The sequence below is a fragment of the Toxorhynchites rutilus genome, chromosome 1 (assembly GCF_029784135.1).
Source record: "Toxorhynchites rutilus septentrionalis strain SRP chromosome 1, ASM2978413v1, whole genome shotgun sequence".
Taxonomy (NCBI): Eukaryota; Metazoa; Arthropoda; class Insecta; order Diptera; family Culicidae; genus Toxorhynchites; species Toxorhynchites rutilus.
Window position 1 is genome coordinate 136157580 of NC_073744.1, and position 60516 is coordinate 136218095.

Below are 60516 nucleotides of genomic sequence, written 5' to 3' on the forward strand. Positions count from 1 at the left end.
TGGGGAAACCGTCAATCGGACCAATCAAAACGAGGCAGTTAGGGCGTGTAGATAACGCTTGACATTTTACAGTTACTCCATTGTTTATCTAATGAAAAACAACATTTTACTAATTGCGATAGAAGCGTGGAAATATTCCCTATCAATTGATGCAAACATTCTTCCGATCCAGTAAGAAATGTTCGAGTTATAAGCATTCGAAATCTTTCATTTTTTCCTGCATGTTCTGTGTTTAGGTTTTCATTTTACCCCCCATATATTCCGGTTAGACGTAGTCCCACGTCAATATAAATAATTTTATAACGCAGCTTTCATCAAATTGATTTCTTCGATATGGTGAAATATCCACTACACCATGTCATGTATTTTGTATTCTTCATTATCAAATCCATAGTCAATGGCGCCCACCGGTATCGAATTATCATCAATACCACGATTTTCGCTAAATGCTTCTTTCTGTTCGGCCTTCAGAGACGAAATGGAATCGGGAAAGAACAGCATAATGCATGAACGTGTGAGTGTGACCTTCCCCATCTTTCATTCTAATAACGATTAATGAGTTTCCAAGTGGGCGCGCTACATACGGATACGGATGATTTCAATAGCCTGTTTTCTATTGAAACAATTTTTCGAGTCAATAAATAGCAATCATATAACACTTGGACATTTTATCATTTGTATGAAATGATTAACATACCATTCCGTTGATCCGATGCAGAATGATTAACGCTTAAAGCAGGAATGGATTCCTCATTGGAATTACTCAGCAAAAATAATGCCCTTTCCCAACTATTAGAAGCGACAAACGGTTGCGGAATTCGTACACAAATAATTTTATAACGCTGCTTTCATAAAACTAATTTCTTCGATATGGTGAAATATCCACTACACCATATCAAACATTTCGTATTTTTACTCCAAATCCAGTCATTGGCAAACATCTGTATCGAGTTATCGTCGATATCTCAGTTTTTGCTAAACGCTCCGTTCGGTTCAACTGCAGAAGAGAAATGGTTTCAATAACCTGTTAAAAGCAAGAGGTATTAACGTTCAAAACCTTGCAGGTCAGTGTCACCCGTTCTCGTTTTCGAAACTTTGAACTTGCACCCGGTACAGAAATGAAAGACGTAGTCTTACGTCAAAAAAAATCTTCTGCTTTTCTGATAATCTTTCGATCTTTTGACGTAGGACTACGTCTTTCATTTCTATACCGGGGTGTAAAATCAAAGTTTCTAAAACGAAAGCGTTACGCCGAAGACCGAGATTTTTAGTGTTAATAGCTCCTAAACAACTGAACGAAATGGTTTGATAAACACTTCATTCGAAAGATAAAATGTCTACGCGTTCTATACTTGTTACTTTCTGATCCAAAAACTTGTTTCAATAGTCTTAAATTTGCTTTCAAAATAGGCTTTTGAAATCACCAATCGGTATATAAGCGAGCGCCGCTCGGAAATCCACTCAGTTCTAATTGAACATCGATTGGAGCATGTTGTCGCTGTTGTGGTGAAGCTCTTCATTTATCATGAAAGCGCGGATGAACGGTGTCACCAAGAGCCTGTTTGTGCACCTTAGGCCAGAAGGGAATCCATCAGGAGGAGAGTGATGCTACAAACGGTTCCCCGGGAAGATCTCGAAGCAGCCGCTACACACACACACACACATACACGCACGGTATTCTTTCCGTTTGGATCGAGAAAGATCCGGAAAATAATCTGCCAGTTCCTCTAGGAATTTAAAAATACATTCATGTGAAAGAGTTTATTTGAATGTTTTCTATCCATGTAACACTGTGACCAAATATGTTTCAATCAAGTGCTATTAACAGATGGTTATCGAGTTAGCATTAACCACTGGTGGGCTTCAGTATCGAGGAAAATGTGGAAATATCTAATCGTTACTGAAAATAATCTGCCAGTTCCTCTGGGAATTTAAAATTACATTCATATGAAAGAGTTTATTTTAATGTTTTCTATCCATGTAACACTGTGACCAAATACATTGGGTTTTGTGATTTTTCAATTAATCGCAATCAACAGGATAGCTTCTGAAGATTATTCTTCCCCATCAGTAGGATATTTCCGTATCCAATATTGGATGCATAAAACCTTGTGCCTCCAACGTAACGCTCTCGTTTTCGAAGTTCTCCAAATATTCATTCATTCAGAATGAATTCAGATTCAACTTCATACAAATGATCTCTAAATCAACGATAGTCCTACGTCACCCTTGCGGTTATACCATAGATATAACCCACTTCCTGTTTTTTTTATCACATTCCATAATTTTTGTACAGTGACATTGCCAAACGTATGTGCCATCTTTTTCTACCATTTCCATATCAGATAGTGCTTTGATTGTATTGCCACACTTCTTCCGTTTACACTTGACAATTGCCCAATTGACGAAAAACTGGACTATTTGATGTATTCATACATTTTTTCAATTTTCCACACGTAACCTTTTTCAGTTTCAACTTCTTATGTTTATTTATTTTTATTTAAATCAAAACGTTTGTCTTTGAGCACATAGCTCTTAGAGACTGTCCGAATATATATACAGTATTAATACAGGAGTACAATAAACATTCCTATTTGAATTTTGAATTTAATTGACAAACTAGTGACAAAAAAAAGAGACATCACAAACTTATGCAGAGGACTGTTCAATTAGAAACAAAGCTTTCAGTTTGGATTTGAAATTATTTTCTGGAAGCGCTTTTAGTTCTCGCTGAAGATTGTTGTACAGAGCAGTTACCGTTTTTCTGTGTTTCATTTTAGTTTGAAATATAGTCAATCGCAAAATTGAGTATACAAATGCTACTTGACGATACTCTTCATTTATTTGGTACAAAATATGCTGAAGACATTCCTTCTTCTGATGCATGATAATAACACACACATTTAACTAATTATGCACGCAAGATAATTTCGCAAAAAGTTTTTTGCTAATTATTTAATTCAAAAAATTGGAAACAATCTCTATTCTAAGCATCGCAAAATTGAGTGTACACCTTAAATTTCCCCTGCATGGGCAGTGTTGGTTTTTGACTACGTCTAACCGGAGTATACGGGGGGTAAAATGAAAACCTGAACACAGAACAAGCAGGAAAAAATGAAAGATTCCGAATGCTTATAACTCGAACATTTCTTACTGGATTGGAAAGATGTTCGCATCAATTGATAGGGAATATTTCTACGCATCTATCGCAATTAATAAAATGTTATTTTTCATTAGATAAACAATTGAATAACTGTAAAATGTTAAGCGTTATCTAAACGCCCTAACTGCCTCGTTTTGATTGGCCCGATTTACGGTTTTCCAACACAGCCATCATAACCAAGCAGTGTTGGGAAAATTGGCATTGCAAATTCATGCAAGTCGGGGGTATTTTTGTACCGACTGAAATGTGTTTACCTAATACAGACTTCTGAACCAAGGTGTCTGGGAAAATCGGCATTGCAAATAAATTCAAACTGCGAGTACTTTCGAACTCGATTGCCTTTGTGCAGACTAGAATATGTTTCCTTAACATGGTCTTCTAAACATAGGATCCTGGGAAAATCTTGCAGACATAAGAGGTGAATGAACATTCAAATGTAAAGGCTCTATAATATGAAAAGTATAAGGTCAAGTTGTTGATTCATGCAAGCCGGGGGTACTTTTGCACCCGCATGTTATTTTGCACTCCGAAAAGTGTTTTCCTAACACGGATTACAAAAACGGGTACGAACACGACGCTTTGGTTCGGTTAGTCAAGATTGCATTAAAGCAGGGGTTTTCAAATGGTGCTCCGCGGGAAATTTGTGCTCCACAAAGTTATAGCAAATGCTCCCACTTGAAAACCCACCTTGAAAAAAAACATTCTGTAATCTAATTTCACTGGACATATAGTGATTTATCTTGTTTACTCCGGGTCAGATGTCGTGTAACTGTGACGAGAAATTGAAAGAGTTGTTCCCAGTTGGGTAATCTCAATGCAAATAAGATTTGTTTCATTGATCAAAAAATGCAGGTGCTCTGTCCAATATTTTTACTGTAAAAAGTGCTCTGCCATAAAAAAAACCTGAAAACCCCTGCATTAAAGGATGTGCCTTCATATCTTCTGCTCACTGAATTTCTGTCACTTAGTGCCTGAAGTTCATCAAATCAACTAAATTCGCTGTTCGAGAAGTACGTACACTTGAGAGATACGAACTTCAGATGGAAATGTAAAATAAAATAATCGTTTGATAATATAAATAATTCTTCCGTTCACATATTTTGTCCTAGGTATCATACCAAACGTAAATTGAATTTACTTGTAACAAAGAACATAATCTATAACAATGCATGAATTGGCCTTACATGGCATTTATTCAATATTTTTACTCATAAAGCAAATATATTGAATTCGATTGAATCCGGAAAGTGTTTCATTCAATCAAAAATTTAATCAATACAAACAAATTATTGCTAAGCTAAGCTAGTTCCACGTCAACTTTGCGGTTATATCATAGATATAACCCACCCATTTTTTTTGAGTTTGAAACAGTTTTAATCAAAATAGCAAATAAGAGGAAAGAAATAGATATTGTTACACGTACAATGATAATAAGTAAGACTTGTCGAGGAAAGAGACATTGCGGGAAATATCAGCTGCTGCCGGAAGAACCCACTCTACAGTAAAGAAAACCACAAACAAGTGGAAATACGAAGGAATCATGGAAAATCTCTCGGGTAGAGGACGCAAACGGGCCCTGTCTTCTGATGATGTACGAGTAATTGTGCGAACATTGCGAAAGAACCCTGCAACAAACATTCCTAAATTGACTAATGAAGTAGTCGGCATCATTGAAAGAACTGTCAGCGCAAACACTGTCCGGAGAGCAGCATACAGGAACAATCTGAGAAGTCGTGTTGGGCGTGAACATTATTTCTTCTCAAAGTTGAATATGGAAAAAACTACCACAGTTTGATAATGCATGTGTAAAAAGACCTAAGGAGTTCTGGAACAAGGTCTTTTATACGGATGAGCTGGAAACCAATCTCTTTGAATCGGATGAAAGATAGATGGTGTAGAGAATACCAGTATCGGTGCTCCAGGTTGAGCATTTGGTTCCCGCAGTAAAACACGGCGGCGGTTGTCAGATGATGTATGGTACATTGGCGGCTTCTGGATCTGGAACCATGGAATTTATCAATTCGGCGATGGACAAGATGGCTTAATTAATCTTCCTGAAACGTAACCTGCAGTCTCCCGTTCAGAAATTGGGTCTACCTCGTGATTGCTACTTTCAACAGAATAATGACCCGAAGCAAACTAACCTCATCGTGCGGAAATACCTGCTCTATAAGGTCCCAATCAACTCAAAACAGCTCCGCAATCAACGCACTTCAACACTATTAAGTATCTATGGTGGGAAATCAAGAACCATCTGAAGAATGAAAATCCAGCGGACAAAGCGGAACTCAAAATGACGATTACGGAGATCTGGAAGGCAGTTCCGTCTACAGTGTCCAGGAGTCTCGCCACGGCGTTTGCATCAATTTTACGATGAATATGAGTCGCATTTAGTTATTTACTTTTTAACCCCGAAGAACCCAAAAATAACAAAGCAGCACGACGTGTATCTTCTTCTTCTTCAAATGCACTAACGTTCCTAGAGGAACTTCGCCGTCTCAACGTAGTATTACTTGTGTCATTTTTATTAGTACTTAGTTGAGATTTCTATGCCAAATAACACAACACGCCTTGAATGCATTCTGAGTGGCAAGCTCTAGAATACGCGTGATCACAGTGCAAGTCGGAGGAAATTTCTTTGACGAAAAAGTCCCCCGACCAGAACGGGAATCGAACCCGAACACCCGGCATGTTAGTTATGACGCTAACCACTCGGCCAAGGGATCACCAAGCACGAGGTGTATACAGTGACTCAAATCCGTAATCGTACTCCACCATGCAGAACTCTTTTCCCTATTTTTGAAAGTCGAAAATAAGCTTTCGGAACATTCTATTTAGATAAAATTATAGTGTCGTATGAGAGTTAAAAGGTCTGCTATCTGTTTTCAGAATAATGATTTTAATTTCTCTAAAAATGGCGAATGTATGTGCTAATGTATGAAAATTGACTCAAACTCGTAATCTTACGCTGGTTGAAATCTCTACTCGATTTCGAAGGCGTTTGCCAATTTCCTAATTCCATCATTATTATGGAATCCCTTGATCATTGCAACTATCTTTAGCTGTCTTCAGCTTTATCTACGAGTTTTTTGGTGTACTCGGAAGGTATATTTATCAATTTTTTCATCAACCCATTACTGCTTAGGTGTAGGTTATGTTAATTTTGCGACTTTTTCGGGAAACTCGGACTTTGCAAGCTTCAATACACAACAAAACAACAAAAAATGACACTGACACAAAAAACACTCTTAAATTGTCATGTGGTATCATTTAAAATGCGCTTAACACTTTAGTTTCATCAAAAACAGTTTTTCAAAAACGGGTATTTTTACGTATCAAATTTCAAACGCTGGGCACTAATGGGTTAGGTGGTTTTTAAAATCGTAATTTTTAGAAATTTAATGGTTTCTAAATTTCCTACACAGATGACTTTCACTAGGATTGATGTCGAAGATTGTGGAAGAATATCAATAACTTTTGAGTAATGGTAATGTAACCATGTGCAAACTTCATATTTCTCGAGCTCTGGGTCATTGTCTTGGCGAAACTTGAATCCTCGATTCCATCTCATTTTGTTCACACTTTGCTACATACTACACCTTTAGGATGTTCACGTAAACGTTCTGATCCATTATACCATCGATAAAAACCAAATTGAGCAAACAAAAAGTTTGTAATGTGCCTAGGAAACGCGGCTTGAATACCCGAGCCCAGAGGGACAAACCGTTTCTCAGCAAAAAAAAAAATCAGTAACTCCAAATTGATTATTCCAAACAGTATGAAACACATCAATGTCTAGCTGATAAGATGATATTTCCATAGGTGGGTCCTAGTTTGATATATTTGGCTCCGATGGTTGTCGTTTCGTATGAAGGAAGCCAACGATGAATTAAACGTAAAAAAAATCTGAAAGCAACGTTTAAACATGGTGGTGGTGGAGGGATGATATGAGGGTGCATGTATGATGAATTTGGTTTTCGTCGATGGTGTATTGGATCAGAATGTTTACTTGAACATACTGAAGGAAAGTATGAAGCAAACCCAGAGCTCGAGAAATATAAAGTTTGCACATGGTTACATTACAATTACTCAAAAGTTATTGATATTTCTCCACAATCTTCTGACATCAATCCCAGTAAAAAAAACTAACGAAGTTATCTGTGTAGGAAATTTCAAAACCATCAAATTTTTAAAAATAACGATTTAAAAAACCAATTAACGAAAACATTGATAAATACAATTAACTAGATATATATTTCCAAAATATTTTCATGGGATTTAAATGACCTTCGAACATCAAGTTTATCTTGCCAAGAAAAGTCCCAATCCTATTCTCAACAGTTATCCAGAATGAGAAAAACGTGTTTTCAAGGTAGAAATTCTTATAAGCGCACATCAGACTTTATTCTCAAAGAACGATTTATACATGAAAATTACGGCATTCAATATTTGGTTGGTTTACCATTTTTCAGAATAGTCTCATAGACACGGTTTGGCATTGACTCAATCAGATTATCCAACATTTCATGTGGAATTTTATTCCACTCGTCCCTTACACATCTCTCCAACTCACGAACTGTTGCAAATTGCCGTCCACCACTGTAGACTCGCCTTGCCAGGATTCCCCAGAGATTCTCGACCTGAATGTTTTTTTCGGAAAACCATGACAATGATTTCTTGCTTACGTGAATGGCAGCATTATCCTGCTGGAAGATGAAGTTGTCGTCCATAATGTCTTCTGTAAATGGCACCAAAACACTGTCCAGTAGCTCTACATAGTTGTCGGAGTTCATCCTTGTCGAAATAGTGGCGATAGGAGTCTTCCCTTTTCTTGAAAACGCAGCCCACACCATGAGACTTCCACCACCAAAATTCCTGCTCAACTTCACTTCGGGATTTTTTCGTAGATCATGCCAATAATACGCACAGCAGTCGGGACCATCAAGATTGAACTTTTTCTCGTCGGAAAAGATCACTTCATCCCACTCCGCCTCCCGATCCATGTGCTGTTTAGCGAAATCCAATCTTGCTTTAATGTGCCTTGGGGTGAGGTTTGGTTTCTTTGCCTTCTTCGTGTAAACCAGATGTCCAGATCCTCGCAAAATTTGGGAAATACGTCGTTTGGATATGGGAAGGTCCAGTTCTTGCTTTATTTCCGAAGCATTAAATTTTCCAGTCTCCCCAAGCTGAATGATGCGGTTCCGGTCGCGGTTTGAAATTTTGCAGGTACCTTTATTCTTCCTTCTGATGCCATATTTTGGGCCCTTCTTGAAAAAATTCCGGACCACTGTTTCTCCTCTATCGATCCTCTTTGCTATCTCTCGGTTGCTTAAACCAATATCCTTCAATTCGGTTATTAATCTCCGCTCAGTTTCGTCCAAGAACTTCCTTTCGGCATTGTGTTTCAAATTCAATTGCGCTACTTCACTGCTTAGCTGATTGTGGTTAACTCGTTCTCACGTTACAACCATACCAGGATGTGTTGAAAAATGGCCAAGATGTTTACATATTGGTGGGAAAATATTTAAAATGCCAGTTGCGCTTATGATAATTTCGCACCATAATTTTAAAAATCTGAATCTCTGAAAACATCCTGCACTAAGTTCCATAGATGTTACGTTTCTTAGAATTTGAAAGAATACGTTGATTAATACACATTTCGGTAGATCTGGCATCTCTGTTTGACTCGCAGCAGCAAATTGATTCCAACTACAGTGACTCAAACTCGAATTCGTACCCCACCATGCAAATCTCTTTTCCCTGCTATCGAAAGCCGAGAATTAGCTTTTGGGACATTCTATCTAGATAATATCATAGTGTGTAAAAGATGCCCAATACGCTCGGTTGATGCGAAGGAATCAACCTTGCGAATCTGGATTGGCACTTTACAGGGTTGAAGTACGAAAAAGTGTCTCTGTTCCTGGAACAAACTGAATTGACTGCCTTCGCCCTAATTCCCTACGGAACGAGTCACGAACGGAAGCTAATCAGAGTTATTCCTTTCAATAAATTGAACTGACTGCCTTCGCATTAATTCCGTACGGAACGGGCAACGAACGGGAGCTGATCAATCTATCAAATATCAACTAAGCAGGAGGATCAACGAGTACGAGGTCTTCACGGACGACGAGCGCAAATTATACAAAAGTGTCATATGAAAGTGAAAAGACTTGCTATTGGTTTTCAGAATAACGGTTTCTATTTCTCTAAGAATGACGAATGTATGTGTGATTGTATGAAAATTGACTCCAACTCATATTCGTACGGTGGTTGAAATTTCAACTAGATTTCGAAGGCGTTGATCAATTCAAGAATTCTGTCTTTAGTATGATTACACTGAGAGGAAAATTTAGTATATATGACGATTTTTTTATTATTGTTGTACACTGAGAGGAATAGTTAGTAAATACGACGAATTTTTTGGTAAATATTACCAATTCGCTATTCATTTTCGACCCTACTAATTATTAGTACATTCTACCAAAACAAATTGGTAGACATAAATTTCAAACAAAACCACGAATTGTAAATCCAATGTTGGCTCAATTTTGTGGCAATATCAATGAAGATGTTGGCCCTCATTTGTAAAGGGATAATTACAGTAATAACGATATTTATCGAATAATAAATTTTCAAATCGAAAGCTGTGTTCAAATAATTTTATTCTTATTAATATTCTAATATTAATATTCACACAAACCTTTGCAGTTTTTCGTTTTCGTTGAAGTTTGTTGTGAGCGGCAGTTGGGCCATCAGCGCTTTTCATATACCCACTTATTCACCTACGTAGTCGGACGAGACATCGAAACATCATTCCTCGATAATGCATGTCGTACGCTCTCCGCTCTCCTTGATGTGGCTTACGTTGTAACAACCTCAACACGTGGAATAGTGGTATTTCTACAAAATAAAATAAATATTTATGTACAATGAATCAACAGAAACAAAATGTTTTCCTCCGAATCGCTCCACTTCCACTAAAGAAATGGCGAATGCACACACACAGTTGCTAAGCATGAAAATACTCAAGGTTACTAATGCTATGAAGTAAAATTTACGAAACGTTGGTAGGGATGTACATTAAATTTGACATCAGTTTTACAAGACTTTGGTAATATGTACAAAAAATGTGTACATTTTACCAATGTTTCGATTACTAAAGATTTGGTAGCTGCATTTACTAATGTGTACTTTTGTACAATCCAACTGTCTTTAGCTGTAGCGGTTTTCTACGAATTTTTTTTTAGTGTATGATGCAATCGTAATGTAACCATGTGCGAACTTCATGTGCCTTGTGCTTTACTTTATGGTGTCACGACTAGCAATGTATAAATGGTCCTTATAAAAGTACGTGGAATAAGAAGGTAGTCTACTCCCTGCTTTGTTCAAGTGTGGTAGGCAAAGGAAAAAAGCAAGAAATAGTAATAAACCATCGATCGAATCCATATAAATTTAAACATTTTTTAATTTTTCAAATTATAATACAAGAACTGTCTCCAAAAATGTTTCAAAATGATGAAATAGCAGTTTACTTAATTATTTTAAAATTTAAAACTGTAAAATTATCGCACCTGTACTATAAAAATAATGCAACCCGATAAAAAAATGTGTTGAGAGGTTATATCGAAGCAGTGTCGTTCCCGTTCCCGATCCATGGAGCGAATGCATGGGATAACTGAAAACGTCTCCGATTAGTTTATCTCATTCGAAATTATTCTGTTCCGGCATCGCGGGACGTGGTACTTCAACATTTCGCTGAAGTAAACAAAACCTGTTCAGTATGAAATCGATAAAAAACCACATAAAAACTTACTTGCACTGAAATAGCGGTATATTATCGTGTTTACCGTCGGCACGACTTGCGATTTCGTCTCTTTTCAGGATTTTTTGAACTTTTAAAATCGAGAAATATTGAAAAAACTTCAGTACTTCGAACTAATTGAGGATTTGTTATTACTAACTTCGTTGTGTGTGTAACACATGCGCTCTCCGTGTGTATACACAGGAGATATCCCTTACCTTCTATTCTACGTACTTTGGGTCCTTATGACATTATCTGAATAGAATGTTCCGAAAGCTTGTTTTCGACATTCAAAAGAAGAGAAAAGATGGTGGTGGTACGTGGGATACGATTTCGAGTTTGAATCACTGTAACTCACCACAAACTAGGTATAATCCGTGATGACAGATGTTCAAAGTTGTCATCCGGTGGCGACATTCGAGTTTGGGACCAACTTTATACTCTATCAAATTACAAGGCAAAACGGCAGTTTTCAAATGTTAAAATTTGAATGAAAACTTTTTCACTATGTTATTTTATTAATTAAAACATGGCGTTCAGTTATTTATTGATACATTTATCGATATTTTTGCTAATACTGCTCATTGTAATACACTTTATGGGAAAACTTGTTACTTTGACATGGAATGTTGGATAAGGAAGAGAAAATTTTCATTCATACTTTTTTTATTTCAAAAGTGTGTTAATTCCTGTTGAAAACACATTATCATTTACGTTTAACAATGACCAGCTACGGAGCTCAGTGCTGTCAATGCGAATAAAGTGCACGTACACCGTCCCGTCATCGTGAAGTCAACGTAAAAGAATGAAATGTCAAATATTCTCCCATGAAAATCTTATGGTAGCATTCACATACACCATCACCGGTAACACTGACGTTGGCAAAATAAGTCCAAGAGAATAGTTGACGGGACGGTGACGGGACGTTGTATGTGTAGCGCACTTAACTGTATCATATAATTCACCACGACGTGCGAAAGCAAGCTTTCGGAAAGTTCGAGCAAAGTTGCATGGCAAGGAGAGCTTTCGAACAGAATGAAAACGGTTTGTAACGTACTTCGTGAAGCGTTCGTTTCAGAGTTTTGAGCGACTTTCATCTCGAATCGTTCCTGAATGGAATAATGATTCGAATGAGTCTTTCGATGATTGATGATAGCTTCAAGCATTTTTATGGTTTGATGCAAGGCGTCTAGAAGTATATCCTAAGGTGAGGCCGTTTCGTCACAAAGTTGGTTAACGGAGCGGTATATGAAATTAGTACGGGGAGGGGAATTATTTGATTGAAGCGTGATAGAGACAGACTGATCAGAGGCGAACTTTGGCACAAACGTATTGTGTTTCGTTTACAGACAAAATACAGTAGACTTCCAAGATGGCTAAAGAGTGGTTTTAGCAAGTTGGCCCACCTTAGGATATACTTCTAGGCGCCCTAGTTTGATGAATGTTTTTTTTTAATCACTCGATATGAAATCTCGCAGAATATGCTGAAGCGATTAACAAATTTCTAAGTTATATAAAACAAAATATTGGAGAAAACTTCATTCTTCTCCATTCTTACACCCGTACCAGCAACGACACAAATGGTTTGTTGTTCCGCCTCAAGTCGGTGTATCAATAGGATAAAAACTTCTTTACCATGGTCCCAGTAAACCCATTGTTTCTCCCCGTTAGCACCGAAGCGTGGAAGGAAGCGTAAAAATACCATCACTCACCGCGCTGAGGTTGGGTTAGGGGGACCCGGGAAAAAAAGCACTCGCTCCAATGTGCCAACGAATGTTTTTGTATCCTTCCGCAAGTTAACTTACGGCTGAATCGTTCTTTTCAGCGATCGTCCGCAAGTTCTGGAATGATAATATTTGTCGACCGCTTCCGGTCCACTGCGTGGTTGTTCACACTTTTGCGCCAACAATTCGACGAATGCTGGCACGGAAGAGAGGTATATAGCTCCCTGTTGTCGCTGGTAAATGTTTGTTTGGTTCCACCGCTCGGGCTTTTGGCTCTTGGGTAAACGGAGCACAAATCGAAGGCGCCATCCATTCGAACTCTAGCCTCGGCATACCGGGGGGAGTCTTCAATAGTTTTCGCACCACATGCGCGCATATACACCAGCGTTTGGAGCTGGATTGTGTGTGTGTGTGTGTGTGTGTGTGTTCCCTGCAGAGTGGGTCCTTCCCGCTGGCTAGGAATGGAACATCGACATTTTTGTTCTCCAGCTGTGACCAGTTTTAAGTATCTTATGTGCTTTTGTATTGAACGAACAAATATCGGAGCGTGTTTCGGGTGTCGAACGTTGGTGATTGTCACAGTATGGAGTGAAACATAGCAGAAACGGGAAGTTGAGCATGATCATACAATTGAGAATTATGGCTGCACAAACATGATTTTTCAATATAGATCCACATCATTTAACAGTCTGAAAACTTTTATTGAATTTGAGCCAGTCTATTGATGTTTATTGTGTAATCACTTGTATTCACTTGTTATGTTCTCTCAGGAAATATAGGGGAATGTCGGGAAAGACGGACAGGGCGGGTAAGATGGACACTCATGTGTTATTGATAAATTACATTTGAATTATAAATTTTAATGATGCACAAACTTGCAATACAGTGTATCAACACTTTTGACACTTACTGTGTGCACCTAGCTGGTCTTGTGTCAAAATTGCGAATCTATATAAGTTAAGAATGACATTATCAAATCGCCTTCAACGGAAAAATTTTACAACGGCTAATTTCAATATCGCTGGAACAGCAAAAAGTAGCAGTCGCGCTAAGGGAAATTGAATCACCAGCATAGGAGCAGCCATACAATTCCACCATTCATTAAATTAACCATGAGAAACATCGACATAAACAAAGCGTAAATCAATCAACACCGTTAGGGGCTGTCCACATACCACGTGGACAGAAAAGGAACGATTTTAGACTCCCCCCTCCCCCTCCGTGGACAAGCGTGGACATTTTCATACCCCTCCCTCTGTTGTCCAGGTGGACATTTTCCTTATTTTATTAGACTAATTGAGGAAATGAGTGAAAGGCGCATAAATTGAATTTTAATTCTGTTTAAGTTTATATTTTTTCAAATTTTACTAGCTGTACCCTGCCACGCTTATATAATGGCTAACTGGTTTCCCAACACGGAAACGCGCAATATACAGTTGAACAATCCGCAAAATCCACACAATTCCAAAAAAATATCTTATTATTCTTATATATTCAATACTAGAAAGTTAATTTAAGTTTACAGCTTTATTTAAAAATCTGGAAATTTCAAAACTTTTTTTTCGATCCGCCAATTGCTGTCCCAATCCTCTCAATTTAAAAAAAAGTTTCATTTTTCCAAAAAAAATGATAGCTTTGAATTCTGCTGCCCGATTGAAAGCAGTTTTTGAGAAATCAATCCACTTTCTATGAACATTTAAAGAAATGTTCAAACTTTCTCATAAACTGAGAGTTCGTGTTGAGCATCGTATTGAACAGGATGCGTGCGTTGTGTGACCTCCGATTAATAGTGTTCTATTGAGTATTTATAGTTGGAATGGTTGATATGTGTGTTTTGTGTTCTAGTAATGATTTTGCGAGCAGTAGGATTTTATTGAATTCACTGCAAATATTAAATTTAAATTTGCACGAAAATTTGTGAAGTGATGCAATGGAGGAAGTCATTTTCTCACTACGCATGTGTTAGTGAAAACTATTCGTTTCGTTCGATCGTTTTCGTTATATAGTCGCGTTTCGTGATTTTGCAATTGATGCGTATATAAATATTGTCCCAAATGATTCGGCTCCGTCTGATATTGATGTGGCCCTATTTGAATGTTTCTGGCCGTTATATTTTTACCGTTTGCAAGTGCGAAGTATATGTACCGAAGTGTAAATATCATCAATCACCATTCAAAATATCACCGGCAGGGCGCCGGACTGAGCAGGAAGCAGCAGAGCTAAGTTTTCTGTTTTGAATTCATTCTCTCACTCTTTCTCTTAGGGTGGGTTTAGACTAGGGATATATTCATGTGAAGAAATATGATGAGATTTATAGAAATCGCATCGACATTACACTAGCGTGAACTTCTATAATGAATATATTCATATCTTCGGTGAATTTATTCACCTGAAGTAGAACAGCATCCAGCTTTAGTGATTTCTCACCAGTGAGAAATTCACAAGCGTTTACATATGCTGAATTTATTCATGTTATATATACCTCGAATAAGTGTATCATATTTATTCTCACCCGTTTACACCTATTTTCACGTGAATAAATCCATCTATAGCTATAGATCTCCCTAATGTAAACCCGCCATTACACTCTCTCTTACACACACATATTACACATTTTCCTACACTGCAGATATTTTATTGTTAGTATATGAAGCCATCAAACTTAAATGTTCATTATCCTCCAAAATACCTCCTACCAAACGAGGAAGAACTGTTATTTTCACCATTTTTGATCATTCTTGATTAATCAGTATTTCATTCCTAACGGATAAAAAATCATTTCTTTCAGTCATTTCCATTGATTATATTGATCGCACGCTAAAGGAAGGAAGGTAGGACTGTACTATTTTATTTTGTTTTTGTTTTGTTTGATCATAACTGATTATATTCAATGTTTTGAATTATTAGCCTAAGTTTTTGAATTGAATTTTGATCCATATGATAACCGTTAATTTATCAGGACTTTGTAGTGGTTACTAGGCAGAACCGTTTATTCCCGTTTGTGTTGTTCCAGAGTTTTCGGATTGCAGATGTGTTCTCCAGAATCTATTTGTGCATAGATAAATTTTATAAATATTCTAGAAGTATTCTCCCGCTAATTTTCTTTTCAAGCAATGAACAAAATCAAAATTGTTATTATTTCTTGTTAATATTTAACGAAACACTTTTTTGGACAGCCGTGGTAACAGTTGAAAGGCCAGAGTGCATTTGCGATGCTCTATTACTAGCTATAGCATAATATTACTAACCAATTATTATTTATATTTATATGTTCAATTTCATATTATATCTTATACTTATTATTTCAATACTTTTCATACAGTTACATTACAGTTACAGTTACTGATAGGACAACAGTGGGTAGACAGAGCATTTGTTACATTGTACGATTTTATTCAATACAGTTTGTACTAACAAATTCCCACAGCAACCACAATTTTCTTGAAGTAATAGTAATAGTAATAGTAATAGTAATAGTAATAGTAATAGTAATAGTAATAGTAATAGTAATAGTAATAGTAATAGTAATAGTAATAGTAATAGTAATAGTAATAGTAATAGTAATAGTAATAGTAATAGTAATAGTAATAGTAATAGTAATAGTAATAGTAATAGTAATAGTAATAGTAATAGTAATAGTAATAGTAATAGTAATAGTAATAGTAATAGTAATAGTAATAGTAATAGTAATAGTAATAGTAATAGTAATAGTAATAGTAATAGTAATAGTAATGGTAATAGTAATAGTAATAGTAATAGTAATAGTAATAGTAATAGTAATAGTAATAGTAATAGTAATAGTAATAGTAATAGTAATAGTAATAGTAATAGTAATAGTAATAGTAATAGTAATAGTAATAGTAATATTTATAGTAATAGTGACAGTAATAGTAATAATCATAGTAGATTTATATAAGTATTAAGTACCGCTAAATAATTAGTAATAACAAGCTACGCCAGTAACGCCGGCTGAGTGTATCTAAATATTTATTTATTTATTTTGTGTTCAGTCTTCGATGGACTCGTACAGACTAATCATAACTTAAGCTAATAATTTAAGTCTACATATAAAACATTGTCGGGTGATATGAAAATCGAATTGATCACAAACAACACTAAAGGCCTTAAGACAGGAACAAAAAGAGCTGTTGAATCCATAATTAGTCCTGTGTCTAGGAATGGCGATCAAAGCAGAGTGTCGCAGCTGTCGCGGGGGTACGGTAAATGATATTTCTTGTAGAAGATCAGGACAGTCAATGTTATTCGTCAGGACGTCAAATATGAATAGCCGCTGTAGTCTCAACCTTCTTACCGACAGGAGCTCAAGATTGATCAGACGGCAACGATCTTGGTAATCAGGAAGGTTTAAGGGATCATTCCATGGCAGGTTCCGAAGTGCGAATCGTAAAAACAGCTTTTGGATACGCTCGATTCGTATTATCTGGTACGCGTGGTAAGGTGCCCAAACCGGAACAGCGTATTCTAAGATGCTACGTACTAATGCGCAAAAAAGCGATTTGAGTGCATACACATCAGTTAGCTGAGCAGCATTACGGCGAATAAAACCAAGCACGGAGAAGGCTTTTGCAGTAGTAATGGAAACGTGCTCGTGAGATCGAAGTTTACAATCCATTATCACTCCCAAGTCGCGAATAGACTGTACGCGTTCCACAGAAGCACTGTCGATCCGATATTGGTGTGAGGATGAAGATCGACTGCGGCTAAAAGTGATCACTTTGCATTTGTTTATGTTCACACTCATACCATTCTCGTTGCACCAGTTCAGGACGATGTTGATGTCGGTTTGCAATAAAATAGAGTCAATTGGAGATGCGATGACACGAAAAATCTTGAGGTCATCGGCAAAAAGCAGCTTTTCGGAGGATATACAAAGACAGACATCGTTGAAGAAGTGGACAAATATCAAAGGGCCCAGCACACTCCCTTGCGGTACGCCAGACGGTATGTTGAATGTGCTGGATCGTGATGAGTTGAGCTGTACAAATGCCTATCGATCCGTTAGATACGACAATAGCCAGTCCGCAATCCAAGTCGGAAAACCTATGTGTTGCAATTTATGCACTGCGTAAGCGTGTGGTACCGTGTCGAAGGCTTTCGAAAAGTCGATATAAACAGAGTCTACTTGATTTCGCCGTTCGATCTCACGAAACAGAGACTTGGAGTAGCACATTAAGTTGGACACAGTTGAACGATGTGGTATGAATCCGTGTTGATGATCTGAGATAAACGGCAGTGTTGCGTTTAGTATGACGTTATGCATAAGAGATTCAAAAACCTTTCCCAAGCAACTGAGAATCGAAATTCCACGATAGTTGACGACATTGTACAAACTGCCAGATTTGTGAACTGGAATCATAAAAGCGGTTTTCCATAAACTCGGGAAGCATCTCTGTTCAATTGAACTGTTGAATAGCATCGTCAAAGGAACCGCCAACGATGCCGCACATTTTTTAACTAACAACGGCGGCAGAGCATCCACCCCGGCTCCTTTTGAAGCATCCAGTTTAACCAGAGCACCGAGTACTTCTTCGTTGGAAAAGCTGAAGATCGGAAGGTGGATATTATGAGTTGGTACGTTGTTGAAACATCCCGGCCGAGGTACAGGTGAAGTAGAACAAAACACACTTTGGAAGAAGTCAGAAAAAAGATTGGCGGCTTCGTCAGCTGTACTGGCTGTGGAGTCATTGTAGACCACATTGATTGGCACGAGGTTGGTAGCCCTTTGTCCTTTAACGTACCTCCAGAACATCGATGGGTTTTGTTTCAAGTTAGATTCCAGTCTGCATATATATTGTTGATAACTGGAAGTGTGTAATTCGTTGTATGATGATTCAATTTGACGCAACCAGTCTCTATTCACATCTGATCTGAGAGCAAAGAATCGTTTACGTGCTTTCCTTAGTCGGTTACGCAAGTTGCGCAGCTCAGCTGTCCACCAAGGTTTCCTGCTAACGCTGCTTAAGTTACGACGACGGCGCGGGACATTTGAGCGAATAATTTCGTTAAGTTTGTCGTAGAACAGAAAAACATTTGCGTCAACAGACCGTTTGTTAAGAAAATGCTGCCAGTCGATGGACGAAAATGCGATGGACGAATTCACTTGAACCAAGCCACACGACGAGATGGGATCAGCTAGATTTGTCTCTTGTTCACTGGACGCGTTTGATGGTAAGTATCCGTTGATGTCCTCCTCGAAACACCATTGTAGATGAGGAAGATTATAATCACCAATAAGCACGATAACGTCGTTCGGTGATGAACGATCCAATAAATATTGAGCAGTCACGGCGTGAGCTGAATATAGCCCAACATCTGAGCCCGGAGGAATATAGACAGCAGAGATAAACAGCGAACGGTGAGGAAGTAGTATTTTTACAGCAACCTGTTCTAGCTGATTGCTATCAACTATGGACACCGCCGTGCAGTGCAGTGTCGGTTTCACAGCAACAAGGACGCCACCTCCTCTCGAGTTGTTACTAGTAGCCTCGTTGCGATCGCACCGGAATACGGTGTAGTCCTCTGTGTTGCAGATATCGGATTTGAGCCACGTTTCGGTAAACACGATTATATCGTAGTCACAGCACAATAGTTTCAGCTTTAGTTGTGTCGTTTTAGTGCGAAGGCCTCTGACGTTCTGATAGTATATAGATAAAGAGCTGTGATCAGGTTGAGGCACTCCGTTGCTGACGCTGATTGTTGTCATGGTACGTGAACAATCGAACCCGCCGGCGTGGCAGTTGGACATAACGTTGCCGGGAACTGCAGGTTTGCCGTGGCACCCGTGGCCGAGTGGTTTGCGTTCAGGCGTGTTATTTGGCTTAAGAAATCTCAACTAAGTATTAATAAATGACGCTAGTTAATACATACGTTGAGACGGCAAAAGTTCCGCAGGGAACGTTAACGCCATTCAAAAAGAAGAAGCACGATTCAATTTTTTTCGTTTGAAAGATGGGGAAATTTTGCATAAAATTCTGTTGTGAAATATTATTTTAATATTATATTATATTGAATAGAGTGGATGATAACAAGTATGATAACAGTGTAGTTTCAAGGAAGGAATTGTAGAGAGGCTGGAGAACTTCAATTGGATTGGTAGAAACAATCTAGTTTATCATGCATTTTTAGAAAATTGGGTTGAGGTTTTTGGGTTTTTACCCAAAAAAAAACTCAACATTTTAAGTTTTTTCTTTACTTCTGAAAAGTACTTGGTTCCATCAATTTCAATTTTTTACAACTACATTCTATGCAAAATTTTCATATCATTCAAATGAGCAGCATAATCATAATATGTAGAGTACTTTCTATATTAGAGTCAGTCCAAGGCATACAATTGAGCTCAAGAAAAGTTCAACAACTCTGTCCTAGTTGAGAATTGACCATACGCGTAGAAGATTGTTTTCAACAGCTATAATTTCCTGAAATATTCCGAATCAACTACCTAATTCCATGTACATTTTTATTAGAATACTGGCTCATTTGTTTTACGTGTGACGAAAAATGGTACATGGACAATCTCAAATGCAAATGTAAATTTTGAACAATCTCAAATGAAATCGACAAATGACAAAATATGAGTTTTTCAACATTATAAAAGAACCTATTTAATATGAAAAAAATTAGAAATATTTTTTAAACATCTCGAGAATGACTGCATTTAGAAGGAGATTAATAATAAGCTTTTTTGTTTTAAATTACATCAGGATTCATTATTTGTGACTAAAAATGTTTGTTAACATACAAAAATTCGATGTTCCACAAAGTTCTTCAAAAATAGTTTTATCATCTTGGACTTATTTTTTAAATTTTCTAAATGACTTTTATTTTTTATGAAAAAATTTAAAAATACATATTTTAGATATCGCAAATTAAAGTATTTTTTGGAAGTAAAAAAAGAATACTAACAATTTTCTCAGTGTCTCATAGTTTTTGAGATATAAATTATCAAAGATTTCTCTTACTAAAATCGATACGCCATTTTCAAAAGTTACACTTGAGTCCAAAAATTCTCAATTACTGTGGAAAACTCATATTTCATCCAACCCAAACGGAATACAAACTTTTATACGAATCAAAAATACATATTTCTAAAACTCGCATTTCTAAAACGATTTCATTTGGAATTGCACTATAGATTCATAGAAATTGACGAAATTAAAATAATTTGAAAAATTGATTTTACACGCAATTCTTTATGAAAAACTATACACGCATTATTATCCTATGACTAACTGCTCTTGCAAATGCCTAATTTGTTTGCATTTGCTTGATTAAATCTCGAGTAATGTAGAAATTTGTGTTTCATTTGTATGGCAGCCCCCCTTTAGAGAGGGGGGAGGGATCTCAAACCACCATGAGAACCTTCTCCGGCCCCATAAACCCCTACACACCAATTTTCATGTCGATCGGTTCAGTAGTTTCCGAGTCCATAAGTATCAAACAGACAGACAGACAGAATTCCATTTTTATATATATTCTAGCTGACCCGGCAAACTTCGATATGGCGGTTCTAAGATTTTCGTGAAAAGTGGTAGTTTTGTTCTTTATCGTAAAACATTAGACCCGTTTTATTATTTTTTTCAGTGGGGTGACCATTTTAGGGTTGTCCGAAAAAATCAAGTTTTTCCCCTTTTTTCAAAAATGTCTAACTTTTGAACAACTACACCGATTTCGATGATCGACATATCAAATTAAAGCCAATCACCTGGTATTTTTTGAAAAAATACTACATTTAACCATTGGTGGGCCATTTAAAGCGGAAGGATTTGTTTTTGCAATAACAAAGTAAAGAAGTGGAATTTTAAAATTTTTTTTTTGAAATTCATTTATTTTGGTCCAAGGAGATTTGTTCCAATTACTTTTTGATTATGATATCTCGTAAATGACCGCCTCTAGCCTTAACCGCAAAATGTGTCCTGTTTTCGGCATTTTCCATCACTTTGCCCAATGTTTCGGCCGATATGGCAGCAATTTCTTGTCGGATATTGTCTTTCAGCGCAGCCAGGGTCCTTGGTTTACCAGTGTATACCTTGGATTTTAAATATCCCCATAAAAAAAGTCAGGAGGTGTCAAATCAGGTGATCTCGGTGGCCAGTCATAATCGCCGTTTTGACGTAGGACTACGTCTTTCATTTCTATACCGGGGTGTAAAATCAAAGTTTCGAAAACGAAAGCGTTACGCCGGAGACCGAGATTTTGAGCGTTAATAGCTCCTAAACAACTGAACGAAATGGTATGATAAACACTTCATTCGAAAGATAAAATGTCTACGCGTTATATACTTGTTACTTTTTGATCCAAAAACTTGTTTCAATAGTCTTAAAATTGCTTTCAAAACAGGCTATTGAAATCACCAATCGGTATATAAGCGAGCGGCGCTCGGAAATCCACTCAGTTCTAATTGAACAGCGATTGGAGCATGTTGTCGCTGTTGCGGTGAAGCTCTTTATTTATTATGAAAGCGCGGATGAACGATGTCACCAAGAGCCTGTTTGTGCACCCTAGGCCAGAAGGGAATCTATCAGGAGGAGAGTGATGCCACAAACGGTTCCCTGGGAAGACATCGCTACACACACATACACGCGCGGCTATTAACAGGTGGTTATCGAGTTGGCATTAACCACTGGTGGGCTTCCAGTATCGAGGAAAATGTGGAAATATCTAATCGTTACTGAAAATAATCTGCCAGTTCCTTTGGGAATTTTCAAAATATATTCATGTGAAAGAGTTTAATTGAATGTTTTCTATCCATGTAACACTGTGACCAAATACATTTGGTTTTGTGGTTTTTCAATCAATCGCAATTAACAGGATAGCTTCTGAAGATTATTCTTCCCCATCAGTAGGATATTTCCGTATCCAATATTGTATGCGCCCGCAATCGATTATTGCTCAGTCGCCGAAAGTTCCGAGCTCAGAGAGTTCATTCCCCTCTAGTTTGCCTTCCAAATTGCCATCGTAAACCACACCTTCTCTCGATTCAATCACACACAAAAAGCATACTTAAGTGATATTCTGGTGGTGAGACACATTCATTTTTCGTGAGGACATCGACAAGACAACATCGTTGCCTAACGTGCTGGAGGAGGTGGACGGCGAAGGATCGACACATACACGCGCAGAACTCTTTCCGTTAGGATGCCATTCAGCATCGAGAAAGTTCCGGAAAGATCTAATCATTGCTGGAAAATAATCTGCCAATTCCTTTGGGAATTTTCAAAATATATTCATGTGAAAGAGTTTAATTGAATGTTTTCTATCCATGTAACACTGTGACCAAATATGTTTCAATCAAGTGCTATTAACAGATGGTTATCGAGTTAGCATTAACCACTGGTGGGCTTCCAGTATCGAGGAAAATGTGGAAATATCTAATCGTTACTGAAAATAATCTGCCAGTTCCTCTGGGAATTTAAAATTAAATTCATGTGAAAGAGTTTATTTTAATGTTTTCTATCCATGAAACACTGTGACCAAATACATTTGGTTTTGTGATTTTTCAATCAATCGCAATTAACAGGATAGCTTCTGAAGATTATTCTTCCCCATCAGTAGGATATTTCCGTATCCAATATTGGATACATAAAACCTTGTGCCTCCAACGTAACGCTCTCGTTTTCGAAGTTCTCCAAATATTCATTCATTCAGAATGAATTCAGATTCAACTTCAAACAAATGATCTCAACGATAGTCCTACGTCACCCTTGCGGTTATACCATAGATATAACCCACTTCCTGTTTTTCGATATTAATCTTCCGGGGAACATTTCGTGCAATAATTTGGTCGTGGCAGACGCTGTAGCGCCGTCCTGTTGGAACCAGTAATTGTCCAATTCATTTTCATGAACAAATGGCAATAAAAAATCGGTTATCATTGTCCGAACGATGGCGACCTGATGTCGATGGAGTCTCTGCAACACTGGCTCGAACGGCATCAATATTGTCGTCGAAACGTCTTGGTCGTTTTCTGGACAGATGACTGGCATTACCAACACTACCAGACGATATAAATTTGACATATAATCGACGTATAGTTTTGTCTCCAGGCGATGTTTTAACTTTATTTTTATTTTTCCACGCACGTTTAGTTAACACAATTGAGAAGTTATTTTGAATGTACAGCTGAACAATTTCAGCGCGTTGTTTAGGTGTGTATTGTTCCATGGTTAAAATTGTACTGAAATGACGCTTCCAACGCGGTATCACATTTGTTAATCTGACATCTCTGTCAAAAGTTATGGGGTTGCCAGATGCTTCCACTTTAAATGGCCCACCCTGTACACGCGCAGAAAATTCGAATTCTATTCTCGTTATTATTGATTGTATTTATTTTTTATTGTTTTCATAGTCTCGGGACCAAAAGCGCTATATTTTTTTCACATTTTTTCTGAAAAGCTGAGGATTCCATAACACACAACACATTTTTTGTCGTTTTTGAGTTATGATTTTTCAGTGTTAACCGATGGTCCAAAAAATCATTTCTATTACTTTTGAACTTTTGGACCGATTCAGATGATCGATATAGCAAATTAGCAAATATCATGCTAGCCTTTTTTGATAAAATGTCAAATTTGCCAATTAATTGAATTCTAGTCGCATAGATCCAGTCTAGTCGCAAAGAAATATTGAACGAAGACTGAAAACATATTAACTTTGAAAAAAATTAGTGGGTTATATCTATGATATAACCGCAAGGTTCACGTGGAACTACCTTAGCTGAGCAATCATTCGTTTGTATTGATTAAATTCTTGATTGAATGAAACAGTTTCCAAATTCAATTGAGTTCAATATATTTGCTCTGTGAGTGAAAAAAATGAACAAATGCCGTGTAAAGTCAATTTATTTATTGTGATTGATTGTTCTTCGTTACAAGTAAATTTAATGACGGACCTTTTACGTTTGGTATGATGACTAGAACAAAATATATGTACGGAAGAATTATCAAACGTTTGATGAACCAGCCTAAGGCTGAAAATCTTTCCAATAAAGACAAAAAAAAATTATCAAACGATTATTTTATTTTACATTTCCCTCTGAAGTTTACATCCCAAAAGTGTACATACTTCTCGAATCTCGAATTTGCTTGAAACTGGGAAGTTCATTCGCTTCTAGTGGCTGCACGATTTTCCCAGGTTCCTATGTTTAGAAGATCATGTTAGGACAGACATATTCCACTCTGCACAAAGGCAAGCGAGGACAAAAGGACTCGCAGTTTGCATTTATTTGCAGAGCCGATTTCCCCAGAAACCACGGTTTTGAAGTCTGTGTTAGGGAAACACATTTCAATCGGAACAAAAATACCCCCGATTTGTATGAATTCGCAATGCCGATTTCCCCACGCTTCATGGATTTGAAGTCTGTGTTAGGGAAACACATTCCAGTCGGAACAAAAATACCCCCGACTTGCATGAATTTGAAATACCGATTTCTCCTTGGTTTAGAAATCTCTATTAGGGAACACATTTCGGTGGGAACAAAAGCTCCCCCTACTTTCGTGTGTTCTTTTTCTTCTTTTTGGCTTTAAGAGGGTTTAAACTTTTCAGTTCACTCGCCTCTAGGCTCTTTCGTGTGTTTGCAATGCCGATTTCGCTGCTTGGTTTTAAAGTCTGTGTTAGGGAACATTTTTCGATGAGAACAAAAGTCCCCCTACTTTCATGTATTTGCAATGCCGATTTCCCCAAGGCTGCTTGGTTTTGATGGCTGTGTTAGGGAAACCGTAAATCGGGCCAATCAAAACGATGCAGTTAGGGCGTTTAGATAACGCCTAATATTTTACAGTTATTCAATTGTTTATCTAATGAAAAACAACATTTTGTTAGTTGCGATAGATGCGTAGAAATTTTCCCTATCAAGTGATGCAAACATCTCTCCTATCCAGTACGAAATGTTCGAGCTATAAGCATTCGAAATCTTTCATTTTTTCCTGCATGCTCTGTGTTTAGGTTTTCATTTTACCCTCCATATATTCCGGTTAGACGTAGTCCCACGTCAAAAATCATAACTTAAAAACGAAAAATAACACATCTCTGATTGAAAATTCTCAGCTTTCCAAAAAAATATAAAAAAGTATAGCGCCTCAATAGCTTGAGCTTGAGCTTGGGTAGACTGTACAATTCGTAGTTGCTCTCCGTGATTGACCTGAACCAACCAAATTGCACAAAGAACACACAGAATGACGCTTGGGACTAGCAAATCATTCACGTTGGGCAATTTTCGGTGATTCGAGCTTTAAATAGTCAATAACGACGCCGGCCACGTCCTTACAGTCACCAGGGGGAGGGAAGAAATGTTAGTATGATAATCACCGCCCGAAGGCCAGAAGGGTCGCCTCTGTAGCGTGGTTCCCTAGCGATTATCATGGGAGGGATAGTTGTTAGTGGGAGAGGTACGTTTCAGGATTCACTTTGGTAAGTGATGTGATTATGTAAACGCGTAAACACTCGTAGAAACAAAATTTTAAAAATTTTATGTGTCACAACAAGTAGCAGAGATTATCTTTAGGTATCCTGAGAAGGAAAGCTTGCAAAATTAGTTGGACTGGCTATATATTCGATTATTTGTTGCACGTACTTTTCCTAATCGTCAGTCGGCAGGAAACCTGAGAAGGTAACCAAAACAACTCCCTTAAGACCAATCGATCCTTCAATATTTCCAATTGTTCGTCACTGATGAGCGTTCTCAGTGAAAAGTAAACAATTACAAAGAACTGCACCAGTGTGACTACATCAGCAAACCCACCGCCCCCTCGGCCAGCACAAAATCGCAAGCCTCGAGCGAACAAAATAGCCTAACAGCCTCAAGTTGGGTTTATACGCTCTCAGCCACTCGGCTGCGAACAAACGCCAAGCGATTCGAAGAATTACAAACGCACCAACACCACAAAACCCTACTCACAACCGAGTTATTTCAAGGTTTTTTTTATTAAACGGGCGGGTAGCCCCATACATACAAATCAAACGCCAATCATGGCATGGTCACGCTCGTAACTCCTTGAACTGTCCGACGCCCACCCGCAATCGAGCAACCGACAACGTACAAACCCGGCTTCACTGGTAACGTTACGATCACAGCCCAGTTTCATAGATTTTCGAGCGGTTATGGACCCGATGTCGACCGTAACGGTGTAAAGTGCTACAAAAGATCAGGAATCTAACCCTGCTTGACCTCCGCAGGCAGCACTGCCCACAGATTTAGTTAGAATTGTGTGCAACAACTCAGCTGAGTGAAACGGAATCATTGCCTCTTTCTTCTCTGTCTCACTAAACTGTCATTAAAATACAACAGCGAGTGAACCATCATTTTGTAAGTATACAAAATTATTTTCGTTTGTTATGTGAAAATTATTTGGTTTTATTCCAGCAAAATACCAGCATCCTTGATAACGAGGAAGGACACCTATTTTCAGGAAGGACACCTATTTACGCATCACGAGAAGAATAACGGCTTGAATTATTGTTATGCCCTTTGTTGCGTGCTCACATCATCATTTTGCTGGAACGTATTTTCTGTGGAGCCCGAATCGAATCGGAAATCGTTTCTCCGAGTGAATTAGACCATAAAGTCATTTTAATCATGCGCATGGTAGAATTTCTATGTGAGTCGTCTCAAGTCGCCAAATTACAAAAATCGTAACAAGCCCCGGAGATGCGGTTTTCATTAAATCTCATTCACGGTGGAGAAGGACGAATCCAGTGGAACGATGCAGATTGTTCAGATTCCGTTATTAGAAACTTGGTAAGAAATGTTCCTATAAAACCAATATGACAGAGATTTGTCGTATATAGGCCGGCAATATTATGTCTATAAAAAGTTTTAATTGCAGACAAATAATTCGTCGTTGGGTACTAGGAGGTATAGGACAGCTTTCAACAGCGACAGTATAAGAAAACAGCGACAGTATAAAAAAATATGACAAGCTACTACGAAGCTGTTGTGGCTTAACAAACGAACAGCAATTGAATTTTGAGGGTAATTATAACCAGTATAATCTACATTTGTTTATAATAATGTATTCACTTTTACAGTTTACCATATTTCAAAACTGAAGAGGTGGAAAGGATCGTTTTTTTTTGGATTTCATAATATCGAACATAGACAAGACCAAAAAGAAGAGTTACAACTAGGATCTTAGAACTAGAGGAATTCCACGAATTTAAGATTGGCTCTATATAAGAAACAAAAAAATCGAATATTTATTTGTCAGATGGCGCAAAGAGAAATATATTGCAGATGATCTATTCCGTGCAAAAAAGCTCCAGGACGAATGCAATTCTGGGAGAGATGTAAAGTGAACAGAATCGTTATGAGGATTTGATGACGAAGTTTGATACTCCATCAGGAAGAATCACTAACCGTCAAAAACATAAACAGATCAAATATCAGTGTGCTAGTTATATTAAGAAGAAATGTGTTGTAATGTGAATTCAATAATGGATTTGTAAAATAAAATGAATAGTTGTCAACAACGTTACATTTTTTTTGTTTTCTCATTCTTCAATACAGCCATAATGAGGGTTGAACAGTTTTGCATTCGGTCGACGCTGTGCCAGATTGGCACAGTGTTGGCTCGTCATTGATTGTCAAATACGAAGGATAGGTCGACAAAGTCATTAAAGTGGCACGACATCGGTACCGATGTTGACACCATTTTTTGGGACCGATTTGGCACAACAAAGTAGAGTGGGAGTGGCCCTCACGAAAACTTTACTGTACGACACAGACGAAAAGGAACGAACCACCAGAATCAGACGAGTCCGAAAGAAGCGATGGGAAGCAATGCAACCACACCAATACTATCCCAAGCATTCGTCCACTCTCCACGACCGCACACGACCCATACGGTCACACTCTCACACACAGCCGCGTCCACCGTCACTGTAGCCTCACATTGACTGACACTTTCTCTCTCACAACACCGAGAGACTCTCTGCAAGTGAAGTGCATTTCGGATCGGCTATCGAAATTCATTAATGATTCAGTGATTCATAAATATTATTTTATTGTTTAAGGAAGCAAACGATATTTAAAATAAAAAAATGGGTGGGTTATACCTATGATATAACCGCAAGGTTGACGTGGAACTACCTTAGCTTAGCAATCATTCGTTTGTATTGATTAAATTCTTGATTGAATGAAACAGTTTCCAAATTCAATTGAGTTCAATATATTTGCTCTGTGAGTGAAAAAAATGAACAAATGCCATGTAAAGTCAATTCATTTATTGTGATTGATTGTTCTTCGTTACAAGTAAATTTAATGACGGACCTTTTACGTTTGGTATGATGACTAGAACAAAATATATGTACGGAAGAATTATCAAACGTTTTATGAACCAGCCTAAGGCTGAAAATCTTTCCAATAAAGACAAAAAAAATTATCAAACGATTATTTTATTTTACATTTCCCTCTGAAGTTTACATCCCAAAAGTGTACATACTTCTCGAATCTCGAATTTGCTTGAAACTGGGAAGTTCATTCGCTTCTAGTGTCTGCACGATTTTCCCAGGTTCCTAAGTTTAGAAGATCATGTTAGGACAGACATATTCCACTCTGCACAAAGGGAAGCGAGGACAAAAGTACTCGCAGTTTGCATTTATTTGCAGAGCCGATTTCCCCAGAAACCTCGGTTTTGAAGTCTGTGTTAGGGAAACACATTTCAATCGGAACAAAAATACCCCCGATTTGTATGAATTCGCAATGCCGATTTCCCCACGCTCCATGTATTTGAAGTCTGTGTTAGGGAAACACATTCCAGTCGGAACAAAAATACCCCCGACTTGCATGAATTTGAAATACCGATTTCTCCAGGCACCTTGGTTTAGAAATCTCTATTAGGGAACACATTTCGGTGGGAACAAAAGCTCCCCCTCCTTTCGTGTGTTTGCAATGTCGATTTCGCTGCTTGGTTTTAAAGTCTGTGTTAGGGAACATTTTTCGATGAGAACAAAAGTCCTACTACTTTCATGTATTTGCAATGCCGATTTCCCCAAGGCTGCTTGGTTTTGATGGCTGTGTTAGGGAAACCGTAAATCGGGCCAATCAAAACGATGCAGTTAGGGCGTTTAGATAACGCCTAATATTTTACAGTTATTCAATTCTTTATCTAATGAAAAACAACATTTTGTTAGTTGCGATAGATGCGTAGAAATATTCCCTATCAATTGATGCAAACATCTCTCCTATCCAGTACGAAATGTTCGAGTTATAAGCATTCGAAATCTTTCATTTTTTCCTGCATGTTCTGTGTTTAGGTTTTCATTTTACCCTCCATATATTCCGGTTAGACGTAGTCCCACGTCAAAAAAAAATTATAGGAGGTTATCTTCAAGACACGACCGCATTGTTGACGTAGAACTACGCTGTAGTTTAATTCAAGTTGCTTGTTTATAACTGCGGATATTATTTTATAATGCTACGAAAATTTTTAAATAACCATTCTACCAGTTTGGTCGCCCTCAAATGTTTTTCTTATTGTAGAGCTTGAGCTTGAGCTTGAGCTTGGGTAGACTGTACAATTCGTAGTTGCTCTCCGTGATTGACCTGAACCAACCAAATTGCACAAAGAACACACAGAATGACGCTTGGGACAAGCAAATCATTCTTGTTGTGCAATTTTCGGTGATTCGAGCTTTAAATGGTCAATAACGACGCCGGCCACGTCCTTACAGTCACCAGAGGAAGGGAAGGAACGTTAGTATGATATTCGCCGCCCGAAGGCCAGAAGGGTCGCCTCTATAGCGTGGTTCCCTAGCGTTTATCATGGAAGGGATAGTTGTTAGTGGGAATGGTTAAGAAAAATCAGGATTCACTGCGGTAAGTGATGTGATTATGTAAATGTGAAAATTGACCTCTCGACAAAACAAAAATCCGAAAATCTTATGTGTTACAACACGCGGCAGAGATTATCTTTAGGTATCCTGAGAAGGAAAACCTGTAAAATCGATACATTTTATATAAAATATTATAATAATATATTCTAGTATTCATTGCTGGTACTTTTCATCGAAAATCAATCGCGCTGGCGGAGATTAAATTGTGGGAAACCTGAGAAGGTAACCGAGAAAACTCCTCCAAGGCCAACCGATCCGGCGATATGTTCCGTTATTCATCACACCTACTCTGAGCCTGATCACGAACATAACCTCGGTGAAAACGAGATGAAGTGTATATAACCTTGTATACAAATCATCTCGCTCTCACCACGCAGTGACGCTCGTAATGACACTCTCTATATCACACTTCGATCGCGACGACGGAAAGTTATTTTTGGGAAACCTGAGAAGGTCACCGTATAAACCAAAATGCAAAATTGAAGCACCAAATCTCAAGTCTAAAAAGAGAAAAAACAAGAATCCAGCTTTCAACTCTCAATACGAGACCGCATGCTGTCACCGGAATACGAATCCAACAGTAACATCCATCACCCCAGCTCCCACTCTGCATGCAAAATCCGAATTCAGAATCCAACTCCGGAACGAAAGATGACGCACCATATAAAAATCAAAGCTGCAACAGGAAAAAACTGAAAAAAAACACATACATATACATGAGAACACCTTTCCCCACTTCGAATCTACCATCGAACAAAACTGCAAATCGAATGACACATGTTAGAGAGATGAAGAATACATAATACTTAGCTCACGTATCCGCTCGCCCAGCAAGCCATGACAGTAATTCTCTCACCACCACTACGATGCAGGAGTTTCGGACTTATCAAAATTAAATTCGTTTAAAAGCACGAGCAAAATATTCATTAGCAACTCTGAATCGGTCAGACGAAGCTAGGGAAAATGTAAATCACAAACACACGCGTTGAGAAGAGATTTAGCACAATATGAAATCGAACGCGCGACGATTAGGAACGAGCCGAAACGATCTAACCGAACTCCCACTAACACATCCGAAGCGAAAAAAAAATGGCTTCGCCCAATTTTTAAGAGCACCAAACTACGCATCTTTTACTTTGTCTAGAGTATATGCAGGTATATTTATACATATTCTACCGAATTCACTAGTGCAGAAGACTCATCCCGTTATATTTCCCAAAAATTCCGATGCCAAACACAAGCACCCGTTCTCCTGCACAAAAATTTCAATACACCTCGAAACGTGAAAATACATGGCATATCACTTTTTAAACATTGGAATTCTGCTTACAGCACACTTTAATTCACTTGATTCCAATTTTTTTTCCAAATTATGCGTGTTGTGCTGTTTGTTTCTTATTAAAAGGAGAATCTTTTTCCGGTTACTTATGAGATGGCACTTTTCTAAACGACGACTTCTAAACGAGCACTTCTACCGAAAACAAACGTCTGTATTCGACGACTCGACGCGTGATTTTCCCAAATGTTTTTCTTATTGTAGAATCATTTTACGATAATTATTTGATAATACATTTTGTGTTCGCAGAACACAAAATACACGAGTTAAGCGCAGCTGTCATCCTTAGTGGAGAAAGTTTTGCTACTGCCAAGCGAAACCAAATCACATACAAAATTGCAGAACGACATTTACTTTCTTGGTGACTAAATAAACGAAATAAACTATCTGTTAATTTCAACAACCTCGAAAAGAGTAGCACTGCTTCATTATGATCAAGATTAGCGCAAATGCTATTGATGACAGAAAACAAACAATGTTAACTGCTTGGAAAAAGGCTGAATATTTGCCTCAGCAAAGATTGATTACTAATACCCTAGCGTAAATATTTCCCTCCCGCTATCTTCCCTCCTTGTTTACATTTATCATTACGACTGCATAATTTTCAACACAAAACAATCGGCAATCATAGCATAAAAAAATAGGTGATCGTTACAGGGCCTATTCACACGGGAGCAGATACAAATGGGGTTTCAGCGTAGCGAAGATGCACTATTTTTACGTACGGGTTATGAAGCACGCACGTACGCACACAAATATCCATATATCGATGGCTTTAAGCAACTAAATATATACACACTTATCTCCGTTTTGTATTCTTCTCAACAGAAGCCCTTTCTGTTGATATAGCCAGTCTAGATTAGCTTAGCTGTCATCCTTTGTGGAGAGAATTTTCCTACCATCATGCGAAACCAAATCACTGACAAAATTTCAGAACATTTATTTTCTTGGTGAGCTGACGATAGCCTAGCTTGATGATTCCCCACACAAATGTGTAGCTCAGAACCTTAATGCAATGGCGTCAGTTTGATGCAATGATTGCAGTGTCAGATACATCAGCGATTGAGTAATTTGGTCGCGGTTTGGTCGCAATCCGAAACGAAGAACAAGCGATATTTATTGCTTTGAATACAGAACGAGACTGAAAGTTTGGCTTCTTTCCCTGTTTGTTGAATTAGAGATACTTTAAACTTCTTCAGTTCATTCGTTTTTAACCTTCAATAAGGCCCTTGGAAAACTTTACTTTATCCATCAAATTACTCCTCCGCCCCCATTGCCTTGAGAAAGGCATTCGAACCCTCGCTGTCCAGCTCGTCCAGCAACGATGTTGTTCAGTCGATTTCCTCACGAAGAATGAAAGTTTGCCTTCTTCTTCTTCATCTTCTTTGTTGAATTAAAGAGACCTTAAAATTTTCAGTTCATTTGTCTCTAGTGTTCAAAAAGACCCTTGGAAAACTCGACTCTTTCCTCATATTACTCCTCCGCCTCCATTGCCTTTAGAAAGACACTTCACGGAGACTTTACATCTTACGGTTTCTCCTTCTTTGCTCGTCGATAAGTTACTCGTTATTGACAACTCTGTTCGGGAAAGCCCACAAATAGACAGAACAAATGTATGAGGAAATGGTAACGCTTCCAATTTTCATCAATTTAAAGCATATACAGGCTATGGGATTGTAATGTATAGCATATTGAACAAATCTTAGGAAATTTCCGATTCGTTTGGTATGTAAATCGCCAAAATCCGTTCGCGGCAAAAATATTTAGTTATTAACGTTAACTTAATTTCATAAAAACGTGACCTGTTTTCTGATTTGGCACCCTTAATGAAAGACGTAGTTCTACGTCAAAAAAAAACTTAGCTGGAATGTTGATTCTCTCGACATTGTTGAGCCCTCGTCCTGCTGGCAGAACAAGTTTGATTCCTTCCACGATGCAACAACGCCATTAACACTACTAAAGCACATGCATTAAAATGCTGACTACTATACACGCACATAACCACAGTGTAAGAGAGAGTGAAAAAATTACGCCAGAAACTAGTAAAATTTGCAAGAACTTTCGCGACCAAATTTGCATATGACTGCAAAATCTTGAAGGATGTGCTTAGGAACCAAAAATTTATAGTGTCTGAAAACAACTTTCCACTATCACACCGAAACCAATATTATTTTGACGTGGAACTACGTCTAACCGGAATATATGGAGGGTAAAATGAAAACCTAAACACAGAACATGCAGGAAAAAATGAAAGATTTCGAATACTTATAGCTCGAACATTTCGTACTGGATAGGAGAGATGTTTGCATCAATTGATAGGGAATATTTCTACGCATCTATCGCAACTAGCAAAATGTTGTTTTTCATTAGATAAACAATTGAATAACTGTAAAATATTAGGCGTTATCTAAACGCCCTAACTGCATCGTTTTGATTGGCCCGATTTACGGTTTCCCTAACACAGCCATCAAAACCAAGCAGCCTTGGGGAAATCGGCATTGCAAATACATGAAAGTAGGGGGACTTTTGTTCTCATCGAAAAATGTTCCCTAACACAGACTTTAAAACCAAGCTGCGAAATCGGCATTGCAAACACACGAAAGTAGGGGGAGCTTTTGTTCCCACCGAAATGTGTTCCCTAATAGAGATTTCTAAACCAAGGTGCCTGGAGAAATCGGTATTTCAAATTCATGCAAGTCGGGGGTATTTTTGTTCCGACTGGAATGTGTTTCCCTAACACAGACTTCAAATCCATGGAGCGTGGGGAAATCGGCATTGCGAATTCATACAAATCGGGGGTATTTTTGTTCCGATTGAAATGTGTTTCCCTAACACAGACTTCAAAACCGTGGTTTCTGGGGAAATCGGCTCTGCAAATAAATGCAAACTGCGAGTCCTTTTGTCCTCGCTTGCCTTTGTGCAGAGTGGAATATGTCTGTCCTAACATGATCTTCTAAACTTAGGAACTTGGGAAAATCGTGCAGACACTAGAAGAGAATGAACTTCCCAGTTTCAAGCAAATTCGAGATTCGAGAAGTATGTACACTTTTGGGATGTAAACTTCAGAGGGAAATGTAAAATAAAATAATCGTTTGATAATTTTTTTTTGTCTTTATTGGAAAGATTTTCAGCCTTAGGCTGGTTCATCAAACGTTTGATAATTCTTCCGTACATATATTTTGTTCTAGTCATCATACCAAACGTAAAAGGTCCGTCATTAAATTTACTTGTAACGAAGAACAATCAATCACAATAAATGAATTGACTTTACACGGCATTTGTTCATTTTTTTCACTCACAGAGCAAATATATTGAACTCAATTGAATTTGGAAACTGTTTCATTCAATCAAGAATTTAATCAATACAAACGAATGATTACTAAGCTAAGGTAGTTCCACGTCAACCTTGCGGTTATATCATGGATATAACCCACCCATTTTTTTTTTACCGAAATCGCCGATTTTTTTCACGGAGCTGAAAAAGACGGGTGGGTAATGTCGGGGACATAACCGGAGTGACGTAGGACTATACAAAGGGGACAGCTTTTATACTCTAGCAGTACACTCACAGGATAGAGACAAATCGGCAGACTCAGCCAAAGGGGCGGGTCCAACGAGACGAACGAATGAGCGTTAAAAGGGAGCGATGGCAAAAAAATACATTCATTACGATTTGGTCGCTCGTTGGATTCACATACAGACTAAAAAGGGTCCTTTTCAGGATCACAAAAAGTCTAAAGAGTTTATTGTTTTGTTATCACTCGATATCCCCATCTTGTTCGGCTAAACCTTCCTGTTTAGCGATTTGTTGTCACTCGCCACAGCTTTCACAGTTGGAAAATTTCTTCCCATCCAGCTTGTGACATATTTTACAGTAAATTACATTCAATGGCACGTCGCATTATCACCACTCAGTGCCGGATTGGAGGTAATTTTAACCTGTAATTGAACATTTGCGATGACAGTGGTACAGTGTCGACTTTCAATGTGGGGTCATAATTTGGATCTCTATGTTTACAAAAATGTCCAACTAAATAAGTCGCATTACATGTCCGTCCAATTAGCTAAATGTCGAACTAATTGTAGATTACTGTACTTTAAATCTGGAAACAATTTAAGAATTGGTGAAAATTAAATAATCAGGAAAGTCCCCAACTATCAATAAGCTCAGAACAACTGCCAAATTCACATACTCATCAGATCCTGGCAAACAAATTATGAAAACATCAATTTGTGTTTTATTATTATTTTGGATAATGTTTTAGAAAGCATTGAAATTTATTTCCTAAACTCTTTTTTGGAAGGTTTAATGGCCCTGAAAAGCGCCTTGTTTTATGGAATGGTTCCAATTTAGAAAACTTAGTACTCGTGGTTTTGAAAAAAACCATTTCGAACGCCCTCGAAGCCGCCTTGTTCTGGATTTGCCACCAAAGCAGTTTGTATAAAGAACAAACTTTTTTCTTCTGCTACCTGATGCCGTTTTGCGATTGCGTTTGCCACTCGCCACTCGCTGCAACTGCCTGTTGTCTTGATGTCCACCGAACCGAATGTGTTCTGTTCCGAATGCAGGTTTTCTTATCGTCGCGAGCAGCTTTGCCAGCTAACTCGATCACTTCGGCGGCCGAAGCTATATAACGCCGGCTAGGTGGACTGGTGCACCTAGCTACCTAGCTACCCTTGCGGGGAACTCCAGATCAACACGAGCGGGAACTCCAGATCAAGGTTCGAGCGGGATTTTGCCTTTCCCTTCACTTTTCCTCCTTTGCCATATCCAACCATGGCTGCTTGTGTTGGTTTGTTGATGTGAGGTGATGCGAAACGATGTGGTGTACGGTTCGGATGAGAATGATCGTTACGGCAGCGGAGCGGGGATTTTTAAGCTGACTGGCTGGCTCGAGAATTACGCATGTGTGAGACTGCGACCAATGTTTCCCTCATTTTTTTTCTTTTTCCTTTCCAATCGTGCTTCATTCTATTTCACTGCTGCTCTGGTTGCCCGTTTTGGTCGGTACGATTTGAGGAGCACAAAATGGACCAATCAAAAATGGGCACATAGTGTATTTGGACAATGCTTGATATTTCACAATTATTCAATTATTTATCTCAAGAAAAATGAAATGTTATTCGTTATGATAGATGCGTAGATATATTTCCTATCAATTGATGCAAAAACCTTTGCGATCTATTGAGAAATGCTCGAGTTATAAGCGTTCCAAATCTTGCATTTTTTCCTACTTGTTCAGTGCCTAGATTTCCATTTCACCCCCTATATCTTCCGGTTAGACGTAGTCCTACGTCAACATATTAAAACACTCAACGTCGAAAATCTGAGAGCCACTATATCGGTTTGGCATGGAATGGCTGTATATGTATAATATTTAATTGAATTCAATGCATTTTTAGTTTAATATGTATGTAGTATATGCTTATGTTAACCAAAGAAGTAAATATTACTAATACAATTTTAAATTTTATGAAATAAACCCATCTTTTTCATCATCTTACCAGCGCAACTTACTTTGTGATTGACGAATATACTTGGTATGGCTCGATTCTGGCGACACAAAACTCAAAACAATTTGTTCGTAAAATCAAACCGAGCTACAGACATATCGCAATCTACTCCAATCTACTCCTCCTAGACATACAATGCAAGTTTCCGTAATTCTCCAAATGCCACCCAATCGATTAGATAAATCCACAAATATGTAGTTTATAAGGAAACCACCAACCCATTTATATAACCAACACCTAAAACTTCACCACTAAATTCTCCCCAATATACGACATCCATTCCCCGCTGCCCATTTCAGCCAATTTTTAGGGGAGGATGAGTTGATATTTATGACAATTTTTCTCACATTCTTTCGACCACTAATCCTGTTTGCGTATCATCATCCTTGTGGTTGTATGTGAGCGTGAATTATCGTGAACATTCCGTGAAAAATAGAAGTTGGATTCTACACATTGTAACTGCGGTTTTCTAATGAATTGCACTACTTTGCTCTCCTCCCTCCGCCCACTCGTTTCGCTTCGCTAGTGAAACCAAAAACGCACCAACTTGTATTCCCTTTCAATTCATATATGACAAATAAACAAATTACTCTTCTGTAAATATTAGATATTTGTATGGCTCTATTCCAGCTGTGTTTGGGCAGCGGGATGAGCTTGTATGTGCGTCTCCACCACCCCCTCGCACAACACCCAGCCGGGTGCGGAGAGCGATTACAAATTCTAGATTGGATTAACGCGAAACAAACTACATCACTTATTCATGGGGCGCCCATTATTCAGTTTGTGTTTGAAAAAGAGTTTGTGTTTTGGGATGCAAATTTATCTGCGGGTTTGGTGCAACCAAAGCTCAGTTACCAGTTACCAGCAGCATTTTTGCAACGAGCTCGGATGCAATTAATTCGATATGTTTTCCTCATCTCATCGCTACTCGGAAAATTGAGAGTCATGATTTATTCAGAGACACAAAATTACATTCCATAGGTAAATGTTGTTTTGGCATGCGTGTGAGCGGATGTGCCGAACCGGATGATTGATCTGAAAGTTTACTGAAGTGATTAGATTGCATTTTTTTTTTCGCGAGCTGGCAAAAAAAAACTCGCAATCTTACACATCAAAATAAGACAGTGGGAAAACAGTGCCAAAATGTACTTTCCGCCCGATTTTTCCGAAGGAACGCAGAAATTGAATTTCGGCTGCAAAAATTGAATAAAATTTCCATCAAAATTCCGGCTGCGATGGGGCTCTCGGCGCTGCTCGAAAGTAATCAGGCGAATCCACCTTTTTTTATTGTCAGGCTGCCAGTTCGGATTCGGCCCCGCAAGGGAAGTGATAAAAGCAAGAAGATGAACAATATTTTCGAGCCTTTTTGATGTAGTCGCTGACGGCTCGGCAGTGGCAGTATGTTGGGAGGGTTCCATTCTGCCATGAAATGACACGCATTTGTAAGCTTCACACCTCGGCACGTCCTGGAAGTGTGGGCGGCTTTGGGAAGGAAGGAAAAAACAACCAAACTCGGCTATGTGGAAATGTGTGTGTGTGTGTGTGCGTGTGTGTGTGTGCGTGTGTGTGCGTGAATATTACCATCTACGGATGGGAGAGTCATTCTCGCTCGTAAACACATTATAATATTATGCAAATTGATACGTTTGTTGTTCTTGGGCATTCACACGGGCACTAAAAAACTAGGAGAGCAGACGCAAACATTGGTGGTTTGACCAAACATGCGACTGCTTTTGAAAGGGGATCCCAGCTGTCATGTCTTCATTTGAAGTGTTTATGGTTTGTTATATGGACATCACAGAGTGCGGACCGCATGGTGAGGATCAGATTTTTATAACAGATTTTTTTTTATAGTCCTGAGTGCGAAGGTTGACACCCAGGTGATTTAAAACAAGAGGTATTTTTGAGAGAATGCCTTACGCCAGTTGGCCTAAACCTTTGCTGTCTGGGAGTAGCATGAAGACTAGAGTGCCAACGAATGTATGGGGAAAAAATCGACCCTAAAACTTCAAAAAGTTACCCTATACAGAATGTTCACCACCTCGAAAAAACACCCTATGCCAAATATCAGCTCGATCGGACTTAAGGGAGAGTGACGCAAAGCGGTAAAATTTTGAGTTTTTTGAAAATCGAAAAATTACCCATGGGGGAAGTAAAGGAAATCGGGGTTTTCGAAATATGATGTGAAGAATGTGCAATATACTAGCAGGCGTAATCGATTGTCAGCGTTGGTTGTGCGACCAGTATGCCCTCATATGCATCCTTTTTTGAAAAATTCACGAAAATCCAGTTTGAAATCGAATGAATCTTTTAATTGAAAGCAGTTATCGTCCTTTTTTTATCCAAAAATATATATTTTTATTAAGGCTCATATGGCGTCAGCCTAACGGGGCCGGGAGTTCAATATTTCTACAGTGTTTGCCTTACAACTATGTTAGTAATATGTAACCGATTACTCGCGGTTGGCTCGAGGTTAGTATTACAAGTGTTCTCATAATTGGGATGTTGCAGTCTCCAATGCTCTGTACGTGTGCCCGACACGGGATACTTTCTATTGGGATGCAGCTGATCATTAATCAATAACGCCCCACTAGTATGTACCCCATACAGGGAAACTTCGATATAACGTACCCTCGCTATAACGTACCCTCGATATAACGTCACTCGATATAACGTACATTTTACCTCGATATAACGTACAAAGTGTAAAGGAAATTTTTTTTCAATATTTTTTTTCTGATATAACAATGAATTATCTGTATTGTGATGCCAAAACAAGTTTTGTACCTTTAATCAAACCCGAGATACAGCTGGTTTTGGGATTTCGGATTCTAAATGAATCAAACTTTAATCAACAGTACGAAGGGAAACATCATGAGAAAGGCTGGCTTCGTCTTCTGATTGAAGTTATTCATTAACTGTACTAAAACAGCAACACAATAAAGTATTATAGACTACGTTTGTGAGTACTTTATTATGCTTCGATATAACGTACAATTCGATGCAACGTTAAAGTGATCAGATGGTCAGAGGTCTAACGCGGGACACAAAAAACAAAACGTTATGTATATACGTTATTTGAACATAAACCATAGTTTAGCGAGTCTAAACTGATCAGTATTATTTATTTTTTTAAATCACTCGCTCAATCAAAGCATTTACGCCTGGCAAGCACGATTTAAATTCTACAAATTTCTTCAAATTACCGAATGGAGGCGCGAAAATTCCAATTCATTTTTCATCGATTTTAGTGTTAACGTATGCATTTAAAAAAAAGGACTAATTTCGGATGGCGATGAACCAACTTGTTGATTTTTCCATACTGCAAGCTCCACCCCACAGCGAAAGAGTTGGACATTCTGAGGCACTTTGTGTCCGCCAGATATATCCGATTTGGTATTTACAATATCATCTCTTTGCCGCTCCTTAAGCCGGAGGATCGAAGCAAGGAGATAAACATTGTCGCGAAGACCACCAACCTTCCCAACATTCCCCAGCTGCGCCCGATAGAAAACTTTTGGGCAAATGGCCAAAATAGAGAGACAGACGACCAACAAACCACGACAAGGTAAAATAACACGCCGATATACATCTTTTTATCGGCCATGGTGCAGGTTCCGGCCAACTTCCGTAAGACCGCCCAGCGCTTCGTTTACGATACTTCATCAAACAACTCTGCCTCTTCCTGTCGAGTGTACACTAGTTCTTCCGAATTATTTAAAACGTTAAGCCCTGACCGAGCTAGGGAACCAAAGATGAACTGTTCGTCTGACTCACGTTGGTACTTGCGGATCAATAGGGGACTTTTATAAAAATCTTTTTCTAATTTTGTTGCTGTCGCTTCCAACTGATACTCTCTAAATAAACATTCCAATGTCGGTGCGATGAAACCAGCTCAACGTATTAATCTTTATGCATTAGAAGCGCTCTTGAACAGTCTGCCAAATAAAAGGTTTTTTTTTGAGATTCGTCCATTTAAGAAAATCAACATGATCAAATTGTGATATTGACATATATTGATATCGCGGGACATTTTCGTTTCTTTTGCCTAATTGCGGGACGTTTCGCGTGACAAAATCTTACGCGGGATATTTTGTTGAAATGCGGGACTGTCCCGCGTAACGCGGGACGTCTGGTCAGTTTATACAACGTACAATTTTGAAAGTGAAATGTACGTTATATCGAAGTTTACCTGTATCTAGCGTGGTGCGTCTTCTTGACTCGAGGAATCCAGGATAGAATGGTCACTAGCCGGCACAAACATCAGCTCGTGTATAGTTGTCATGAGCGGTACAACCTTTGGCTCTTGTTGAATGATCAGTGGACTGCACAACCTTTGGCCCGTGTATCTGCAAAGAGTTTGTGTATGTATTGCCGCGACTAAGTAAAAGTTTATAGATCGGATAGGAGGGATATGAAACAGGGACACAACGAAGGAAGCATAATTAAACGTTGACATCGGCGTTTCTGAGGAACAGATATAGGTGAAGCAGAAGATCAGGATCACGGCTACCTAAGATATCCCGGACGGGGATATCCGATTGTCTGCCTTTTGCTCTCAGTGCTCTAGAGAGCTGAGAGCGAGTAACATGGAACAGGATACACGACCAGACAACATGTTCGATGTCGTGGTAGCCATCGCCACAATCACAAAGATTGTTTGCTGCGAGCCCAATGCGATAGAGATGCGCGTTTAGGTTGTAATGATTGGACATAAGCCGATATATCACGCGAATGAAATCACGACCTACATTCAATCCCTTAAACCAAGCACTCGTCGAGACCTTAGGGATAATCGTGTGTAACCAGCGACCGAACTCATCTTCACTCCACATGCGCTGCCAACTAACGAGTGCGTCCTGACGAGGAAAAAATTCATTATACGCAATTTGCCTTTCAAAAAGTGTGCTTTCTGAAGCGCCCACCTTAGCTAGCGAGTCCGCTCTCTCATTCCCCGTAATCGAGCAATGAGAGGGAACCCATGCCGACCAAATCACTCAATAAATGTCTTATTCTTGTTAGGAAATAAGATGAGCGTTTATCAACTTTCATTGAGCGGATTGCCTCTATTGAGCTGAGACTGTCTGAAAAAATTAAATAATGGTTAATGTTTCAATGATCCCCAGTGCGTAGTATATCGCACCCAATTCAGCGACATACACGGAACAAGGATCTTTGAGTTTGAAAGAGGCACTGGAATTTTCATTGAAGATGCCGAATCCAGTGGACCCGTTTGTGAAGCATTCATATATTTACTGTACAGGTTCCTCAATGTAGTCGGTATAAACCTACAGTGAAATCACCCGACACAGGGAATAAATATTGAGTATGACTTACCGGCTCAACAGTTGTCTGTTTTGAGAGGAAATGATGCCCAATGTATGGCTAACTAGTGTTGCCAGTATATAATATCAACATCACTGTTATACTGTCAACTGCGAGGGATAGGACGTTGTGTCTTTCACGCACCTCACATCTTCCTTCTCCCTTATTCTTTTTATGTTATTTTACTTTTTTGTGTCATGATTTGTCATTTCAATTTATTTTAATTTCTTCAATCAACGCTATAAAATACTTGAAATAGTGTGAACGGATTAAAAAAATGTACTGCTGCGTGCATTTTGTCTGATTACAATCCCAACGGTCTATACTGATCTGCATACTCTATCTATTTTTACCATTTGCGTAACACTTGTAAAACGGTTTGTAATTCAGAAAGGTGTTTTGTAACTAGCATGATTTTTTAAAGGAACGAAAAATGGCGGCAAATTCTCTGGGTGATATCCATAAATGCAGTTCGATAATGCTGACGTAATATGTTTACATCCAAATTGGATGTCTACTTGCGGGAATGGACTGCCTTGTTTTGTATACTTTGGCTAGTGCCTATATACACCAGATGAAGCAATCAGGTGGAAGGAAGGATTTTGTAGAATTTCATTCTCACACAGTTCATCTCTCGTATCTCGCTCTCGCATGTGAAAATGCGAAAATGGCATACCCTAGCCATAACAAAACAAACAACCCCCGCTCGACAAACCGTAATCCTCTTCCTATTGAAGTAATGATGTTGTATATATAATCATGGGCTAGATCTAAGTAAGTACTGCACGTACTCAATAGATATAAGCAAGTACTGTACGCACTCATTAACACGCAACTGTCAAAATTGTTCATTGCTTTTGCTTTTTATTCTTTTCTTGTTCCTGTATCATCTAAATTTCCACAGAGTCAAATTATAAATACTCGCATACAAAAAACCTACCAGGAAATGGCAACGTAAATATCCGTAGTTTCTCCAAACGCTGCACACCGGAACAAATAACCACGTTATTAACGGGAGAAGATACATACATTCCAACTATCTTAATAAGAAATGGAAACAGAATTGAAACCTTTCTTGGTGCAGGCATGTCAGTTGTGGATACATGATTTAAAAATATCCAGCTGATTATCATTAATGAAACGGTGTACAATGCCTCCCCACAATGTAACGTTCGGTGTCAAATCCGGAACTTCCCCTAGTTTCAGACTGTCACTCGACCATTACAGTGACTATGTGCTCCTCCACGGTCTAATAGGGGCGAAAACCTTTGGATTTTCCTTCCCTCATTACTTTCTCTGGAGAAAACCCTGATGATTGAGTTGGAAGCTAATATGCTATCAACCCAACTCGCATTATCACTTCTGCAGCCATTCCAACTCGCCGACATTGGGTGGCTGCTACGCCACCATTCTTTTGCTGAAGCGGTTGTCCCAACACGCAGCTTTCTTAGACGGTTGTCCCGACACGTCTCTTCCAAGCGGTTTCCCAACACGCGGTTTTCAGGCGGTTGTCCCGACACGCCACTTCCAAGCAGTTTCCCAACACGCAGTTTTCAGGCGGTTGTCCCGACGCGCCATGTTTCCAAGCGGTTGTCCCAACACGCCTATTTTTCAAGCGGTAATTCCAACACGCAGTACCTCTGGCGGTTGTCCCGACGCGCCAATTATTTTCACAGACGGTTGTCCCAACACGCCATATTTTTAGAATTTCTTTTCTCTATGTCGGGTGATTTCACTGCATATTTAAATATCCGGCAGGATCGCCAATGTGAAGCATTCATATATTTACTGTACAGGTTCCTCAATGTAGTCGGTATAAACCTACAGTGAAATCACCCGACACAGGGAATAAATATTGAGTATGACTTACCGGCTCGACAGTTGTCTGTTGTGAGAGGAAATGATGCCCAATGTATGGCTAACTAGTGTTGCCAGTATATAATATCAACATCACTGTTATACTGTCAACTGCGAGGGATAGGACGTTGTGTCTTTCACGCACCTCATACCGTTTATGTATGAACTGTCAGTAAAGAACATTTTATCAGATCTAACTTTCCCATATTCTGCCGAAAATATCGACGGAATAACATTGGATCGTATATGATCTTGGATTCCATGGATTTTTTGTCTCATGGACAGATCAAAAATGACAGAGGAATTGCAAAAGTATGGGAAGCAAATTTTTTTCGTCGTTTAACATGAGAAACTGAAAGTGACATAAAGCCTATTCATGGTAATGAATAGAGCACTTTTAATCATCAAGTGAAAGTGTCTGCTTTTAAATTCAAAGAAAACGACAGCAGAACGAAAACGAAATTGAAGAATCGATGTTTCAGTATGCGTAGTGGATACACACAACCGAAATTGAAATTGTCTGGAGCGAAAGTAAGAAGGAAAAAAAATATAGGAGGTTGTGTTCAAGACACGACCGCATTGCTGACGTAGAACTACGCTGTGGTTTAATTCAAATCGTTTGTTCATACCTGCGAATATTATTTTATAATGTTACGAAAATTTTAAAATAACCTGCTTACCGGTTTGGTCGCCTTGAAATGTTTTTTTTATTGTAGAATCATTTGACGATAATTGTTTGATGATTCATTCTTGTGCTCGCAGAACAATGCATGCTCGAGATAAGCGCAGCTGTCATACTTATTGGAGAAAGTTTTGCTACTGACAAGCGAAACCAAATCACATACATAATTTCAGAAAGACATTTACTTTTGTGGTGACTGAAAACGAAACGAAATAACCTCTATTAGTTAATCTCAACAAACTTGAAAAGAGTAGCACTGCTTCATTATGACCAAGATTAGCGCAAATGCAATCCTTGTTGGACGCAGTTTTGCGACTGGCACGCGAGCCCAAATAAATTAATAACTTAATATAACTTGTTGAATAACTTGGTATATTCCCCAAATATTTTTTTGATGCACAACCTTAACACCTGCTTAACCATAGAGCGTCAGTTCAACGCATTGATGACAGAAAACAAACAATATTAATTGCTTGGAAAAAGGCTGAATATTTGCCTCAGCAGAGATTCATTACTAATGCCCTACCGTAAATATTCTCCTCTCGCTATTTCCCCTCCTTGTTTATATTTATCATTACGACTGCATAATTTGCAACACAAAACAATCGCCAACCATAACATAAAAAAAATTAGGCGATTGTTGCATCGTTACAGGGCCCATGCACACGGGAGCAGATACAAATGGGGTTTCAGCGTAGCGAAGATGCACTATTTTTACGAACGGGTTATGAAGTATACACGTACGCACACAAATATCCATATATCGATGGCTTGAAGCTGAAGCTTGAAGCAACTAAATTTACACACACTTATCTCCGTTTTGCGCTCTTCTCAACAGAAGCCCTTTCTGTTAATATTGCCAGTCTAGATAAGCTTAGCTGGCACCTTTTGTGGAGAGAGTTTTCCGAAAACCAAGTCACTGACAAAATTCCAGAACAGTGTGTTTCTTGGTGAGCTGATAGCCTCGCTTGATGATTCCCCACACAATTGTGTAGCTCAGGACCTTAATGTAATGATTGCAATACCAGAGACATCAACGAGTGAGTAATTTGGTCGCGTCCACAGCTCAATCCGAAACGAAGACATGTGATGATGCAAAACAAGGAAGAACAATCAATATTTATTACTTTGAATACAGAACGATACTGAAAGTTTGCCTTCCTTACTTGCTTGATACATTAAACTGCTTCAGTTCATTCGTCTCTAACCCTCAAAAAGGTCCTTGGAAAACATTATCCATCATATTACTCCTCCACCCCCATTGCCTTGAAAAAGGCATTCGATCCCTCGCCGTCCAGCTTGTCCAGCAACAATGTTGTTCAGTCGATTTCCTCACGAAGAATGAAAGTTTGCCTCAGCGAGATCCACGGTTTATACTCTAGGCAAATATTCTCCTTGGTTCTTCTTCTTTTCCTTTGTTCACGGAGATATTACAAATCCGACGATTTCCTCTTCGTTGCTCGTCGATAAGTTGCCCGTTATTGACAACTCTGTTCGGGAAAGCACACAAATGGACAGAACAAATGAATGAGGAAATGGGAATGCCTCCAATTTTCATCAATTTAAACCATATACAGACTATGAAATTGTAATGTATAGCATATCAAACAAATCATAGGGAATTTCCGAATCGTTTGGTATGAAAATCACCAAAATCCATTCGCGGCAAAAACAGTTATTAACGTAAACTTTATTTCATAAAAAACGTGACCTGTTTTCTGATTTGGCACCCTTAATGAAAGACGTAGTTCTACGTCAAGAATTGAAATTGAAAAGCAGTCAAAATGACTTGCTTGGGCAGTCTAGTGTTAACAATCATTCGATGTGCTTTATCCGCAGATTTCTTCGAATTAGACACGAAAAGCAAAGCTTCCAGCTCGGAATCTTTAGACGGCAGGATTCTATTTGTGTACCGGATACATATTTGGTGGCACATTAACTACTGGTTGCGACAATTTTATAGATTGTGAAAGTGCTTTCATCCTCATGATTATCGATATGTTGTTATGAGCATGTTATGTTGTATTTTTCTTCTTACCAAAATATTAATTACAGTCTGTGTTTGTGTTCCGAGTTTATCAAAGGAACATTTATACAATCGAGCAGGAAAAAAAACAGAAAACTAATGAAATGAAAGTTTCGACATTTCAATTAACTTCCGACTAATTTTCACCCGCCATAATCTTCGGTTGTACATTAAAAATTCCAACCGAAGCCGGGTATACCGGAAACACTGTCTCTGCTCATACCCGGCCATAGCACTCAGCCGTACCACTCGACTTTAATCCTGCCTAACGAGAGGAATTAAATTTAAAGTAAAATTCCCTTCATGTCCCTGCCCGCGTAACGGTTGAATTCGCGCCCATTTTTTGTTCGCCAGCTGCACCTAAACCGCACTCGAGTAGAAGAGAAAAAGTGGAATATAGCTTTCATTGTTGGAGGAGCCTTTCAACGGGACCTTACCTTGTGCGTATCTCTCCCATTCGCCGCTCGAGCCCTGGAAAATGCTCCCTACCGGCAGTGGGCTGAAGACTTTTTCATTACGGTGGAATGGTTTCATAATTAAACTTCACCACATTAGTTTCCGGTACTTGAACTTGTTCCCTGACCTAGCCGGTCGGTTTGGTCACGCCCCGACGGAGCCGACGGCCGCCGTTGATGGGGAACGGACGGATTGAAGGATTCTTTGGTTACTTTGTAGGAAATTAACAGAGACTGCAACCCGAACAATACAATACGTGGCGATGAATAGCTGCGATGAATGCATCCGTCCAGAATCAAGAACTGGTTCGTGTGAAGCGCTTTCTCGGCTTGCGAACGGCTTCTGTTCCCCATAATTGTCTGCCAAGATTCAAATAGAAAAATGTAAAACAGTTCAAAGATGGTCAAAAAATGCAATGTTCCATCCTAGTTTCAAGCAAGTATAGGTATGATTTGAAATTAAAAACAAGCAAGTTTCTGCAATCAACCATAATTTGTGTTTTTGCAGTGCTAAGATACATTTCATTGGTCGTGATTTGATTACGAAAAACGTTAATGAAACGGAAATGGAAATGAGAATTTAAAATTGATCAGCTTCCAATGGAATGTATCATGTATCAGCCTCTGACGAAATATTTTTAATTCCAGTCTCGAGCAGATGAGATCCAATTTGTTCGAGAAAAAAAAACAAATCTTATAAAAAATTAAAATGTGGCGACAAGTTGAACAGTAAATGATTGCATAAAACCCTCCTGCATCCCATCCGATTATCCCTTCTTTAATCAATCCCGAAAAAACTCATAAATTTTGCTCATTAATTAAGTACAAAACCATAACGTTGATTCCCGCGGGAAAACTCGCTGGAAAACATATCCCACACGGTCCCACCTTGCGGTAGGCAAGCCTTCCAGAGTATTTATTTTTGCAATATATTCATCAACCTCTATCAATATTTCATTGTCGGTCGCACAGGATGGCACAGGATGGTGGAGGCAATTCCCGCGAACTAAAGTGTCAATCGCCCAGGGGTCAGAAAGTGCAAACCCCCGTCCAGCCGATGGCGAGCAGCAGGTGGCAAAGTTCCCAAATGGTTACAAAAAAATAGTGAAATTGATATAAATCAACGATTGGCCTGGCGACGAATCCCTTTCCGCTGGCGGAAGTTGCAGAACGAAAATTGTTTTTTAATGTTAAATAATTGAATTCCAATTTGGTCGATACGTAATAAAACAGTAATACGCTTGTCACATACCCGTACGAACAAAGCGAGAACAGGGATCAGTAATTCGGCGTAATGATTGCCCAATGATCTCGAATTGTGAAAAGGAGCATGAAATTAGTACTGCAAAATATAAATGACCGGGAGCACCGGGGCGAGGGGGGTAATAACGTTGGATTTATCTTTCGACTGACAGATCGAATTAATGCTATTGTCACCAAATAGGCCCGAAATGTAAATTCTCTCGCATAGCCGGGATTTATGAATTACACAATACGGTGCTCGAAATAATGGAAATGCTCACCACAAACGCATTATTTGTCACTGGAAAGTTCAATTGTAAACAATTTTCAGTGTATTTCCAACGTACACAAAATCCGTTAGATTGCCTACCATGTCAAATTGAGAAAAAACCGAAATAAATCTCATTTCTCTATTTGTCTGACCTTCCAAATTTGGCCAATATATCACCGTTTATCAAAGAAGCCATTTAGTTATTCTATGTCGGACTAATTTATCTCCTTATTGGTCAAGCGTCATTTCGTAATAACATCTGTCATTTGTCAAGCTCCCGGCCTCGAAGCACAAACCATAGTGGACTATTTCCCCCCTGTGTGTCCGAAATAAGTTTTCCCTTTTCGCCCCTTTCGCAAAACCAACAAAAAGGCATCTAAAATAAACACAAGGCAAGGCAACGAGAAAGCTGTGTGGAGGGCGGGGATGGGAAGAATATGCTTTCACCGAGTGAATGGGGGCGTGTTTGTGTGCGTGAAAATGGCGCCATCACTTATGACCCCTTTGGCTGGGATTCGTATGCGCTGGAGCTACTTTTCGGAGAAATCAGTTATCATTTCACATTACTCTTACCGCACTTTGTTTGTTTGTTTGTTTGTTTGTCGGCACAATAAAGTGCCACTTTTCGTCGAAGCTTGTGTATCGCGTGGGTAAGTTATTGCATGGTGTTAGCATTTTTGCTGTAGCAACTGTTACTTATCATGTTGAGTGTATCACTCTGTTCCACGAGTTTGAATAAAGTACGTATACTCTGTCCAACTTCTATAAGACCACCCGGATTCTATTTCGCTCCACAAACAAACACAAACACAAACAGCTAGAATTTCAACAAGATATTTTAATACATTCTTGAATGCTTATAATAAAGTATGTTTAACGTCAATTTCATTCAAAAGAGTTGCCAGTCTCTGTCCAGTTTCTATAAAACCATTTCAAAATTCATAAGCATTATCAATGAAAAATTCAAAACGATCGGCTGATTTACACGTCAATAATTGGCAACCTTGCCATTTCGGCTAATAACCTGGAAAATTCGTGTTGGAATACTATTTACCAAATTCTGCTGAACGGATTTCTCGATATTTTTCCATGTTTCCGAAACTGCGACCTTGAGCGCTTCAATCGTGGTGTACCGTTTTCCCTCAGTGTAGATGCTTCGTGCAAGGGTCCAGGATTCAACAGGATTCAAGTCTGGAGAGCAAGCCGGCCAGTCCAAAAAATAAGTTTTTGGTCCTCAATCCATTGCTTAGTTTCTTTGCTGGTTGAATAGTAGCTGGAATGTGAATTTTTTGTGACGATATCCACGTAAAAACGGTAGGAGAGGATTCCAGAACATGTATTTAATCCTTGCTATTCATTTTGGAGAAGCTATCTTGAGCTTTCCGGTTGCTCAAAATCCCACCCAAACCATGTACGAGCCTCCACCAAAATTTCTGGTTGAAAAATACTGTTCCTTTTCCCGTAAATCACGCCAGTACCCGTTGTAACCATCAAGACTATCCAAATTGGACTTTTTGCGTCAGTGAAGATAACCTGTACATTGAAGAACTTTTCGTTATGGTGTATAGCAAAATGTATTCTTTTGGAAACATTCTTTGTCACAACTCAGGCGTCTTCCGATGTGAGATGGTGTAAGACTTTTTAAGCCCTCTTCATGTGAGGATTTTTTTCCAAAACTTGACGAATTGTCACCCGAGTAACATTAAAATATTGCTTTATTTGCCTAAGCGATTTTGAGGTATTCGAAGCTGTTCTAGCTATTTACCGCTTATCCCGGTCAGAAAGCTTCGATTTAGGTGGAGCTCTCTCCTTTATACCATATCCTTGAGGATTCGTCAAAGAATTGAGCACTACTTGATGGGATCGTCCGATCCGACGAGAAATTTCTCTGATTCCAACAATTTCTTGGTGTCTTTCTTCTCTCCCCGTGAGCACTTTTCCATGCGGCATTTTCCAGATTTATTGATCAAATTAACTAAAACAACGAAAAATGTAACTGGTCTTATAGAAACTTGACACTTGAACAATACAAAACACATTCGTTTACGCTCAGCGCTTACACGCACACATGAAAATCATTCAATGTATGATAGTCACCAATACCTACACACTAGAATATAAATTGAAGCATTGTTTGTTTACAATGACACAAATCGGCAAGATCATCACCTGGTCTTATAGAAGTTGGACAGAGTGTATTATGAATAATCTCAGGGCAAGGTATCTTGAGAAGCTATTGATACAATGTGCGTACTGAAATAAACAAATTAGAATGAGCTTGGATAGATTATAGATTGTAGTTGCTCTCTATTATTGACCTCAACTAGTGAAATTGCACAAAGAACACACTGAACGAACTTGGGTGTAAAAATCTATTCTCATTGTGCAAAGAGTCAATAACGACGACGGTTCCCGTGATCCGGGTTCGATTCGCGATATATTAGATTTATTAGCCTAAAACAGCAAACAGTGGCCAGAAGTCTTCCAAAAAACACTTACACATGTTCACGCGATGTTCAAATTCCATGTTTTTGTTTAACACGAACATGCTTTTCGCCAGTGTTCAATAATGCTTATTCCAAACACGCCCAATGATGCACAAACACAAGCATCGTAAACACGCGTTTCTTACATCATAAACAAACATGGTGTTTACAATTCAAACGCATCATGTACAAAACGTACCACCCATTGTCGCAGTATTCATTGATCTTCGTTTCTTTTCAGGCACGGAAACAGATGGACGCGAAAGAACAGCTCATGTTAAGGAAGAAAAGAATTGTATAAAATATTGGCTGTCAAAAAAGTCCTGCGGTATTTTTTTTGTGCTTTCATTTGTTCATAAAATTAGTTACAATCATCTGTTTTAAGTCAAATATGCGCCGTTTTGTTCGATGACTTGTTCCCAACGAGACGCCAACTTCATAATACCTCTGTTATAGAAGCTCGCTTCCTTATTGGCAAAATACTCGGATAGCCAATTTTCACAGGCCTCTTTTGTGGCTAACTTCTGACTACCTAGCTCGTTCGCCATGGACAAAAACAGGTGGTAGTCACTTGGTGCAAGGTCGGACTATACGGCGGATGCAAAAGAACCTCCCATCCGAGCTCCCGGAGCTTCTGGTGCGTCACCAAATAAGTGTGTGGCCTGGCGTTGTCCTGATGGAAGACAATGCGGCCTCTGTTTATCAAAGATGGCTTCTTCTTCATGAGTGCTACCTTCAAGCGGTCCAGTTGTTGGCAGTACAGGTCCGAATTGAGCGTTTGGCCATAGGGAAGCAGCTCATAATAGATTATTCCTTGACAATCCCACCAAACACACAGCAGAACCTTCCTGGCAGTTAATGAGGGCTTGGACACCGTCTGAGCCGCTTCAGCGGGTTTCGACCACGACCGTTTGCGCTTCACGTTGTCGTAAGTGACCCACTTTTCATCGCCAGTCACCATCCGCTTCAGAAACGGGTCGATTTTGTTGCGATTCAGCAGCGATTCACATGCGTCGATACGGTCAAAGATGTTTTTTTGCGTCAACGTGTGTGGCACCCATACATCGAGCTTCTTTGTGAATCCAAGCTTCTTCAAATAGTTAATAACGGTTTGATGACTTATCCCCAGCTCTTGGCCGATGCTACGGCTGCTACTATGCCGGTCTGTCTCGGCTAATTCAGCGATTTTGTCGCAATTCCCGACGACAGGCCTTCCGGAGCGTGGCGCATCTTCGACGACCTCTACACCAGAACGAAAACGTTGAAACCATCGTTGTGCGGTGGAAATGGAAACTGTATCGGGTCCATAAACTGCACAAATTTTATTGGCAGCTTGAGATGCATTTTTGCCTTTGTCATAGTAGTACTGTAAAATATGTCGGATTTTCTCTTTATTTTGCTCCATATTTGCGACACTATAACTTACGAACAACTTAACATCATAGTTTTTTGCCACTTCGAATATGTCGAATTTCGGACCAACGAGAGTGTTCTTGCGGGGAGTGTTACTTCATTACTTCAATTTAAAGAAAACAGCTGCGGACAGTCATCGAATTGATTCGAAATGATTCTACGAAACCGCGCAAGCCATTAAACCTTTTCAGGGTCCCCAGAACATTCTACTAAAGAGTTATTTATGAAATTTCGACGTATTCGCAATTGATATCCGAAATGATAAACCTACAAATTAAAAAAAAAGATTGCGTAGTCCTACGTCCTAAGCGGTCGTGTCTCGGATACAACCCCTCGAATTTTTTCTAAGTGGTTGTTTCTTTTGCAGCTGTTTACTGTGGCGATTTATTCCGGTCACGCTGTGGCGTGACGTGTGTGGTTTTGTGAATCCTGTGAAATTTTCATATTGATACGTTTAGTCGGCCTCTCGTCCGAATTGAACATAGTTTTGGGATTATCGAAGAAACAATGTGTATTGTTGATAAAATTATGGTTGATGGTAAGCGTTCTGTTTTTGCTACTTGTTTTTCATGAAGCTATAAACTGTAAAAACATTTTATTTTAATATCTCATACAGAGTCTTCCTTCTCTGAAAACTGTAAAATGATGTATATATCATTTCCTGAAATTCCTGAAGAAAAGTTCGAAGTTGCAAATTGCTTCTACGTTTTTGTTAACCATTAAGGGCCGTATGTTTTGGGGACAACTTGAACGCTTCATTTGTTCGGATTCCACGAATGAGATCGTTTCCTTCGATGTGGGCTAGACGAAGGCGAGCCATCGGTAGACCTTGTTAGATTCTTGGCAAGCCAAGGTTTTAACCTTCAAGTGTAGAAAACACGGGTTATTTCGTGATCCATCCGTAACAGACGGAACGCGAAACACGAGAAATCTCGTGAGCGGTCCGCAATGTATTAAGTGTCCTCCATCTCGCTAAATCTTTTGTGTGGATGATCTAAATTGAATCGTTTGTTTGAGAAACCCCATAAACGCCATTTTTATCGAAATTGACTTTTTGGTCCTTGAGGGGGTACCTACATCGACTATCAAAATTTCAGAAAAAGTTAGTTCTACGAACCCCCTCAAATTGGTGATGCAAATATTCGTTTGTTTGAGAAACCCATAACTTCATGGTTCTAAGGGACAAAAAACACCAAGCTGAGTGGCAGGCAAAGTCCCGTAGTAATTATCACGTACTTTTCATACATTATGTAACGCAAAAAAGTATTTTGAAATATCCTCTATCTTCCTCCACAACGTATTTTTGTATTCCTTATGCATTAAGAGTTAAAAAAGCAATATTCATCCAACACCCCCTTCCTTCCTTCTCCTTCCTCCTTCAATGCAAAGCATAACTTCTAAACAGTCCCATTTTTACTTGGTATAAACATTATTAACATTCAAATTACATAACATTGAATAGAATCACTTTAAAACCGCTAAGTATAGGGTTGGGGAAAAAGAAATGTCGTATTTCTGATCGAAATATGCACCCCTCCCCCTCCTTATTTGCAAAAAACTCAGATAGCCAGTTTTCGCAAGCCTCTTTTGCGGCCAACTTAGTATCACCAAGAGCGTTTTGCATGGACCGGAAGATATGATAATCACTTGGAGCCAGGTCCGGACTGTACGGTGGGTGCAATAGGACATCCCATCCGAGCTCCCGTAGCTTCTGGCGGGTCATCAAAGATGTGAGAGGCCGAGCGTTGTCCTGGTGGAAAACAACACCATTCCTATTGATCATTTCTGGCCGCTTCTGGTCAATCGCCTGCTTCAAACGGCGAAGCTGCTCACAGTAGAGAACCGAGTTGAGGGTCTGACCATAGTTGAACTGCTCATAGTGGATGATTCCCTTCCAATCCCACCAAACGCACAGCAAAACCTTCCTGGCCGTCAATCCGGGCTTGGCGATGGTTTGGGCCGGCTCACCGCGCTTCGACCACGACTTTTTTCGCTTTAGGTTGTCGCACGTGATCCACTTTTCATCACCAGTCACCATCTTCTTCAAAAATGGGTCGAGTTCGTTCCGTTTCAGCAGTGCATCGCAGGCGTTGATTCGGTCTAAAAGATTTTTTTGTGTCAACTCGTGTGGCATCTTCTGCAAATGGTTCCAAACAGTTTTATTGTGTATACCCAGTTCCTGGCCATTCGAGCGAGTGCTCATATGCCAGTCTACTTGGATGATTTCAACGATTTTATCGGTTTCCACGACGATTGGCCTCCCAGTTTAAAATCTATTCGAGCGGTTATAAGCACGGTGTCGGCCGTAGGCAGCACTGCCATAGTTTATAATTCGATAAATCGAGCTGAGCGAAACGGCATCACTGATCTTTGTCTCTTCCCACCATTGCTAAACTATCATCCAGACAAACAAAAACGGGCAGAACGAATGAATGTAAGTTTTTTCAACATAATAATTGTTATCGTAATATTATTATTAGTTCCATTTTCAGCAATCCACAAACTTTCCTATATGTTGCTGAGAGAGCAGGAACACACTGCTAGTTTATACAGTGTTGAAATAGTTCGTGCGCTTTTTGTATGTGTCGGTATTGATGCAGTACGTGGAGGTATAAGCAAATGTACTGTTAGTTTTGCAATTTGTTATTCCACGACAAGAAGGAGAGACCGCTCATCTAAATTGAACATTACTCATTGTCATGAATCATAGGGAACTACCATGATAGGTAAAAGATTATAGCGCATTCAAATCAACTAATTCAAACTGAATTCTTTCACCCAACAGGTCATTCGATAACAGCAATTTCTGAGGAGTATTCGGAAACCAACTGGAACTGCGGAGCACTTCGAGATGTATTAAATAGTTGCTGGCTAATTTAAATTATGAGTTGAAAGGATACCTGTTATTATAAATATCAATTGAAATTTATATTCTGAGCTCCAGAGTCGGGACATTATACAGCAGGACATTACAATTGCAACAGGTCAGTAGAACTGCAACATCGCTTGTTCAGCTTATTTTAGAATTCTTCAACATATTCCGAAAAGCACTCTTTAGCAGTGTTATCAGGCATTGGTAAGCCGATGCTGGAACTAGAGAAATGCGATGAGAAATATCTCGTTATAACATCTATACTAATCTCCATCATTAACATCTTAATCTTAACACAATCCATTGAACGTTATGTACGCCTAATGCATAACGCCTAACAATTAAAATGAGGTAAGTTTCATGAAACATTTATAGATGGAAAAACATTATATGTGTGTTTTTTTTCAGAGCGCTTCTGTCCGGGTTCGAACAGTGCAACACAAAATAAAAAAAAATTATTTTTTTCGTTATCCTAAATACCAACAAACATGAGAGGAAAGCAGTTGGTGCCAGATTGGCACAGTGTTGGCCCATAATTGGTTGTCAAATACGAAGGATAGGTCGACAAAATCATTGCAAAATGGTACGACATCGGCACCGTTGTCGACACCATTTGTTGAGACCAATCTGGCAAAACAATGTAGAGTGTGCTACCAGTACGGGGTGTATCTTCGACAGCCACTACACCAGAACGAAATCGATCAAACCAACGCTGTGCTGTGCGAATCGTTACAGTATCGGGTCCATAAACTACACGAATTTTTTCGGCCGCCTTCGTTGCAGTTTTACCTCGCAGGGGATAACAACCATGAAGCATTATATTTTGAGCTTAACCCCTCATATTGATGAAGTAGTGGCCCTTAATAATATGTTTTGTGTCTAACAATTGAACCTCATACCAACAAAATTGAGGACCTGATCAAAATTTTGAGAAAAACAGTTTTTAGTCGTTTTCTCGCAAGAGCGTCAAGTGGACTTATGAGGTTTCTCAAACAAACGATTCAATTATACACTCTTCAACATGAAGCTGCGCATAGAATATAGAACAAATGGTTCGTTCAGTTACTAAAAATCTGGCTTCTGTTCCACATTCATATGATTGCTGGCTATCGAATGACCAGTTTGTGGGATTATACAAAAATATGTTGGTTCCATTTTCACTGGTTGGTTAAATTTCATGCCTTCATTTCTGTTTACAATTTATTCTAAGGGTAATATAGGATAAATAGGGCAGAAACGATGAACCGTTGTGGACAAGTAGCGTAAAGCCACATAACGTGTTGTACGTTTCAGGAGTTCATTTTTAATTAACACGTTGGGCCCCACGTCGGTCCCTAGGGGCTGACGTTGAGTTTTTTGGTAGGAAAGCGCTAACTGACTGGGACTGACAGTTATAAAATAAGAAAATAAAAATATATACGATTAGTTCTCGGATGTTTTACAAAATGTGATTACTTTCTAGTCGAATTTTTAACTATTTTCCGATTATACAATAGGTATTTTTGGGTACAGAGACCGACATTGATATTGTAGAAATGCTCTTGATGCGGGCTGAATGGAAAGCGCAGCAAGAAAAAACCTTCTTTCAAGTTTTTACCCTATTTATACAATGATGAATCGAACAAAATGTGAGATATGTTTTCTTTTTATCGGAATAAGTAGTCTTCCATAATAATGATGAATGCTATCGCAATTTGAATTGCTCAAATAATTTCGCTTCCGCCACAAGTTTCTACGAGCTGATCTCTTAACCACAATCTTCTTGAAACTGCTGCACTAATTAATATTCTACCATTCATATCTTCATATTTTCATGTACTACATTCAATCTGTGCGCCAAAAACTTTCTCCTCTGCTAGCCTCAGCTTTGGGGAAACTTTCGACATGCGGATATATCTTCGAATGCAAAAAGTTTTCTCATTGCGACTATCCATATGTGCAAAGTTACGCAAAACCACCACCCTCCTCCTCCACCCGTGCACCTTGACCCACACATGTATGTGATTACTATTTTAGGGTGGAATCCCACCGATAACTTGAACAATATATTTTATGACAACTGTAGCGTCGGGATGAACGCTCATGGTCTCCCTAATGAAGTATCTCCGCTTTTGCCCGTGCACAAAAAAAATGGTAATGAATTATTTCAACTACCCAAACATTGCGAGCGAACCAACATCGTGCGGAACCAGGTACCAGGAGATTCAAATACCCTAATAATTCACTGTCGTACACTGTTAGGAAATTACCATTATGAATTATCGAACCGCAAGCGCTGGGAAAAGGTTGTGTTTACTGGGCTTTGCGGCCTTCTCAAAACTTTATCATGTTTTCAATCCTTCTCCGGACTACATTAATACAAATGATATTGATTGGGACATTTTAAACACAGTTTTCGAGGTACTATTTGGTCAGTTATTTCTTCCATGGGAGTTAAAATTTACGCGGACAATGAGAATTCTCGTGGAGAACACACAAATATTTCCGCGGCGAAGTGCATGCCTGCGGAGTTTGAAATTGAGCCAACGCGCGGGTTTCCCCCCTTCGAAAGTATGCGGGGATGTTTCATCTTGGGCTTCGATGCCTCTCGATTCGTGGAAGTGCTCGAGGCGATCCCCAGGAAAAAGGCTCAACAACGGGAAGGGATTTTCTCGAGCGTCATTGGCAGCCGTCGGTACCTGCTGGGTGTAGTTTGAGACCTGGGCAAGACCACCTAATTTATGCAACAAAGGGAAAACTTGACAGCTTTCGGGGAAGTTTCGATCGGCGGTGCCTAACTTCGGACGGATTAAGTTGTGCTCTACGCGCGCATATTCATGATTGAGTGATTACCTAACTGCCTCCTCTCACCACCAAGGTGAAACTTTTCGCCCAATCGATACGATACGTGGCAAATCTGCGTTCGTCGGTGAACTTTAATTGCGTGAAATTCGGAGGCTGAAAGGCTGGGTGGATTGGGAGGGCGGAAAAGGAAATTCTTGTATATCGTTAAAATTCCACTCGTAACAGCGTCTGATATCACCGACTCATGAAACTCGATGCCCGTGGTGGGTTTGGAAATTACTGCCGTTGAAATGCTTTGGAGGGGAATGTATTAGAAGAGATAATGAATAGCGTAAATTCTTTGTCTGGAAAATGGTGGCAAAACTAGTTTTACGCTTCGAAGCTTCCCCATGCGAAGAAGCGCACGGAGTTATGTGCGGTTGGAAGTAATTTGCTGTTTGCTATAAATAATTCCCGGCAACTAGTGGTTTTGACACAATATTCGATACGAGATTTAATTTCGGTGGGAAACACTTTATTATATGTTTAGATGTATGTATCGTGAGATCAACGAAAATTCCTCTCAAAAGCAGCAGATTCGCCATTCTTAGAAACGTTCGAAGCATTCAGTACACTTGTTATTGTGCTTTCAGCAGCACGTAAGCTGGGTGTCTGTGTCAAGTTCTGATACACCAGTTTACCGATTGTACACGTGTACCTGGTGTCGAATCTGCTTTCGTTCACAGCTCCTAAAATACGGCACTTCCGCACCGATATCAAGTGAACAAACGAAAGGTATCCCCGCCATAAACACAGTCGAAACGACAGCCTTTTCAATATCATCCAATCGTTATTGCCAACTCTGTAATAACAGATAATTTTAACAAGCAACTCACTTTCCCCTTCTATCGCTGCTATCTCTTCCGTTCGCCGGGTCGTCACGTGGGTCGGGTGCGGTGGCAGGGAACCCAACGCGCTCCAGTGTCTCGCGTTGCTACCATGCATCGGGTCTCAATCAACCCTTGTATCGGCAGCTGCCGTTAGCGAAAAAAGGGTTCCTGTTTCTCACCAAAAGCAGCGGAAACAACTTCAATTTTCTCCGGGTTTATCTTCGTCTCGTATTTTTCTCGCAATTATTAGAAATGTAACACACGTTCCGTTGATGGAACATTCCCTTTATCCGGCTTTATCCGTGAAGTAGAATAGCTCTGCCAGTGTAACAATGCTGGGCGAACCACCGGCGGAAGCCCGAGTATTATGGTTCAGCGGGTTTTGAAAAGGATGTCCACTTTGGTAGACTGTTTGTGTTGGAAGCGTTTTATTTTTTTTTATTTCTACGGTTTTTTTTCCAATAAATCGACCCACGCTGAAATGTTTTTTCTTATGATGTTCATGTACCTAACTATCTTAAGGTTCTCATCACTATCCTACGATACCCTCTGGATTTCCACATACATATTTCCAATACCTTCCATGTTTCTTCGACTTCAAATCGTGACAGATCCTCTCTTAAACTATACGTGAACCATTCTACAGTACCTGTTCATTTTTTGAGTAGAACTCGAACTTTGATAGAATACAAAAAATTATGTTTTAGGTGAAATAAATGGAAGTGCATATATACAGCATCATACATCCTATATTTTCGGTGGTATATGGTACGTCTAGCTGGCATATACATGCAAAAGTGGAGGCGATATACACTCAACAAACATTAAATCGCATAACTTTTGCAGATG

General features: G+C 39.0%; 1 long non-coding RNA gene across 2 annotated transcripts; it reads left to right on the forward strand.

The window, feature by feature from the left end:
* The first annotated feature begins 26570 nt into the window (after window positions 1-26570).
* Window positions 26571-28119, forward strand: LOC129762842 (uncharacterized). 2 transcript variants are annotated; one of them, XR_008740723.1, is made up of 4 exons: window positions 26571-27008; window positions 27066-27440; window positions 27517-27674; window positions 27731-28119. It is a non-coding gene; the product is annotated as an uncharacterized LOC129762842 (long non-coding RNA). The 2 variants fall into 2 exon arrangements; XR_008740724.1 differs by having other exon boundaries at window positions 26573-27008; window positions 27529-27674.
* Window positions 28120-60516: the final 32397 nt, after the last annotated feature.